The 72,089-nt window shown below is 39.0% G+C and overlaps 1 protein-coding gene and 1 pseudogene across 3 annotated transcripts in view; both read right to left on the minus strand.

Moving 5' to 3' along the window:
• Positions 1-14,298: 14,298 nt before the first annotated feature.
• On the minus strand, positions 14,299-15,243 carry LOC102274026 (large ribosomal subunit protein uL23-like; annotated as a pseudogene).
• Positions 15,244-59,286: 44,043 nt separating this feature from the next.
• Positions 59,287-72,089, minus strand: part of INTS13 (integrator complex subunit 13) — a 31,438-nt gene continuing 18,635 nt past the window's right edge. The window contains exons 9-17 of one of the 3 annotated variants that reach the window (XM_070371233.1): positions 68,942-69,031; positions 68,642-68,731; positions 67,153-67,331; positions 66,040-66,210; positions 65,637-65,791; positions 65,091-65,321; positions 63,084-63,223; positions 60,436-60,571; positions 59,287-59,656 (exon numbers count right to left, since the gene is read on the minus strand). In XM_070371233.1, the coding sequence (XP_070227334.1) occupies positions 59,617-59,656; positions 60,436-60,571; positions 63,084-63,223; positions 65,091-65,321; positions 65,637-65,791; positions 66,040-66,210; positions 67,153-67,331; positions 68,642-68,731; positions 68,942-69,031 (1,232 nt within the window). In that variant the 3' untranslated portion in view covers positions 59,287-59,616. Of the gene's footprint in view, positions 59,657-60,435; positions 60,572-63,083; positions 63,224-63,312; positions 64,136-65,090; positions 65,322-65,636; positions 65,792-66,039; positions 66,211-67,152; positions 67,332-68,641; positions 68,732-68,941; positions 69,032-72,089 lie in introns of those variants that run through there. The other 2 variants (XM_005902446.2, XM_070371234.1) reach the window with 2 other exon arrangements.

The following is a 72,089-nucleotide window of genomic DNA, read 5'->3' on the forward strand; positions in this document are numbered from 1 at the left end:
CCCCCGCCAACATCTGCTTCTGGTAACCACAGACCTGATCTCTTTTTCTATGAGTTTGTCTGCTTCTCTTCTTTTGAAGTATAATTGGCCAATAATACTATGTTAGTTCCTGGCACACAATATATTTCTATACATTTCAAAATGATCATATGAAGTCTAGTTACAATATGTCACCATAAAAAGATATTACGCAGTCCTTGACTATATTCCCACACTGTATATTTCATACCTGTGACTCAATTATTTTTCCAACTGCAAGCCTGTACCTCTTGGTCTCACTCACCTCTTTCTTTCCTCTCCCAACTGCCTTTCCTCTCTGGCAACCACCCTGTTTGTTCTCACTACTAGAGACTAGAGGCTATAGCTATAGGCTCTGTTTTTGTTTGGTTTGGTTATTCGATTTGTTTTTAGATTTTACATATAAGTGAAATCATGTAATATTTATCTTTCTCTAACTTATTTCACTGAGTATTAATTTGGAGAAGGCAATGGCACCCCACTCCAGTACTCTTGCCTGGAAAATCCCATGGACGGAGGAGCCTGGTAGGCTGCAGTCCATGGGGTCGCTAAGAGTCGGACACGACTGAGCGACTTCACTTTCACTTTTCATTTTCATGCTTTGGAGAAGGAAATGGCAACCCACTCCAGTGTTCTTGCCTGGAGAATCCCAGGGACGGGGGAGCCTGGTGGGCTGCGGTCTATGGGGTCACACAGAGTTGGACACAGCAGTTCCATCCATGTTGTCACAAATGGAAATATTTCATTGTTTTTTATGGCTGACTAATATTCCATTATCTATATATACCACTTCTTTATTCATTCATCTCTTTTTTCCTTTTTTAATATTTTTTTAAAAATTAGGAAAGTATAATAACACATTTACAGGACGCTATAACTGGAAAATACAGAACAAGTTTACATATAGTTCCACTATATATCACAATTATTTTTTAAGTAGATAAATTTAGATTTTTAGTTGGAGTTTCAATATCAAACTCTCAAAAATTAATAGAATGAATATACAGAGAAGTAGAAGGATATAGTAGACCTGACAAGCACTGTGAACCAATTCAAAATAATTAAAATCTGTCTAATTTTCACACTATTGTAGGATACAAATTCTATTCAAGTTCCTATAGACTGTAAAGTAGGAGATGCTGGAACAGATCCAAGGACATAAAACAAGGTGCAAAAGTATCATGGGCTAAAGTTACTGAAATCATACAGAATCTGTTCCCTTATCACTGTGGAATTATGTTAGAAAACTGTATCAAAAGATATTTAAAAATAGGCCCATATATTATCAAGTGCAACATGACATTTACCAAGAGAGATCTTTGACTTAGCCATTAAAAGCCTCAGTAAAGTTAGAAGACTGAAAAAAGCACAGAGGGTGATTGCAGAGAAGAAAACATTTAAATGAAATGAAAAGTGAGAAATTAATATCAAAGATACTTTAAACAAAATCCCATGTATTTGGAAATTAAATGTCCACTTTTAAATGATGGATGTATCTAAGAAGCCATAACAAGGAAATTTAGCAAATATTTGTAATAGAATAAAAATGAAAAAAGAATTCACCAGAATTTTTTGCACACAGCTGAAGCTGCTCAATGTAATTAAATACAATGTGGAGTCTTGACTAAGGTATGAAAACATATAGTGGCTACTGGCATAAAATTTTGTGAAATTTGAACAAAATCTGTACTTTAGTTAATAATATTGTATAACTTGCTAATTTCCCATTTTCTTTTTTTACAACATAGTTTATATTCATACTTTATATTCATTCATCTCTTAATGGTCCCTTAGGTTGGTTCCGTATCTTGGCTATTGTAAACAATGCTGCAATGAACATAAAGGTCCATACATCTTTTCTGACCAGTGTCTTGTTTTCTTCTGATATATACCCAGAAGTGGAATTGCTGGATGATATGGTAGTTCTATTCTGAGTTTTTTGAGTAATCTCCATGTTGTTTTTTCTATAGCGGCTGCACCAATTTACATTCCCCCTAACAGCGTTAAAGATTTCCTTTTTTCCACATCCTTGCTATCACTTGTTATTTGCATTCTTTTTGATAATAGCCATCCTGACAGGTGCGAAGTGATATCTCACTGTGGTTCTGATTTGCATTTCCTTGATGATTAATGATGTAGAACATCCTTTCATGTGCCCGTTGGCCATCTGCATGTCTTCTATGGAAAAATGTTTATTCAGGTCCTCTGCACATTCTTGAGTACATCTGCCTCCAAACATAAAATTGTTTACCGTGTACAATGAGGAAAAGGGCAATAAATGTTTGTGGACTGATTGTCTCAATGTCATAAGCTAAATGCAACCAAATTTTAGTAGCTCACTAGGAATTCTGAAATCATTTAATTTTCCTCTTTTTATGGAAAAAAAAATAAACCTCATTCTCATTAATTGCCTGTAAATGATCAGGTTTTCTTCACCATGACATGTGATTCCTCACAACATAGAATCTAGCCCTTCTTTTAGCTTCATTGAACATTGCCTTTAATTTTTTTAAAAAGGAGGAACATTTTTTTCACTGAAAGGGAAGGAAAGAGGAAGAAGATGGGTGCAGAAATAGATGCGTTCATAGGATTTTCCAGGGGATGAGCAGAGAGCACCACCCAATTTTTTTTTTTCTCAATAAACTGGAATGAAGAAGAGGTAAGAAGTGGGAGAGAGTGAAAGGTTAAAATAGAGAGGAAAACATGTTAACTAATCAAAGAAAGAGAGGGGGAACTGCTTAGAAAAATTCCCATTTATAAGATGGAAAATGAATAAATTAATACAAAAATACTTTTCTCTGAGGGGATGTAAGGATGCTGCTAGGTAGAAATAAATTTCATATTTCTGTGTTCAGAAGAAAAGGATCCATACAAAGTTTAAGCATTCAGGAAATCATATGCTGTGTAAATAAATTGGATGTAAACTCTTATCTTGAACTTATAAGATTTTAGGTTTATAACTGAAACAAATAGCTACCTATTTGCCTGTGATAAAAATAATACATAAAAAAATTAATGAGAAGGAATTCTGTTAATTGTCACTTAAGCCAAACCATTTCCTTTCTTTGAAATCCAGCTGGAAAAGTTCACAGGGCGAGAATTTTGTTGTAAACCCAAGGTACAAACACTCATTACAGGACAAACAGCGGAAATTATTCCACCATTAATCGGTCAGTCATCAACACAGCCCATTCAGACCATTACAAAGGCTTTATTTGCTCATGGACTTTTATGCTCTGGCTATATTTCTTTTTCCTTTCCTCAAGAAGGGACAGACATTTAGTCATCGGGATACTGGCACATCGGGAGGGACACTGAAACTTATCTTGCTCAGTACTCTGCATATGCTTGCCTTGACTTTACATAAATCATAGAGTCCATGCATGAGAGTCTCCAGCTAAATAAAACTCAATGACTCTCAAGGGAACCCGTTTCAGGTTGAACGGATCTTCCTTCCATTGAACTGAAACATTTCCCTGATGTGTCCAGCTCTTTCCTGAGTTTGTCCATTAAAAATTTTCACGACAACTCTAATGTTTATTCCATATGCTGTGGTCACCAAGAGGGAAGATAGCTATGGCATACTCCCCCAGCCTTCTTTCTCCATTTGTTGTTCAGTTGCTCAGTCGTGAAGACTCTTCGTGACCCCATGAACTGCAGTACGCCAGGCTTCCCTGTCCATCACCATTTCTCAGAATTTGCTCAAACTCAAGTCCATTGAGTCAGTGATGTCACCGAACCATCTCATCCTCTGTCACCCTCTTCTCCTGCCCTCAATCTTTCCCAGTATCAGAATCTTTTTCAATGAGTCGGCTCTTCGCATTAGGTAGCCAAAGGATTAGAGCTTCAGCTTTACCATCAGTCCTTCCAATGAAATATTCAGAGTTGATTTCCTTAAGGATTGACTGGTTTGATCTCCTTGCAGTCCAAGGGACTCTCAAGAGTCTTCTCCAGCAACACAGTTCAAAAGCATCAATTCTTCAGTGCTCAGCATTCTTTATGGTCCAACTCTCATCCATACATGACTACTGGAAAAACTATAGCTTTGACTATATAGACCTTTGTCAGCAAAGTGGTGTCTCTGCTCTTTTGATACACTGTCTATGTTTCTCATAGCTTTCCTTCCAAGAAGCAAGTGTCTTTGATTTTCATGGCTGTAGTCACAGGCCACAGTGATTTTGGAGCCCAAGAAAATAAAATCTGTCACTGTTTCCACTTTTTCCCCTTCTACTCGCCATGAAGTGATGGGATCAGGTGCCAGAAATAGCCAAATTCTGGAAAGAATAAAAATTAAGGCAATTATATTTCATCTTTATGATAAATAAAGATTGCTTACCTAAAGCCAATTTCACATTCCAAATAGCTTAATAGAATAGAATTTTACCAGAACAACTTGTGAACAAATAGTAGGAGAGAAAAATGTCTAGTGGGAAAGAGTGTTCTCTGGGTCTGTAACATTTGGTTTGATTATAAGCTGAGTACATTTGATTTACTTTTCACAGTGTTCTATCATCAAACTGCTCCATCTGCTTAAGACTGCTTTTCTTTCTTAAATTACAGAGGTAACGCCAAACCATTGTGACCCATTACAGGCTATACAATTCTGTTGCTAAATTACATAAGGAAAGCTGATATTTTTCTTACACTCTGTGCCTCTTAATGCATCACCCTGGGCCTCTTCCCTCTTTCCCAGCTTCATTCTTTTTCTTCATAGAAGCCATTGTCTGGCTTACATTAAAAGTGTACTTTAGAGGCTCCCCAAGGGGCTCAGTGGTAAAGAATCTACCTGCCAATGCAGGAGACATGGACTCGATCCCTGATCGGGAAGATTCCACATGGCACTAGAGCCCAGTAGTCACAAACACTGAGCCCATGCCCCGTAACTCCTGAAGTCCACTTCGCTAGAGCCCATGCTCTGCAATGAGAAGCCACCTCAATGTGAAGCCTGAGTGCTAGAGAGTAGACCCTGCTCTCTGCAACTAGAGAACAGCCTGCAGCAATGAAGACCCAGAACAAGCAAAAAAAAAAAAGGAGGGAGGGTAGTGTACTTTAGCTTGCTGCCCAATTTTTCCAAGAAGAAAACAAAAAGTTAATTAGAAATAAATAAATACTAAAAGGCTATCATTAGAGCATCACTTCTTTAATGTAAAAAGGGCTTATTCTAATCATCTCATTTCTCGTGAATTTTCTCTTTCGTAAGAGTGCTTTTATGTACCACTTTCCACAGGAAATGTCTCCATGCAATGCAGTTGTTCTGCCATGACCAGGTTCAACCCAGGTGGGTAGATTTTTTTTTTTTTTTTTTTCAGAAATTGTTCACATGAAGACGTACTGACTTCTCTCACCCAGAAACCACAGGTCTCAGTTTCTCCTCTGCTGAGGCAAAATGGTTCTCCCCAACTTCTCAGCAGATTTCCGGCAAACTTACTAGTTCATGATCTTTCCATTTCATAAGCTTAACCGTATTAGTTGTCATTAACCCACCCCATTGGCCAAGACCTACCAGTGTTACCCACACCTGTCACGAAGTAATTTCTGTTCAGGGTCTACTGTGGACAAGGACATTTTAAACAGATGACTGGAGCCCGAGGGCATTTTTGGAAGCTGTCAGACTCCATGGAAATGTGGGAGGACTCCTCAATGCTAGCAGGAGTGTATCAGCCTTCATTCCAATCCTAGCGCTTCCACTTCCTAATTCTGGGACTTTGGGTCCATTGCTCAACCTCTCTGTGCTTTGTGGTTTTTCTCTGTCTTTAAGCCATGTACTGAGCCCCATGGTGATGGGTACCTCCAGCCTATACCACCCAGACTGACCTCAGGCTTCTAGTTGTTTCAGTTCAATTCAGTTCAGTTGCTCAGTCATGTCTGACTCTTTGCGACACCATGGACTGCAGCATGCCAGGCCTCCCTGTCCATCACAAACTCCTGGAGTTTACTCAAACCCATGTCCATTGAGTCAGTGATGCCATCCACCATCTCATCCTCTGTTGTCCCCTTCTCGTCCTGCCTTCAATCTTTCCCAGCGTCAGGGTTTTTCAAATAAGTCAGCTCTTCGAATCAGGTGGCCAAATTATTGGAGTTTCAGCTTCAGCATCAGTCTTCCAATGAACACCCAGGACTGATCTCCTTTAGGATGGACTGGTTGAGAGTCCCTTGGACTCCTTGCAGTCCAAGGGACTCTCAAAAGTCTTCTCCAACACCACAGTTCAAAAGCATCAATTCTGCCCTCAGCTTTCCTTATAGTCCAACTCTCACATCCATACATGACTACTGATGATACAGAATCGGAAGGGGGAAGAGCACTTGTTTCCCCAACACCTCACTAACCCCTGCGATGGTCATGTCCCCTGCTCCCCCAGTCCCCAGATCACTGGAATTCTGACTCATCCCATGACCAAGAGCAGCTCGTCCTGGAGAAGCTCTTCATCAGCTCTAACACCGTTGTCTTGACTGCCCTTTCAGCCTAGGGGTAGGAATGGCTTCCTACTATGGCTAGTTTCCTGGATGCCTCAGCATTCCTGATTGATTCCCTCAGATCTGCCTACACATCTGCAAATAGTCCCTTCTTTGAATTTGCTTCAGAATTTCATCTCTGTGTATCTCCTATTTCTTGCTGGATTAAAATACTTCACAGGACTGTTGGAAGGATTAAATAAATTAATATGTATAAAATGGTTCCCAGGTGGTGCCAGTGGTAAAGAACCTATCCGCCAATGCAGGTAGATGTAAGAGACATGGGTTTGATTCCTGGGTGGGGAAGATCCCCTGGAGGAGGGCATGGCAACCCACTCCAGTATTCTTGCCTGGACAATCCCCATGGACAGAGGAGCCTGGTGGGCTACAGTCTGTGGGGTCACAAAGAGTTGGACATGACTGAAGCAATTTCGCATGCGTGCACATATAAAGCACTTAGAACAGTTTAGGGCACAGATTAAATACTCTGTGATTAGCTGTTGTTATCACTAAGGCTGCCATCTCTTCCTTTCCTATCAGTCCTGGAACACAGAGCACTCCAGTTGCCAAAATACTGAGTTAGCCAAAAAATTTGTTTGAGTTTTCCTATAAGATGTTATGGAAAAACCCAAATGAACTTTTTGGCCAACCCAATAGATAGCGGTCCTATCTCTAGAAAGCCTTGAGTGTCTGGAGGGCCTCCCCAACCTCCCTCCATGAGGACATTAGCACAGGCTTGGATGGGAAACGAGAGTGAAACTGACTCAGATACAGATGGAAAATCAACAAGCTGGAGCTTGAGGAGCTCAGAGTCTCAAGAAGTAAACAGGCAGAGACTGAAGAATTCAGTCCTTTTGGCAAGATTTGGTCTCCAGGAACTGAAAATTAGAAGAGTCTTTGATTGATTGGATATTTAGAGGGTATGGCAGAGTGCAGGGAAGTATAAAATGCCAAAGACCAACTTCCTGTACTTCATAACTTGGCCAAAGGCCAGGCTGGCTGTTGTCCAAGTTTCTGAAGACCAGGTGGACTTGAGTGTTTGGAACTAAAAGGATCTTACCTTAAAGAGTGCCAGCTGGCAGAGTTCATGTTCACATATTTATACTGGTGGAATCTAGTTCAGGCAGGAACCAAGACCATTCTTTATTAACAGGACTGAGGGCATAGAGGATTAAGAGGCTGTATAGGGTGGTGGTTGAAACGCAGGCTCTTGGGACAGCCTGACAAGATTCAAAATCAGTTCTACCACCTTCTTAACTGGACAGCACTGGGCAAGTGACTCAGGCTTTCTAAAGTCTCAATATTTTAGTCAGTAAAAATGTTAATGACAGATTCTACCCTGAAAGTGGTTATGAGAACTAAATGAGGACATTAAGGTACAGGGCCTCATATGGCGCCTTAAATATAGTAAGTGCTCAGAAATGTTTGTTTTCATAATTCTCAACATTATCATGATCACCATGATGGTTCTTAACCACCAACTGATAGAAATGTTGCAGGCATAAGCTAATGAAAGGGTAACAAGGCTTGTGAAGATACTATAAAGGACATGGAAGTTATACTGTATGATGGTATTAAGTCAACCAACTTATTCTTTCTCCTTTTGTCATCATAAGGATGTGTAGCTCAGATGTAACTCAGATGGTAAATCATCTGCCTACAATGCTCAGATGGTAAATCATCTGCCTTCAATTCAGGAGACCCAGGTTCGATCCCTGGGTCGGGAAGATCCCCTTGAGAAGGGAATGGCAACCCACTCCAGTATTATCACCTGAAGAATTTAATGGATGGAGGAGCCTGGCAATCTATAGTCCATGGGGTCGCAGAGTCAGACACAACTGAGTTACTAATGCTATCTATAGCAGATGTCATAATAGCAGATGCCCAATATTCAGACCCAGGACAATTGCAGTCATGAGCCAAACCTCAAGATATACCTGCTCTTTAGTACAGTGATTTAAAAGTCAAGTTCCAGCCTTTCTGCCCATGGACGCTGCCCAGTAAGCATCATTAAAGTGTCCACCCACCCTCGCTGTTGCATGATTGTCTAACTCAGAGTCTCCCAAAGAAACCAAACAGCTGCAGAAGCTCTTTGTCAAACTTTTGAGCTTTGAAACAACTGAGGAGAGTCCAAGGAGCCATTCTGAGCAATGGGGAACACTCACAGACTGCATGGTAATGAGGGCTCCAAACACCAAGCACTCCAGAGGCTTCGGGTTTGTCACATGTGCCTTGTGGAGGAGGTGGATGCGGCCAGGAAGGCAAGGCCACGTAAGGTGATGGAAGAGTTGTGGAGCCCAAGAGGGCTGTCTCAGGAGAAGATTCTCAAAGATCTGGTGCCCACTTAACTGTGAAAAAAAGATTTTTATGGGTGGCACTAAAGAAGACACTGAAGAATATCACCTGAGAGATTATTTTGAACAGTATAGGGAAGCTGAAGTGTTTGAAATCATGACTGACCGAGGCAGTGGCAAAAAGAGACTTTGCTTTCGTAACCTTTGATACCATGACTCTGTAGCCAAGACTATCAACTACCCTGTGAATGACCACGACTGTGAAATAAGGAAAGCCTAAGCTGAGCAAGAGATGGTTAGGACTTCACTGGCTGGTGAATGAATGATGGCTAGTGATTTCGGTGGGAATGACACCTTTGGTTGAGGAGGAGACTTCAGTGGTCAAGGTGGCTTTGGTGGCAGCTGTGGTGGTGGCAGATACGGAGGCAGTGGAGACGGCTATAATGGATTTGTGCTATGCTTAGTTGCTCAGTTGTGTCCGACTCTTCAAGCCCCCAGGCTCCTCTGTCCATGGGGATTCTCCAGGCAAGAATACTGGAGTGGGTTGCTGTGCCCTCCTCCAGGGGATCTTTCCAACCTAGGGATCAAACTCAGGTCTCTCACATCGCAGGCAGATTCTTTACCAGCTGAGCTACCAGGGAAGCCCCATAACGGATTTGGTGATGACGAAAACAATTTTGGAGGTGGCAAAAGCTACAATGGTTTTGGCAGTTACAATAGTCAAGCTTCACATTTTGGACCCATGACAGGAGGAAACTTTGGAGGCAGAAGTTCAGTGGTGGTGGAGGCCAATACTTTGCCAAACCATGAAACCAAGGTGGCTATGGCAGTTCCAGCAGTAGCTATGGCAGCGACAGAAGGTTTTCATTACTGCCAGGAAACAAAGCTTAGGAAGAAAGGATAGTCAGACAAGTGACAGAGAAGCCACAGGTTACAACAGACTTGAGAACTCAGCCAGGCACAGTGGTGGCGGGGCCTAGCTGCAACCAAGAAGACATGTTTTAGACAATACTCACATGTATGGATGAGAAACCTCCAGGACTGAGTTTGCGACTAATTGTATAATAGGTTATTTTAGTTTCTCTCCTGTGGAAAGTGCAAAGCTTTCCAACGAAGTGTTTTAGTTGGGTTTTTTTTGTACCCATGCTACTGGTACATGGTACCAGTACATTTTGTACCCACAGTACTGGTACTGGTACATTACATGCTAAATGTAATAGTCTGATCATGATGCTGAATAAATGTGTCTTTTAAAAAAATAAAAGTTCTATAATCAGACCCATCTGAGTTCAAATTCCAGCTCTGCCACTTCAGAGAATTTTGACCTTTGGATAACTGACTTTATCTCATTAAGCTTCAGTTTTCTCATCTGTAAAATGAAAGGAGGAATAGTTCCAACCTCTCAGAATAGTTATGGATTTTGAGATGATGCAGCAAGCTTTGTCTCTCATTAGTTTACTTCCAACAGATGAAAGTTGTGAGAATTCAAATGATAACTAAAATAGAAGGCATCCCTAAGAACATTTGGGGACTCTGACAATTTAACAAATTCAGCCATATTGGTAGGAGAATTGACTAGAAAGGGGCATGAAAGTAAATTCCTAGCTTTATGCTCATTCGTGTCTGGCTCTTTGCAACCCCATGGCCTATAGCCCGTCAGTCTCCTCTATCCATGGAATTCTCCAGGCAAGAATACTGAAGCGGGTTGCCGTTTCCTTCTCCAGGGAATATTCCTGACCCAGGAATCAAACCCATGTCTCCTGCATTGCAGGCAGATTCCTTACCGTCTGAGCCACCAGGGAAGCCCATGAGGGTAAATTGTGGGGATGGTGATTAAAATGTTTAATTCTTGTTCAGGGTGGTGTATAGAGTTGTCAAAAATTCATTGACTTGAACATGTAAGATCAGTTCATGTAATTGTATAAAAATTACACTGCAATGAAAAGAGAAGGAATAGTTATGAACTCTGCTCTAGATTTAAGAATTTATCTCATCCAAGTTTCTATGTGAAGCATATAAAGTATCATTGACAATATTTCTTTAGAGAAAAGGTGAGGGAGATATTGTTGTCCATAAGTTACTATTTTTGCTCTAAACTACTCATCTGCTGAAAACCAGTAAGGGCAATGGGGAGGCCCTAGTCATGAGTGTTGTTCATAGGATCCTTGGGAATGGTGAATCCAGGGCTTATCTTCACTGATCTTACTTAGGGCTTCTATCTATAACTGACTTGATAAATGGCTAGGGCAGTTACACCCACCCAAAGACCTGTTTGTATATATATGGCAAAGGCTTCATTAACAGCAGCTGGGGACTTTCCTGGTGGTCCAGTGGTTACAAATCTGCCTTCCAATGCAGGGGACATCCCTGGGCGGGGAATTAAGAACCCATGTGTGCCAGGGCAACTAAGCCCATACACTCCGACTACTGATGTGCCCCAACTAGAGAGAAGCCCATGTACCACAACAAAGGATCTAAATGCTGCAACAAAGATCCCACATGCTTTAACTGCAACTAAGATCTGATGCAGCCAGAAAGAAAGAAAGAGCCATCCACCTTAATTAAAAAAAAAAACAAAAACAGTGGCTGTAGCCTTGCTGTACAGGAGAAAGGCATGCATACCTGATGACAGAAAGGGTGAACCCATGAGTTGATAAATGGATGAATGAACAAATAAGAGCTGACTTACTGGTTGTGATGCATCACCTTGATTATTTAACGTGATTTAATTTCCACAAAATTGTGTGAAGTAGAGGTTATTATCCCCACTTTACAAATAGGAAAATCTATGCTTAGAAAGTTAAGTGGTTGATTAGCCTAGCATTCTATGGTCTGATCATAGTAGAAATGGACCCCATATAATATAATTACATTCTAAGTTGTTGCAAATAATATTTTTAAGAGCTCCCATGTATCATATTAGAGCACGTAATCATCATTTAGTATGCGTCAAGAGGTTTAGTCTGTTTCAGACGCCACTCCAATCTGTGCTTCATACCTTTGTTAGGGAATTAATCAGTAGAAAGTTATGAGGTAGGATACATTTTTAAAGTACTAGCCACTGCTTTCCTCTATTATTTTCTCTACTTCTTCACTCTTAATGTCTTCCAAACAGCAGATAGGTTATTTGAATTCTATTATCCTCAGGCCAGGTACTTCCCAGGTGGCGCTAGTGGTAAAGAACCTGCCTGCCAATGCAGAAGATGTAAAAGACTTGGGTTTGATCCTTGACTCAGGGAGATCTTCCTGGAGAAGGGTATGGCAACTCACCCCAGGATTCTTTCCTAGAGAATCCCACGGACAGAGGATCCTGAAGGGCTACAGTCCATAGGGTTGCAAAGAGACGGACAAGACTGAATGACTGAGCATGCACACCCTCGGGCAGAATAAATTAACAGAAAGCATAAAATAATGAGCATCTTTTGGCTTTTGACACCCCAAAGAGAATGGCAAGTGTGCAGGGCATAAATAAGATGTAGAAATCTACTCAGTAATGTAGAGGATGGGATCCCTGACAAAGATTTCCTGGTGTAGGAAGAAGCTGGAACATAGATGCTAATGTGGCCTCGAGATGGGCCTACCCCCTCCCCTTCTCCCTCACTCATTCAAGAGTCAGGTGGGAAAGAGGCATTACCAAAGTTCCAGATAGGTTTTTGGGTTCCTCGAAACAGCCTAGAAAAATGACCTCGAGGTGTGTCCAATGGATAGATACTGAAGGTGTGGTCCTTGTGGGAGCTGGAGTGGCAGGTCTTTCCCATTCCTGGTGTTGGCCATCCCAGTGATACCCGCCAGCATGGACAGATGGTGACCAGAGGTCAAATTCAAACTGTACTTCCACTCCCAACCTCTCGTCCGTTGAACATTCTCCAGAAATTTGATGCAACTCTGGGAAATGTGGGAGGAAATCCCTGAACTGACAGATTAATTCCTGCTGCATTGGAAGAATGGGGGCTCCAAACACAAATTAGGTTATAGAAGAATAGACTGCTATACTCCCTGTCATAGCTCAGCAGGTAGAGTGTAGGACTGTAGAAAAACAGGCTTCTTATACAGTTCAGTTTGCCAAGTGGCATTCACTTTACTATAATTGTGTCCACATTAGATCGTCATTCTTCAAATAGTGTGGTTCAGTTCAGTTCAGTTCAGTCGCTCAGTCGTGTCCGACTCTTTGGGACCCTATGAACTATAGCCCGCCAGGCTCCTCTGTCCATGGTATTCTCCAGTCAAGACTACTAGAGTGGGTTGCCATGCCTTCCTGCAGGGGATCTTCCTGACCCAGGGATCAAACCCGCATATCCTGTGTCTCCAGCATTGCAGGTAGATTCTTTACCACTAAGCCACCTGGGAAGCCCCACCACAGGGCATGTGGGATCTTAATTCACCAACCAGGAATGGAACCCGCTGTGGCCCCTGCATTGGAAGCACAGAGTCTTAACCAGTGGACCACAGGGAAAGTCCCAGCAGCTCCATACTCTTACTTATGTAGTCATCTCTAGTATCCCATACATCACCTGGATCCCATACATCAAGGATGACTCAGGGATAACCATGCAGATAAGGCAAAAACAACCCAGGGGAGGGAGGAGCCACCAAGCCAATTTCCTTGAAAAAAATTTGTCATTTGAACCTTTGGAGACTCGGTGGCCCAACCCAACAGCTGGGTGGATGGGAAAGTGGTCAAAGGTAATGGAAGTAAAATCTATTTCAATGGCCTGGAAAATAGATAATGATGTTTTGGACTAAGATGTAACGTTGAGACATGATTGATATAGGAACACACTATATTTTGAAAGCAGAATCAACAGGATTTGGGTATAGAGTATGAGGTAAAGAAGAAGGTCAGGTCTGATCCCTGTGGAACTGGGTACAAGCCCCTCTGTCCTTGACTTTTGAAGTAAAATGCTGATTCAAGAGTTAATGATTAGGAAATGTCAAGATGTAGAAACAAAGAAGAGCTGTTGGACTAGGGAACTGGTAGCAACTTAGACGATAATTCTGCCACATAACAGAATCATCATATTCCCAGTTCCCTGAAAGACATAGATAAAGGCCTGACACACATTCCTAAGTTGATTTTACTGGAGGCAGACCGCCCTCTCTACCCTCCACTCAGATGAAAACTGCTGACCACAAGAATACAGACCCTACACTGGTTGAAACCAGAAAATGGATGATGCTTGAAACTTCACCTTGATGTCCATCAGTCCAAGAGCTGATCATGCTCTGCGCCTTGATCACTATAAAACTTCTCACTACTCCCTCCAGGGCACTGTCTTCAGGGAATTCACCCACTGTGGGCCCCTTTGTCTAGCAACGCAATAGAAGCTACTCTTCTTTCTGCGTCACCCAAAACTCCACATTTCTATTCGGCACGACTGAACAGAGGCTGTGCAGCCCACACTTACCTGGAATTTCATTACCAACGAATAAAATGTGACTATCAAGACTATGACCAGCATCCATGACTCCCCACAGCACCCCATGTACAGTCTATATCTTTTTTTTCCCACATAGTGAAAACTTTTATATTTGGAATTAACCAGCTGGACTCAGTTTAGATGATCCCAATTTTGTTGGCAACATCCAAAGCATCATAGTCAGGAGCCAGTCGAACGTATGCCTTCTTCTCTCCATCAGGCCTGATCAGAGTATTGACCTTAGCCATGTCAGTGTCACAGAGCTTCTTCACAGCCTGTTTAATTTGGTGCTTGTTGGCCTTGACATCCACAATGGATACCAGTGTGTTGTCTTCTATTTACTTCATGGCTGACTCGGTGGTGAGGGGAGTTTGACGATGGCATAGCGGTCAAGTCTGTTTCTCCTGGGGCGCTCTTCCGGGGATATTTGTGCTGCCTCCTGAGCTGCAGTGTTTTGGGCCGCCGGAAGGTGGGCGATGTCCGGATCTTCTTTTTCTTGTGGCTGTGGACACCTTTCAACACTGCTTTCTTGGCCTTCAAAGCCTTTGCTTTGGCTTCAGTTTTAGGAGGGGCAGGGGCTTCCTTCTTCGTCTTCGGTGCCATCTTCATGAAAAGGTATAGTCTATATCTTAAGAAATAACATTTTCCTAGGACTCTTGAAAACATTCTTCTGTCTCATTTTTAAGACAGCTCTGTAACAATGTTCAGAAACAGGTCAAGTACTTTAAACTTTGCCCTCTTGATGTAATGGTTTTAAACTAAATATAAATTTTTTTTTCCCCTCATGAACAGAGAATAGTGTTAAAATCTCAGATAGGACTAGTGATGAGAAAGGCATGCTGATCAGAATATTGTTGAAACTATGAAAAAAATAAAGATTTCTCATTAGACTAGGCTATCCTGGCAGGCATGGTGCCCACAATATTCTCTCTTTAAAACTAGGCTTTTTCACTCCCACACACAGCCCCTTCATCTGCTACCCCTCAGGGTGAATGGTGATTGCCCCAATCTCCTGATCTAGAGAAAACAAGGCTTGGGGAGTGGGTCAGATGGCCAGGGCCCAGGGAAAGTATGTCTGTCTTGTCTTCTCTAGGCAAGATGCAGAGGAAAGCTTATAGAACTGGAGACAGGCTTTCACTGCAAACAATGAAGGAAGGATCAATTATTTCCTACCAGTCATCATGGAGACAGTTGGCAAAAAACTAACAACTTCACTTTTGTGCCCAGAGCCCAAGCAGAGAGAACAAAGAGTAGCCAGGTGCTGACAAGCAGCAACAACCAAATGATAAGGAGCATTTGGAAGAGGGCGCTGGTGATTAAGCCGGCTCTTGGGTTTGAAAACTGAAAAAGGAGAGAAAGTGTTCTTATGGGAGTGTTAAGTTTTATCTAACCGTTATTCCTGGGCTTCCCTTGTGGCTCAGCTGGTAAAGAATCCGCCTGCAATGCAAGAGACCTGGGTTCAATCCCTGTGTTGGGAAGATCCCCTGGAGAAGGGAACAGCTACCCTCTCTGAGTCACTTCAGTCGTGTCCAACTCTTTGTGACCCTATGGACTGTAGCCCACCAACCTCTGCCCATGGGAATTCTCCAGGCAAGAATATTGGAGTGGGTTGCCATGCCCTCCTCCAGGGGATCTTCCGACCCAGGAATCGAACCCAGGTCTCTTATACCTACCTGCACTGGCAGATGGGTTCTTTATCACCAATGCCACCTGGAAAGTCCATATGGGTTTGGACAAATGTAAATGACATGTGTCCATCATTATGATGGTATTTTCATGGCCCTAAAAAATTCTTTACATAAGAATTTTTTTTTAATTTTATTTTATTTTTAAACTTTACATAATTGTATTAGTTTTGCCAAATATCAAAATGAATCCACCACAGGTATACCTGTGTTACCCATCCTGAACCCTCCTCCCTCCTCCCTCCCCATACCATCCCTCTGGGTCGTCCCAGTGCACTAGCCCCAAGCATCCAGTATCGTGCATCGAACCTGGACTGGCATCTCGTTTCATACATGATATTTTACATGTTTCAATGCCATTCTCCCAAATCTTCCCACCCTCTCCCTCTCCCACAGAGTCCATAAGACTGTTCTATACATCAGTGTCTCTTTTGCTGTCTTGTACACAGGGTTATTGTTACCCTCTTTCTAAATTCCATATATATGCGTTAAAGCTATTTTTTGTGAACATAGAAAAATACTAAAATTTGGCTTTTCAATTCCAAACTAAAAAATTTTTTTACTTCCTTTTGCTCAGTTTTGTCTACAAATGCCATGTGCCAGAACAATGTGCCAATGTTTTGCTTATTAAACAAGCTTTCTTAATATGTTTGAAACTTCTCCTGAAAGGTCAAATAATTATAATATTTTCATCATTGTTTCTTGTTCCTTTTCCCACCCCACCCTCTGCATTGTTTCATTTTGGGGAGATAGTTCCTGGCAGACTGTTTTCTATGCTGTGCTGTGATGCAGTAAAGTTTTGGCTGAGAAACTCCGTGTGGGACCAGCAGAGTGCACACCAAGATGGTTGGGGAGCAGCCTCTACCTCCCCTATTAGAGCCTTCATTAAGCTCCAGTAATGGGCACTTTCCTCGTGGTCCAGGGGTTGAGACTCTGTGCTTCCAATGCAGAGGGTATGGATTTGATCCCCGCTTGGGGAACTAGGATCCTGTGGAGTGTAGGCAAAAAAAAACCTCTAGTAATGGACTCATCTGTTTTTTCTCATCTGTCCTCCACTCCAGGACTGTGAGCTGTAAGAATGGGGTTGTTTTGCTCACTACTGTATCTCTAGCACTTAGAACAATGCCAGAGACCACAGGAGATACACAGTAAATATTTTTTTAATTATTGAATAAACCATTATTCGTGAGATCATTTCCTCTGTGATTCTGAACTGCTTATCTGTCTTCTTTTGACCAACATTCTAGATGGCCTATTTGAACAGGACTTGGGGAACAAGGGTGGTCTCATCACTGACCACTCACTCTCCCTACAGCGAGAGCTGCATTCAGCTAAATGATTCCCAGAGATAGTGGAAGCTTCTATTAATAGTCTGCAGTGACTCAAAGAACTGATAGCATTTTTAAGCTTGAGGAAATCTTGGGTCTATGCAGGCTACAGCAAGCAGTAGCTGAATATGCAGTCTCCATCATTTTGTTATTTTGTTGAGGAACTTTTGAGATGACAGCGGGTTTCATCAAGCCCAATAGAGGTTGAAACAGGTATACAGCCATTTGCATTATTTCTGGGAACATGGTATTTACCAACTTGCTATTGGCATTGAATAGCTTGTTCATATAAGTTTCTGAGGTGAACTATTCTTCAGAATTGTTTTCAGAAAGTAACACCTATTTCTGACCATGGGCAGCAGAGCATCAAAAGAAAAAAGGGAAGGCAAGGAGGAATGTTTTCCTGGGTGTCAGCACAACACACCTGGCTGTATCCATCGTGGGAATTTACACCTTCAGATCCAGTATCAAGTATAAACCACTCCCAGAGTGAATCTTGCACTTAAATCAGTATAATTTGCTTAACATTAAGTTACCAGGAGGCATCCAAGTCTCTTTCAAAACTCACACATCAGGAACATCCCTGGTGGTCCAGTGGTTAAGAATCTGCCTTGCAATGCAGGGGACGTGGGTCCAATCACCAGTTCAGAAACTAAGATCCCACATGCAGCAGAGCAACAAAGCCAGCGTGCCACAACTACTTAAGCCCATGTGGCGTAACTAGAGTCCAAGCGTCTCAACAAAAGACCCTGTATGACCCAATGAAAAACTGATACAGTCAAATACATAAATATTTTTTTTAAACCCTCACATTTCACTTTTTAAAGTCAATGACACAGATCTTGAGTACAGTAAATTCTGAAATTTGGCAAGTGTCAGGTTCTATGTCCATGGATGTTACAAAAAATAGAACTACACTCCCATTTATGTTGTAACAATTCTCATTTACTCTTTCTGCTAAACTTGATCCAAATTGTGTGACTTTTTAGTCACTGGTGCTTTGTGTCAAGAAAGAAATTCTAGTAACAAAAATGAGTTGCATTCAACTTGGAATTTCATAAGATTATTCCATTTCCAGCAGGATGGCAGACTAGATGCCCTAAATGACTCTCTTACTAGAAACAAATAAAATGATGGATAAAATAACAGGAAAGAAAGAAATATTCAGGTCTCCTAACTAAATAAAAACCCTCTCTGACAGAAAATAACAGCCTGACTCTCACAAAGATTTACAGCCTGAATTGTGATTTACAGTTTGCCACTGTATAAAGCAAATAAATAAACTTTCTTAAGATAACAATTTTATTTAAAATGGTGATATTGTCTTCTAAATGGTTAGCAGAAGAGAATAAAATCTAGGACACAAAAATTCCCATAGATAAAGATCCAAGAAACTTTACATTTAGAATGGATAAACAGCAAGGTGTAGAGCAAAGGAAACTATATTCAATATCATGTGATAAACCATAATGGAAAAGAGTACAAAAAAAGAACATATATGTGCGGACATGACTGAGCGACTGAACTGAACTGAACTGATATGTGTATAACTGAGTCACTTGGTTGTACAGCAGAGATTGACATAACATTGTAAAGCAACTACACTTCAATTAAATAAAAAAAAAAAGACCCAGGAAAAAGGAGTAATTCACAAATGAATTTGCACAATTCCTTGCACAAGGAAGCAAGGCACCATGAATAGGAGACAGCAGAAACAACAGGGGGAAAAGATTCCCAAAGACTTCTGATGTTGGAATTATTAGACACAGATATAAAATAATTATATTTAATATGGTTAAATAAATAAATGTGAAAGGTCAAAATATAAGTAAAGAACAACAAACTCCACAGATGAACAAACAGATTTTAAAGAGAACCAAACAATTGATATGTACACACTGCTGCTGCTGCTGCTGCTAAGTCACTTCAGTCGCGTCCGACTCCGTGCGACCCCATAGACGGCAGCCCACCAGGCTCCCGATCCTGGGATTCTCCAGGCAAGAACACTGAAGTGGGTTACCATTTCCTTCTCCAAAGCATGAAAGTGAAAAGTGAAAGTGAAGTCGCTCAGTCGTGTCCAACCCTTAGTGACCCCATGGACTGCAGCCTACTGTATTTAAAATAGATTACCAACAAGGACCTACTGTGTAGCACAGGAAACCCTGTTCAATACTCTAATAATAACTACTCTAATAGTTAGTAATAACCTAACTGGGAAACGAATTGAAAAAGAAGAGATTCATGTACATTATAACTGAATCACTTTGCTCTACACCTGAAAGTAACACAACCTTGTTAATCAACTATACTCCAATATAAAATTTTAAAATTTTAAATAAAATAAAATGCAAGAGTGAAAATAAATAAATAAAATAAAGAGAACCAAACAGAATTTTTAGAGATCAACAATTGAATTGTAAAATATCAATGGACAGGAATAATCAGTTAGCTATACCTGAGGAGAGAATTTGAGAATGGGAAGAAACATACAAAAAAAATTCAGGAAATATCCCAGACAGAGATGAAAAACATGAAATAGAAGTTAAAAGGCATGGAGTATAGAGTGAGGTCTAACTATCATTCCAGAGTGAGGTACTAGAATACCTAAGAAAAACTATTTGTAAGGATAATGGTTGGGAATTTCCCAGAATGCTTAAAAGGCACAAATCCAGAAAAACCAAACGAAAACAAAACAAAAAGCAGGATGGAAAAAAAAGTATTCTATACCTAATCATAGCCACAGAACACCAAAAGACAAAATGTCTTCAACAGCGCACAGACAGAAGATGCACCACCTATAATGAAATAGCAATTAGGCTGACAACTGACTTCTCAACAGCAATGAGAGAAGCCAGAGACAGTAGAGTATCTTAAACAGGCTGAGATAAAACAATTGACAACCTATTACTAATACCTTTAAGAAAATATTTTTCAGACAAATAAAAACTGAGAATTTACCACCAAAGAGCTCACCAAAGGATTAAAGGAAGGACTCTACTTCAAAAGAAATGGTAACAAAGACATTGGTAATATAAGGATAAAATAAACAACATTGATTATTTATAATAACTGATTACATTGCTTGTAATGTTATAAAAATCAGTGGGAATAATTAGTCTAAAACACCATTTTAGTACCTTACAAATAGTGAGAGGGAGGAGGGTGGTCAGAATTAAAACATTCTAAGGTTGACACTTCCCTGACAGTCCAGTGGTTAAGACTCCATGCTTCCACCTGGCGGGGTGGGTTCAATCCCTGGTCAGGGAACTTAAGATTCTGCGTGCTGCGTGGCTAAAAACAACAATAACAAAACTCTAGAGTCTTTGCAATTTTTGAAAGGTAAAATTATTGAACAACTATAAACTCTGACAAGTGTTCACATTAAAATAATCAGAATAACCACCAAAATAAAAGACACAGAGCTTATTATTTCTAAGTTCAGTTCAGTTCAGTCGCTCAGTCGTGTCTGACTCTTTGCAACCCCATGAATCGCAGCACACCAGGCCTCCCTGTCCATCATCAACTCCTAGAGTTCACTCAAACTCATGTCCATCGAGTTGGTGATGCCATCCAGCCATCTCATCCTCTGTCATCCCCTTCTCCTCCTGCCCCCAATCCCTCCCAGCATCAGGGTCTTTTCCAATGAGTCGCATGAGGTAGCCAAAGTATTGGAGTTTCAACTTTAGCATCAGTCCTTCCAATGAACATCCAGGGCTGGTCTCCTTTAAGATGGACTGGTGGGATCTCCTTGCAGTCCAAGGGACTCTCAAAAGTCTTCTCCAACACCACAGTTCAAAAGCATCAATTCTTCAGTGCTCAGCTTTCTTCACAGTCCAACTCTCACATCCATACATGACCACTGGAAAAACCATAGCCTTGACTAGACAGACCTTTGTTGGCAAAGTAATATCTCTGCTTTTCAATATACTAATTAGTACATGTGAAAGACTCAAATAAGGGAAAACTTAATGAATTTGAAAGACAGCAATATTAAAGAAGGGAGGCAGAAAAGGCAGCACAAACAGAAAGGACATAATAAGATTTATTACTACAATCCTAATATTTCAATAACCACAATAAATTAAAATGCATTATTTTCCCACTAAAACAAAGCAAATATCACACTGTATTTTTTAATCCACCATTTAAAGCTGGTACTTTTAAAACATAAGAATTGCAGAATGTCTGAAAATCAAACTGATGATCAACGAAATAAATCATTTGGTGTTTGTGTTTTCCCTGAACTTTCTAGTTTTAGAGTCAGGCTACAGGGAAGTGGCCCCCATGGTCACTGTAAATAAGCAGTTACTAGGCAACCGCTTGCAAACAGTGTGTCTGTCTACGTGTTGCTGAAGTTCTGAGGAAAAAAAAAAGCCACCTCAAATCTTTTTAAGCTCAAAACTTTATGAATTTTCTAGCCAAAGATTTTTTAATTGTTATGGTTTTTAGATCTCACACATGAAATATACTTTTCTTTTGGAAAAGTACCTAAAAATCAAGATTTTAAGAATGAGATCATTGTCTATTGTTTACTTCTTGGATCATCCTGTTCATCAACCAAAGGAACCCAGAATCTAACACTCTGGCAGAGTTACCCTATTATTTATTTTCTAACTGTTATCACATGTCGCAGAGAATAGAAAGAGCCCACTAAGTTCCTACCTATTTAAATGAACAGTGACTCTCTAAAACATTCAAACACATATTCTCAAGCTATTCATAAGTCTGTTTTCGGTTTTCTTTAACAGTGTACATGATGAAATGGAATTTGAAGTGCTCAGTCTCTTCAACCCTCAGGAGTCACTGAAATGCTTCCAAGTAAGACAGCCAAGTAAGCAAGGGCAGTTACTTCTGCTAACTCTCTTACAATTGCCACAGGGAGAAGGGCTCACTTCAGTAAGTTCTTGTCGCCTATCACTACGAAATCACATTGGAAAGAGACCACAGGGAACTTTTGGTCCAATCGTCTCTAACTCAACAACTGCAAAATCTGAGATGCCAAGAAAGGAAGTGTACTAGCTAGTTAATTGGGAAAGAAACAAGAACCCATGTTTCTTAACTCCCTCCAATTCAGAGCTTTCCACTCCTCCCTCACTTTCCGTTTATCATTCTGTTGATAAAGCCTTAAATGCTTAATAAGAAGGATACAAACTGTTGACTGGAGGGAGCTTTCTATTTTCAGGACTCATCAGAATGATGGATTCTAACTTTTTTGGGTCATTAAACTCAGTGAAACAGATGGCAGTTTGTCCGGGTCCACATTCCCTTTCTGAGACACAGGAGCACGCCCTCCTGACAGCCCCATCCTCTCCACGGGGAGTTTGAAGGCAGATCCCAGCAGGCACGGAAACCTGCCGGGCTGGCGGTCGTACTCACACTGTCAGCTCATTTCCCAAAGCCAGCATCAAATGCTGCTGGCTCTTGGCCACATTTTCTCCCAGCTGTCATTTAAGTGAAGTGGTCTTTTATATTTAGACAAGATGAAACTCTTCCTTGATGTTTCCTTTCATTCTGCTCATGTGAAAGACTGTTGGAGAACTTAAACAGGGTCGAAGATAAGCAACTGAAAAGCCCAAAGGATGGGAAGTGGTTTCTCTGCGGCAGTTAAGTGAGGTGGGACTGTTTATCTAAAGAAGAGACAGCTAAGTGCAGGAAAAAATACATTAAGGAGGAATTGCCTCATTAAAAAGCAAAATGCTAATCTTTAATTTCAAATTTGGGTCTCTGAAATGTTATATTGTCACCAGAAATAATAATAAACTGTATATTCCATAAGTTCTGTATTTATGTGATTAGCTCTGTAAGAAATGGTCGGTGTGTTTTTCAGAGTAGTTGTGCCATTTTGAAACTATTAACAACGTTTCCCCACATTATTGCCAGCATTTTATATTGTCACCTTTAAAAGAAATTAACAATTTTGGTAATTATGTGGTTCTTATTGCCTAAGAATTTTTTGTGTAATCCAAGGTCATAAAGTTTTTCCCCAAGTTCTCTTCAGGAAGTTTTATAGTTTTAACTCTTATATTTAGATGTTACCTTGATTTTTTAATCTAAAATTAAGTGTGAGGCACAAGCAAGGGAATGGACTTAGAATCCCTTGGCAAAAAAACAAAAGGTGGGAGGGGGTAAACTTGGTCAATAGTTGTTAAGGCAAATAGTATTTTATTTTGTTTTGCTTTGGTTTTACAATTTACAAGTAAAACCAATAATAATTTCAATATTTCTCGACATTCTGTGTGTAATACACACAAGTAGGAATTGTGGGCAGGGAAGAATCTCAAGAAGTAGCAGACCCACTGGACTTTTTCCTAATGTGTTTCCATTTAATTAAGAAGATGAAACATGAAAATTTGGATAATAGAAAATGTTGTAAAAGCTACACATATTTCACTGAGAAACATAATGTACAGAACCAGTGATTCTCAACAAGGAAGGAGCCAGGTCCTTCTATGGAGATATATCGAAATCACCGGAAAGACTTTCAAATTATACATGCTTCCCACCCCTGGCCCCTGCACATATACCTACACACACACACACACACACACACACACACCCCTACATGCTGAAATTCTGGCAAAAACCCTCCCGTTTCCAATTGAGGGTAATATTGGCCGCTGTTACAAAAAGGGCATATTTTAACTCTCAGACAAGCTTTGGGAAAAGTTGTGAATCACTGCTCTAAGTGCTTTGGGAGTTGTCTACTGAAGATTCATGATGGTTTTTAATTGGGTCTTAAAACATAGGGTGCAGATAGAGAGGATGGAGATCATTTCAGGTTTTTTTTTTTTTTTAATAATTAGGAGACAGGCAGGAAAATGACCAGGAGATGTTTACTTTCCTTGGAGCACACATTAAAGCAGGGAGATGAGTCTGGAAGGATAGATTAGGATTAAATTGTGGATTATAAACTCCATAAACATAGGGGCTTTGCCTAACTTGTCCATTTCTAGATGCCCAGCACCCACAACAGTGTCTTGCACATCACAGGCCCTCATGAATGTTGAATAAATGAAGTCTTGATTGTCAAATTAAAAATTAAGGACATTATTTTCCATAATCTAGACAGTGTAGAATAACTGCAGACAGTCATGGAGACATTAAGCCTAGAGTTTCAGCAAGAGATCAAGGTGAACCCATAAGTATGAAAAGCTAAGGTATAGAGAGAAGGCAAAAGTCAAGAACCAATATCCTGGAAACAGAGAAGGGGTGAGGGTAAATAAAATAAGATAGAAGGGCTGTTAGATAATAAAAACAACAAACATAAAATATCACTTTATAATTTACAAACTCTTCCATATACATAGTAACAGGTAAGAATGGCATTACTTCTCCCATTTACATAGACTTCAGTGGTGGAATAGTAATAAAACATTACCAACCTGAAGATAAGAAAAGAACCAAGCCAATTAAAGAAATTAAAAGTAATATTAAGAATAAGGGGTTGAATCAGTCTGGACAATCAGGAAACAGGACACACAGGAATTTGAAAAGGTAAGGTTTTATGTAAAGAATTATTAACTTAGGAGAATAGCTTTAAAAAGATGTAAGAAAGATTCTAAAGTATACCTAGGGCTGCTGGACAGTGCTTAAGAGAGAGAAAACCTGGAGAGGGTCCACTCTCCAAGAGCAGGGTTTAGATCTCTTTAGAGAAAAGGATGCTTGCCACCCCCGAGATGACAGGGATGTTTACTGGGTTGTCTGAGGCAGAGCTGGTCCATAGTCACCAGGCAGCCGGAAACAATCTTCCGGGGTACAGATGCTCCGATGATGCATAGAGAGGGTCTGGGTGCCACTGCTGACGAACGTCTGGAACGTGCCAGCGTCCAGGCGGGAGAGTCACGGTTAGTGGCCAGCTGGGCCTGGGCCGGGCTGCCAGGTCACCAGGGGACACTGTGTGGCGAGTACAGAGCGCACTGGATGTCCTCTTTCACACACAATCTTGCTGAGTCCTTCAGCAGGAACCCGCAAAAGCGTTAACAGCGCCCGGAAACCAGACGCCTCCTTCTTCCTGCAGCGTCTCTTCAGCGCTCTCTACCGGTTAAGCTTAACATTGCGCTCAACCTGAAGAAGAAATGCTGGAGACACCACCAGTCCATTGGGAGTTGAAAAGGAACAAAGCATAGCTCGCACTGTGGGTTATTCGACTTTTTTCAGAGTGCTTGTGCATGACTGAGCCGTTCTATAAGTTCCAGAAACCAGAGGCGTTGAGAGAAGGGGAGTGGGGAGAGGAAGGAGCAGTGATAAGAAGCCGCAGGTTAACATTCAACCAACCTGAGAGGAAAGGGAGAGATTTTATGTCCCAGCACGTCCATATAAAACCCCAGAACACAGTAGAAGTCGAGCCTGGGTCTCCTCCCTAAATCTGGTCTTTCCCAACAGCAAGAGGCACTGAGGATTTTGACTGACCAACCCATAATTATTTGCTCACCTGCCTGGCCAGACAGGTGGGTGACTGTGATGGGTCACTACATTTGGTCACGAAATAGGTGGAGGAAATTTTCCCAAAGGGAGATCGTTATGATGAAAATGAGGGACAGGGGTGCCTAAAAGCCTCTGACCTCTATTATGGGGGCACAGATGAAAATGGGATAAGTCTGTTTCTTTGCAGAAGGCTTTTTGTTGCTGTTTTGTATTTGTTTTTACTGTATTATTACATAAACATCCTTTTGTGAGCCCCATATTAACTCTAGGTGGAGCTGGATGGAAATCACTGAAGGAAGCCACACAAGCCTGACTGTCAAACTGCATAAGTGGTCTTCCTCTCTCACTCACTGTACTGTCACCATAGAGCAGCGATGTTTTAAAATAGTGGGAATCTTCCATTCTCTGTTAGTTGATGCAAATGATATGTGAAAGCAAAAGGCTTCTAACCCTTAAATATTGCTCTGAAGAAAAGTTAGAAATGCTCATGGGCTGAGCTTAAATGTTGTTACTTTTATCTTTAGGCAGTTTGAGGTTCAGTAATGTGATATCCAGTTACCCAAGTGAGCCCTGGATACGAGTAAGAAACAGAGGCGCCTACCTCACCGCACCCCTTTGTCCCTGAATTGGATCAGAAGAGTTTCAACAATATTACGTCTGGGACTGGTGCTAACACCTGTCTCTGTGAATGTGCTGGCTGTGACAACTCACTATTTATGCGAAGAGATCCAAACTCTTCATAGCAAGCCAGACACAGGTGCTATCATTGGTAAATCATCCTATTATCCAATTCCTCCATATGCTTTCCAAGGGAAAATAACCCAGTTTCAGGTAAGCATTTAAGTATCTTTAACCATTTGTTCAGCACTGTGTTCTTACAGTTATTAAAAATAAACAGGGATCATTAAAAAGAATGAAATCATGCCATTTACAGCAACATGGAAGGACCTAGAGATTGTCATACTGAGTGAAGTAAGTCAGACAGAGAAGCAGAAACATTGTATGATATCCCTTATATGCAGAATCGAAAAAGAAATGGTACAAAACAGAAAGAGACTCACAGACTTAGAGAATGAACTTATGATTCCCAGGGGGGAACATAGCCGGGAAGGGAAAGCTAGGGAATTTGGGGTGTATAGACGTGCACACTGCTATATTTAAAATGGATAACCAAAAAAAAATAAAAATAAAAAAATAAAATAAAATGGATAACCAACAAGGACCTACTGTATAACACAACGGAAAAAAATTTTTTTAATTAAAAAAATAAATGGTTCAAGCTTTCCAAGTTGTCCATGTAATAATTTATATGTAGGTGTCTCAGAGCACTAACCAAGAAATGAAGTTATTTTAAAAGGCTCATAAATAAATTTTCCTATAAGGAACTTAGTTCAAGAAGAAAAACAATTCAGTATTTGAATTTAATAGAATATAACACTTTTAGACACAAGTCTTAATTGTCAATCATTAAATAGCTGCTAGGTTTTGGTAAACTTTTTTTTTATTATTATAATACTTGTCCAAGTAGTTTAATAAAGTTTAGTGTTTGTTCTATGATTTCTACTCAAAGTTTGTTTTTCATAAGGACTTTACGAGCCTGAGATGAAAGAATGTCTATTTGCAGGGTTTAAAAATACTGGTTTATGATTAAACTGATGTTTCTATCTCAACAGAGATCTTTAACTCTTGTTATCAGTACTCTGTCATGGGAACAGAGCAAGCAAACAAGCGTAAAACATCTTCCTAAAGGCAAGTTCTTTATTTCACATGTAACTTAACAGGTTACACTGGTTCATAACGTTAGACTGCCAAGATGGCTAGAATATAACCCTTCTATCAAGACCTTGCAAGGATTGCCTTTAGAAGATGAAGGAAGAGATTTCCAAATCATGGTGCTGGTGTCTGGGGATTTCTGTTTCCAGCAAACGCGAACAGTCACCATCACCTCTACCCTTCATGTGCTGGACAGGGATGATGTAAAGGAAGCAAGCTTGATTCCTTCTCCAAGTGGGTGAGTGTCCTCATTTTGAAAAGTACCAGGACAGCTGTGTGAGTTACTCAGCCTATGAGTTTAGTCAAGAGCAAGGACAGGATATGAAGAAGTAAAACCTTGCCCTAGAGAAAGAGTAAGGAACAGAAGACCACCACAAAAGGAAGTAGACACATTTCACAATGTTGCTAATAAACAGGCTCTTAGAGCAAAGCTGATGATAATTCCTTGCATTGGAAGACAAACTCTCCAAATAAATGAACTCTTGGGAACTAAGTTTTTATTTCTCACACCATTGTATTTTACACTCATGGACCACACACTAGCTGAGAACAGTCCTCCTTTTCTCTTTCAAAAGGCAGCAACCTGAATACACGTGTGCCTTGTAAGCATAGAATACATCAGAATATTATAGTAACAGTAAGGGAGGAAAACTGGGATACTGGGCAGCAAGAACGAAGGGGTAAAAAGGAACATTGTATATTTTATATGATTTTCATTTTTGTGCCTCGTGACTTTTATTGTGTTCGTGTATTACTCACAGTTTATAAGGTGTCTTTGCATGTACCATGGCATATTTTTTTGCTCATTTATATACTCATTCATTCATTAAGAATTTAGTGAGTGCTTACTATTTGCCACATCCCGAAGCCGGGAGCAGAAGATAATAGGAATAAATGGTTGCCAAAGAACTCAGTCTAATAGTGCAGTAGGGTATGTAGGAATATAATAAAGAAACTGTGATACAGTATAACGAATGCAATAACAGAACCATATGAAATATGTAGAGGCTAATTTGCAGCAACATTGATGACCTAGAGAATAACATACTAAGCGAAATGTCAGACAGAGAAAGACAAATACCATATGATACCATTTGTATGTGGAATCAAAAAAATAATACAAATGAGCTTATTTACACAACAAAAACATAGAAGACAAAGTTACGGTTAATGATGGGGAAAGGGAGGGATAAATTAGGAGTTTGGGATTAGCAAATACACACCATATATATAAAATAGATAATAAACAAGGTTCTACTGTACAGCACAGGGAATTATATTCAATATCTTTCAATAACTTATAATGGACAGGAATATGAAAAAGAACATGTATGTATTTGTATATATAGTATATAAACACTCACATTACTGTACATCTGAAACTAACACAACATTGTAAATCAACTGTACTCCAGTAAAAAAGAAAAAGTTATAGAGGCTAAATTAGTAGCTTAACCCAGCTGAGGGTAGGATGTTGGCAAAACTTTTTGGATGAGATCATGTCTATGATGGATTTTTAAAGCTGAAGTTAGCTAGTCAGAAAAGGAGGCACTATAGTCTCAAAGAAGGACCTCTTTGATGGTTACAAAAGCATTACACAGAATGATATGTGTGGGAAACCACACAAAATTTGGCATCGCTGGAACACAGGGTAAGTTGGCCAGTGGCAGGAAATGAAGCTGTGGAAGTTAGCAAACCCTGGATCTTGAAAAGTCTTGTGGGCTCCCTGGCATATTTGGTCTTAGATATAAAGGAATAAAAAAACAGAAGCCTTCAGAACAGAATCTAATCACTTCACCCTGGAAATAAAATCTATTTTCCTTGTCTTAAAAGACCTAAAAAAAATTTTTTTTTATAATTTTGGGTTTAGCATGCCTAATCATTTCAACAGTAAATGAGGGCTGTATGATGCTCAGATCCTCTCTGGATCTGTGAGGATTATTACTTGACATTTCATTCAGTAAAGCCAGGACCTCCTAGAGACACTAGCCTCACGACCCCAGCTCTGGACTGAGGTCAAATCAGGGTCTATTACTTAAAAGAGTGTATTTAGTAATTGCGGGAACTACAAGTCAGTACTTCCGTTTAAGAGGAGCTCTATGGTTCATTTAGATGAAAAAGAGGTGAGATAAAGAAGTATAAGAGAGCAAAGCAAAAGGAAGGTGCAAGGAAAAGAGGGGTACAGGAGGGTGAAAGGAAAGAAGGATGCAAGGAAGGAAGGGACATGCGGCAGGATGAAAGGAAGGACACAGGGCAGAACACAGGGGTGGGAAGGAGAGGAAAGGTCACAGGAAAAGAAGAGAAGGGACGGAAAGGAACAGGACAGGTGCAGTGGAGTGAAAGGCCTTTTTTGTGCCAGACGACTCGCCAAGTGTCCTATGCCAGTTCATATTCAAAATATCTGGGACTTTCCTGGTGGTGAGTGGTAAAGACTTTGCCTTCCACTGCAGGGGCTACAGGTTCGATCCTTCGTCAGGGACTAAGATCCCACGTGCCTTGAGGATGAAAATGCAAAACATAAAACAGAGACAGTATTGTAACAAATCCAGTGAAGGCTTTAACAATGGTCCACATTCAAAAAAAAAAAATCTCTGAAAGAGAAATTACTATACGCATTTTCTATTTGAAGAAACTGAAACTCAGATCAGTTAAATAACTCAAAACTTTCAAACTCCAAAATGACTTTCCCACTGAAATTCTTATCTTCTGACTTGAAGTCATCAAACACCTGGGTTTGGATCAAGTACTTACTCTGTTTCTTTGGACATTTTACTTAGCTCTTTGAATCTCAGTTTCTTCAACTATATATTGGTGGTTTAGTCACTAAGTCATGTCCAACTCTTGTGACCCCATGGACTGTAGCCTGCCAGGCTCCTCTATCCATGGGATGTTCCAGACAAGAATACTGGAGTGAGTTGCCAAATCCTTCTCCAGGGGATTTTCCCAACCCAGGAATCGAACCCAGGTCTTCTGCACTGCAGGCAGATTCTTTACCAACTGAGCTATGCTGGAAGCCTCAACTATCTATTAGGGATTATAATATTTGTCCTCCATCCTCTCCTAGTTATTGGATGTAGCAATAAACTATGTGAGAATATTATATACACTCCTTCAGGGAATCTTCTAGACCCAGGGATCAAACCCAGGTCTCCTGCCTTTACAGGCAGGTTCTTTACCATTAGCGCCACATGGGAAGCCCATATGCCCATATCGTTCTAAATACACTCTGAAGACCCACATAAAAGTAACAAGTTGTTAATTAGGCAGTAATCTACTCTGTGTTGTTCTTTTAAATTTTCAGTGTTAGGGTCCAAGGAGGCTCAAAGTTTTCTACCAACGTAGCTGAAATCACTGTTAAAGCAGCTGCCAAAATTCTTGGTGTTGGAAACTGTCTCTTTTTGGTGCACACACTGGCAGACTATTTCCACTTGGATCCGTCTTGAGTGACTATGAACTCCTTCAGAAGCAAGTTAAACAAGCACCTTTGGAACTTTCCAGTGTTGACTGCAGATCCCAGGTATGTCATTCCTTTACAAGGCCCCTTTGTACAATTCCACTGGCCTGTGGACCATGAGGTCTCTACAACACCGCCAGAACTAATGCAAGTTTTCAACAGCAGCTTCCTCTAAGTGCCCTGCCCAGATTTGGGGGTATAAGATTACAGGTTGGAGATTGCCTCAAAAACCTCAGAGATGACCCAGACAGTTAAGGGCTACCCAGTGACAACGATGGGGCCAAATTAGAAAAGAAGAAAACCAAACAAACCCTTCTCTGTTTCATTATCTACCTTAGTGACATCTTGGATCCCTAAAGATGTGCCTGTGCCTGCTCAGTCGCATATTCGTGCCTGACTGCGATTCCGTGGACTCCTCTCTTCATGGGATTTTCCAGGCAAGAATACTAGAGCAGGTTGTTATTTCCTCCTCCAGGGGGATCTTCATGACCCAGGGATCCAACCCGCGTCTCTTGCATCTCCTGCATTGACAGGCAGATTCTTTACCACTTCGCCACCTGGGAAGGCCCCTAAAGATGAGGCCTCGTCAATTTCTGGTTTATTTGATTGCTTAAGACAGATCACTCCTATCCTTGACCCTGACTTTATTCCAGGTACTCTAAGGTGTGCAAGGGCAACAAGGCTGCTGCATACAGTAGCAACACAGAATTCATTAAAGAGAATTCTCCATGACAACAAACCTTGAATATTCTTTTGCTTTGCCTGAGGTCATTCCTTCTATGGTATCAACAACTACTTCATTCACAGATTTTGACTTCTTTCAGAGTAGAACTACCATATCAATGTTATTAGGAAAACTAGACTCAACAGAGTAGGGAATAAAGGGGCACAGCTTGATCCACAGGACAAAAAGACAAAGGCATCCTGTTTTATTTGACATTGTCTCAGAGTCAGTCAGTCAAGCTTGGTATTCAAGAGCCTTGCTTGCTTCATCCCAGTACTCTCATTCTCCTGGGTCCTCCGTCTCAGAGGAAGTAATGTCAGATAAAGCCTCACCTTCTGAGGGACTATCTTCAACGTTGCTCTGCAAATGGAGTGGCTTTGACCCAGTCTACCTGGAAAGCTTTGTACAGTCATCTAATATCCTCCTGGACGTCCAAGGAGCGGTGGCTGCATGGGTGCAGGAGGGCCAAGAGGAGCTACTCCACGTTCAAGATCAGGAGGGGCGGCCGTGAGGAGATACCCCTCATCCAAGGTAAGGAGCAGTGGCTGTGCTTTGCTGGAGCAGCCGTGAAGAGATACCCCATGTCCAAGGTAAGAGAAACCCAAGTAAGATGGTAGGTGTTGTGAGAGGGCATCAGAGGGCAGACACACAGAAAACTAGTCAATCTAATCACACAGGACCACAGCCTTGTCTAACTCAATGAAACTAAGCCATGCCGTGTGGGGCCACCCAAGACAGACGGGTCATGGGGGAGAGGTCTGACAGATGTGGTCCACTGGAGAAGAGAATGGCAAACCACTTCAGTATTCTTGCCTTGAGAACCCCATGAACAGTATGAAAAGGCAAAATGATAGGATACTGAAAGAAAAACTCCACAGGTTGGTAGGTGCCCAATATGCTACTGGAGATCAGTGGAGAAATAACTCCAGAAAGAATGAAGGGATGGAGCCAAAGCAAAAACAATACCCAGTTGGGGATGTGACTGGTGATAGAAGCGAGGTCTGATGCTGTAAAGAGCAATATTGCATAGGAACCTGGAATGTTAGGTCCATGAATCAAGACAAATTGGAAGTGGTCAAAAGGAGATGGCAAGAGTGAATTTTAGGAATCAATTCTAGGAATCAGCGAACTAAAATGGACTGGAATGGGTGAATTTAACTCAGATGACCATTATAACTACTACTGCAGGCAGGAATCCCTTAAAAGAAATGGAGTAGCCATCATGGTCAACAAAAGAGTCCGAAATGCAGTACTTGGATGCAATCTCAAAAACGACAGAATGATCTCTGTTCATTTCCAAGGCAAACCATTCAATATCACAGTAATCCAAGTCTATGCCCCAACCAGTAACACTGAAGAAGCTGAAGTTGAATGGTTCTATAAAGACCTACAAGATCTTTTAGAACTAACACCCAAAAAAAGATGTCCTTTTCATTATAGGGGACTGGAATGCAAAAGTGGGAAGTCAAGAAACACCTGGAGTAACAGGCAAATTTGGCCTTGGAATACGGGATGAAGCAGGGCAAAGACTAATAGAGTTTTGTCAAGAGAACACACTGGTCATAGCAAACATCCTCTTCCAACAACACAAGAGAAGACTCTACACATAGACATTACCAGATGGCCAACACTGAAATCAGATTGATTAAATTCTTTCCAGCCAAAGATGGAGAATCTCTATACAGTCAGCAAAAACAAGACTGGGAGCTGACTGTGGCTCAGATCATGACCTCCTTATTGGCAAAGTCAGACTTAAATTGAAGAAAGTAGGGAAAACCATTAGACCATTCAGGTATGACCTAAATCAAATCCCTTATGATTATACAGTGAAAGTGAGAAATATATTTAAGGGACTAGATCTGATAGATAGAGTGCCTGATGAACTATGGAATGAGGTTCGTGACATTGTACAGGAGACAGGGATCAAGACCATCCCCATGGAAAAGAAACGCAAAAAAGCAAAATGGCTGTCTGGGGAGGCCTTGAAATAGCTGTGAAAAGAAGAGAAGTGAAAAGCAAAGGAGAAAGGGAAAAATATAAGCATCTGAATGCAGAGTTCCAAAGAATAGCAAGAAGAGATGAGAAAGCATTCCTCAGCGATCAATGCAAAGAAATAGAGGAAAACAACAGAATGGGAAAGACTAGAGATCTCTTCAAGAAAATTAGAGATAACAAGGGAACATTTCATGCAAAGATGGGCTCAATAAAGGACAGAAATGTTATGGACCTAACAGAAGCAGAAGATATTAAGAAGAGGTGGCAAGAATACGCAGAAGAACTGTACAAAAAATATCTTCACGACCAAGATAATCACGATGGTGTGATCACTCACCTAGAGCCAGACATCCTGGAATGTGAAGTCAAACGGGCCTTAGAAAGCATCACTACAAACAAAGCTAGTGGAGGTGATGGAATTCCAGTTGAGCTATTTCAAATCCTAAAAGATGATTCTGTGAAAGTGCAGCACTCAATATGCCAGCAAATTTGGAAAACTTGGCAGTGGCCACAGGACTGGAAAAGGTCAGTTTCATTCCAATCCCAAAGAAAGGCAATGCCAAAGAATGCTCAAAGTACCGCACAATTGCACTCATCTCACACGCTAGTAAAGTAATGCTCAAAATTCTCCAAGCCAGCCTTTAGCAATACATGAACCGTGAACTTCCAGATGTTCAAGCTGGTTTTAGAAAAGGCAGAGAAACCAGAGATCAAATTGCCAACATCCACTGGATCATCAAAAAAGCAAGAGAGTTCCAGAAAAACATCTACTTCTGCTTTATTGACTATGCCAAAGCCTTTGACTGTGTGGATCACAATAAACTGTGGAAAATTCTTCAAGAGATGGGAATACCAGACCACCTGACCTGCCTCTTGGGAAACCTATATGCAGGTCAGGAAGCAACAGTTAGAACTGGACATAGAATAACAGACTGGTTCCAAATAGGAAAAGGAGTACGTCAAGGCTGTATATTGTCACCCTGCTTATTTAACTTCTATGCAGAGTACATCATGAGAAATGCTGGGCTGGAAGAAGCACAAGCCGGAATCAAGATTGCTGGGACAAATATCAATAACCTCAGACATGCAGATGACACCACCCTTATGGAAGAAAGTGAAGAGGAACTAAAAAGCCTCTTGATGAAAGTGAAAGAGAAGAGTGAAAAAGTTGGCTAAAGCTCAACATTCAGAAAACTAAGATCATGGCATCTGGTCCCATCACTTTATGGGGAATAGATGGGGAAACAGTGGAAACAGTGTCAGACTTTATTTTCTTGGGCTCCAAAATCACTGCAGATGGTGATTGCAGCCATGAAATTAAAAGATGCTTACTCCTTGGAAGAAAAGTTATGACCAACCTAGATAGCATATTCGAAAGCAGAGACATTACTTTGCAAACAAAGTCCGTCTAGTCAAGGCTATGGTTTTTCCAGTAGTCATGTATGGATGTGAGAGTTGGACTATAAAGAAATCTGAGTGCTGAAGAACTGATGCTTTTGAACTGTGGTTTTGGAAAAGACTCTTGAGAGTCCCTTGGACTGCAAGGAGATACAACCGGTCCATTCTAAAGGAGACTGGTCCTGGGTGTTCTTTGGAAAGAATGATGCTAAAGCTGAAACTCCAATACTTTGGCCACCTATGCAAAGAGTTGACTCATTGAAAAAGACTCTGATGCTGGGAGGGATTGGGGGCAGGAGGAAAAGAGGACAACAGAGGATGAGATGGCTGGATGGCATCACTGACTCGATGGACTTGAGTCTGAGTGAACTCCGGGAGTTGGTGATGGACAGGGAGGCCTGGCGTGCTGCAATTCATGGGGTCGCAAAGAGTCGGACACGACTGAGCGACTGAACTGAACTGAAATGAATATCCTCCTGATATATTCAGACTCAACAAGGGCAGCCTCCCATCTTCCCCTTAAGTTTAGGTAGTTGCTCTGGTCAAGCCAGCTGGGATAGAAGCACATCCATAGTCATGTGTCTGAGACTCATGAAGTTTCTCAGAAGAATCATTCATTCTCCACTCCTGCAGAGACATTTTCACCTCTTAGCATAAATGTAAATACAAAATTTGTATGGGACAGTACATTTGACTCAGCTCTTTGGCTGTGGCAAATTGCTTGTTTCACCAACAACCAATTAGAAGAAGACTCATCATCTGATGTGATTATGAGAACTCGATCTTAATCTAAGGAGATCTCATCATTGATGCATTTATCAGATTTATCCCTTTCTGAGCTTCCCAAATTTGTAAATACATTTGAGTTACCTGAAAGTATGGGCTCAAAGACTGTACTGCATTTTCCTAGTGACTGGTATTCAGGCATAGAATATTTAGTTTTTGGCAAATTCTCCAGAACTAGCCAGACTTCAACAGGTAACATAATGTTTAACCTTGATTCTACTGAAATGGTGATAAGTCACTCACATACCTCCCAAAACTTATTGACAAAATATGGCACTGTTTCTGATGTTAACAACATGCAAAGTAAGATTGTGGTAGTTGCTTAGTTTTCTATTTGTTATATTTTTCAGTGAATCTTTATACTAACAGGTAGTAATCAGCTAATGTTGGTTAAAATATTCAGATTAAAATAGAGTGTTAAGATTCAAATATAGTGCCTGATGTCAACTGTGGGGACATTATAAGTTTTTTGTTTTCTTCTCTTTATGGTTTCTGTATTTTCCAATATTTCTACAAGGAGCGTAGTGATTTTCAGGAGGAAAAACTTGTAATAAAATATTATGTAAGAAAATTCAACAAAATACAGTATCCATTATGGCTGATTTCATGCTGAGGTTTGACAGAAACCAACAAAATTCTGTAAAGCAATTTTCCTTCAATTAAAAAATAAATTTTTTTAAAAATTAAAAAAGACGTGATATCCATTTTCTACCCTCTACACATTAAATACAATTCAGATTTACCAAAGATTAACAAAACTGGAAGGAACTTTAAACCATCACTTAGGCCATGCTGTCTAGTTATTATTATTCTTAAATTATCTCAGAAGACGCTAATCATCTGTTGCAACCTTGTGGTTCCTCATCATTAGAAAAAGTCTTGCTAACGAATTTAATCTCTATTGGTAAAGCTAAGACCATCTTCTCTCTCATCATATACTCTAAACACAGGCAATATTGATTAAAAATCCAGTATCTACAGTCAGACAAGGGTTTGAAATATAGTTCTATAATATACTATTGTGTGACCTTGAGGAGCTACTTAATTTTATTATTTCATTTTCGTCATTTATAAATTGAGGATAATTATTATCCCCATATATTTGTTGTGAAGATAAAATGAAATATACACTTAGCACAGTGCCTGGCATTGGATGAATGTTCTTTAAATGTAACCTGTTATCATCTCTGCCCATCTTCTCTTTTGTGAACTAGGTAACTCATATCAGAGTGATTTTCTTAGAACCTGTTTCATATTGAAGCATATTTGTATGATAACTTCATGGAAATTTTCATGTATGATTTTTAATTCTGGGAGAATTCCTATATTTGAATTAAAAATTTAATTTAAATTGATGCTCACCATTTTATTTGGATTCACTCCAGAGTTTTCAGTTCAGTTCAGTTCAGTCACTGAGTTGTGTCCAACTCTTTGTGACCCCATGAACCGCAGCACACCAGGCCTCCCTGTCCATTACCAACTCCAGGAGTTTACTCAAACTGATGTCCATTGAATCGGTGATGCCATCCAGCCATCTCATCCTCTGTCATCCCCTTTTCCTCCTGCCTTCAATCTTTCCCAGCATCAGGGTCTTTTCAAATGAGTCAGCTCTTCGCATCAGATGGCCAAAGTATTAGAGTTTCAGCTTCAACATGAGTCCTTCCAATGAACACCCAGGACTGATCTCCTTTAGGATGGACTGGTTGGATCTCCTTGCAGTCCAAGGGACTCTCAAGAGTCTTCTCCAACACCACATTCGAAAGCATCAATTCTTTGGTGCTCAGCTTTCTTTATAGTCCAACTCTCACATCCATACATGACTACTGGAAAAACCATAGCCTTGACTAGACAGACTTTTGTTGACAAAGGAATGTCTCTGCTTTTTAATATGCTGTCTAGGTTGGTCATAACTTTCTTTCCAAGCTTGGTGAAACAAGCAGTTTGCCACAGCCAAAGAGTTGAGTCAAATGTGCTATCCCATACAAATTTTGTATTTACATTCATGCTAAGAGGTGAAAGTGTCTCTGCACAAGTGGAGAATGAATGATTCTTCTGAGAAACTTCAAAAGTCTAAGACACATAACTATGCTCATGAAGATGCTACTCTCTTGCTTTTTTGATGATCCAGTGGATATTGGCAATTTGATCTCTGGTTCCTCTGCTTTTTCTAAAACCAGCTTGAACATCTGGAAGTTCACGGTTCACGTATTGCTGAAGCCTGGCTTGGAGAATTTTGAGCATTACTTTACTAGTGTGTGAGATGAGGGCAGTTGTGCAGTATTTTAAGCATTCTTTGGCATTGCCTTTTTTTGGAATTGGAATGAAAATCAACCTTTTCCAGTCCCGTGGCCACTGCTGAGCTTTCCAAATTTGCTGGCATATTGAGTGCAGCACTTTCACAGCATCATCTTTTCAGAGACATCATTTAGACAAAATATAACCAGTTTGTCTCTCACTCAATATGAATTACTTCTTGCAACATAGATGCTGAAAACATGTGCTCTCCATTCTGAATCTCAGAAACCTGAGGACATGTCACCCCGAGGTAAGCAATTCTATCACCAAGGAGGGAAAGCTGATGGAACTTGAGCCTGTTTGGAACTTACCTCCTTAGTAGCTAGGCTGTCCCATGAAATATGCAACAGTGCTCAGATCTCACTTCAACATAGTGTTTCTCTTCATTAAGTAGTTGCCCCATTCTGTCTTCTAGATTCATTCTTTTTCCCTAGTATGACGCTCTTCTTTCCAACTTAATGCAACTCGCAGTATCTAAAGCCACCTGCCTTTGTTATATTTCAGCATATTTCCATTTTTGCAATAATCAGGCACCTCATCTTCTTTCTCCAACAACACCAAACCTTTGCTGTGCAAAACTTAAATTGTTTTCTAGCTTCTTTGAGATTTAAATGTATTCATTGAAATTAGAATACTAGCTATTACTGTGTTTCTGTTCAATTATACAACTTTCATGTCCTGAACTTTATTTTTTAATATTTTCTTTTTCAGCTGCACCAGTTTTAGTTGTAGCACACAGGATCTTTGATCTTCAATGCAGCATGTGAGACCTTTAGTCGAGGCCTAAGCGCTCTTAGTTAGCAGCATGTGGGATCTGGTTCCCTAACCAGGGATCAAACCCTGGCCCCCTGCATTCGGAACGTGGAGTCTTAGCCACTGGACCACCAGGGAAGTCCCTTATATCCTAAACTTTAAGAAATGTCCCTGTTGAGCTTTTAAGTCACACACACACACACACACACACACAATCAGTTTAGAAATTTGAACTGACTGCCAAATTACTTCTGAATTGTTTCTGAAGCCCTCCAACCCAGACTTAGTTATTTGATACTATTAATGAACTAATCTCAAGATGTTCTTCCATACTATAAAAAGACTGAGAAGATTAGGAAATTTAGAAACTAACTCCATAAATATAATAAGCAGCATCAAGGCTGTGATGTGAAATCTACCAATTGTTTATAAGGGAGAAAATGAAGAAAAGTAGAGGAGAGGGAGACAAAAGTGGGAGAAAGAAAACAGAAGAGAGAGTAGATAGCTTATAATGGATGAGCCTGATCCTTGAGTAGAAGGAGGAAGGCTGAAAACAAAGAAAGAAGTCAGACCCTTTCATTCCTTCCTGGAGCTACTAGTTCAGTTCAGTTCAGTTCAGTCACTCAGTCGTGTCTGACTCTTTGCGACCCCATGAATCGCAGCACACCAGGCCTCCCTGTCCATCACCAACTCTAGGAGTTTACTCAAACTCATGTCCATAGAATCAGTGATGCCATCCAGCCATCTCATCTTCTGTTGTCCCCTTCTCCTCCTGCCCTCAATCCCCTCGCAGCATCAGGGTCTTTTCCAATGAGTCAACTCTTTGCATGAGGTGGCTAAAGTACTGGAGTTTCAGCTTCAGCATCAGTCCTTCCAATGAACATCCAGGACTGATCTCTTTTAGGATGGGCTGGTTGGATCTCCTTGCAGTCCAAGGGATTCTCAAGAGTCTTCTCCAACACCACAGTTCAAAAGCATCAATTCTTTGGTGCTCAGTCCAACTCTCACATCCATACATGACCATTGGAAAAACCATAGCCTTGACTAGATGGACCTTTGTTGGCAAAGTAATGTCTCTGCTTTTCAATATGCTATCTAGGTTGGTCATAACTTTCCTTCCAAGGAGTAAGCGTCTTTTAATTTCCTGGCTGCAATCACCATCTGCAGTGATTTTGGAGCCCCCCAAAATAAAGTCAGCCACTGTTTCCACTGTTTCCCCATCTATTTCCCATGAAGTGATGGGACCAGATGCCTTAGTGGTAAAGAATCCACCTGCCAATGCAGGAGACACAAGAGATACAGGTTCAATCCCTGGGTCGGGACGATCCCCTGGAGGAGGAAATGGTAACCCACTCCAGTGTTCTTACCTGGAAAATTCCATAGACAGATGGCCTGGCAGGCTACAGTCCATGGGGTCAAAGAGAGTAGAACACAACTGAGCATGCATACACACAGACACACACACAGACACACACACACACACATATGCACACATGCATCAGCCCCAAAAAGGAATATAGGGAGAAATAAGTCAACCATCAAGACAATGTTAAATATTTAAATAAAAATGGTATTTGTTGACATGTGTTTCTTGTTTGTTCCTTCTGGGTCAACCAAACATGTTTCCAACAGTTGTTAATCCAGTTCAATTGATAACAGCAACTGTTGGGCACGGATCCTATTTCCCAATTCCTCCTTACACTTTTCATGATCAGGAAGATGGGAGCTCAACTCACTTGACACTTGCAATGAGATCAGTAAATGATTATCCTTTGGGTCCCGAAAGCTGGCTGCAATTTAATTGGTTTGTTTTTTGCTAAACTCACTGACTACCTAAACTCCAGCAGCACTGAACAAATTATATTAACCACCCTGAGACCAGGATCTATTATTATATGCTGGAATAACAGAACCTTATGTGTAGTCAATGGCAGTTCTCTGAAAAGGTGTCCTAACAGAAAAATTCAGGAAATGATGTTTAAACTTAGGAGGTCTGATGGAAACGTCCACCCAAACTTTGCATCTGCTATGTCCCCAGAATATAAAATTGGCACAATTGAAAATATCACATAGAGTGGAATTTGCCTTATTCTGGAGCCAGACAATGGTGTGTTAATTGAGAACAGTCATCTTACCTCATTTAACACAGAAAATAGCCCCTAGATTAAAAATCTGCCTTTGGCTTTGTTAGTAAGTATGTGTATACTGACTGTGGCAGGAGTGGCAGGTGTTGCTCACCATTTCTGTAGAAACTATAAGACTTTTCTTTTTCCTCAGTCCCTGATGTTTCAAAGGAGAAACAATAAATAATTCAGACCAAGAAATGTATGTTCTAAGGCTGAGAAAGCCCCCTATCCTGGAGTGTGAAGTTCCACCCTCACCTGGATTGTAGAGACGGGCACGGTTGCCTCTCAACATCAACCTTACAGAGAAAATGCAATCTCTGCCACAGACACAAGAGTAGGCAGTCTTCCAGCCTCCAAAACACCAGCTTTCATAATGAAGTGGATCTCATTAGCCAGAGGAGAAGGGAGAAGGCCAGATGTGCCAACAACTGTGCAACAAAGAGGGATGACTGATCTAGAAAGCAGGTAAAATGAACAATAAAAAGCAATAAATACTTCATCCTCTGCATTAATTGTATTAACATACTACCAATTAATTCTAATTACTTGCCTCGCCTTAGAAGCCTGATGATCAATTATAAATTTATGTCATCCAGGCCACCACTATCTTAAACAAATCATCTAGACTCATCCATTATGGAAAGTAATTGGATCACTGGAACAGCATTTCCCAGTGTACAAAATGCTATAAACTGCCAACACAAGACATTATTTACAACCTCAGCATGATGGCATAATTTAACTATAAATAATAAAGTCTGCAATAGGTTAAGATTTGACTATGAATAGGAAAGAATGAGTAAAGGCTTACCTCTCCATGTATTTTTTAATTTTTTTCAAGTTTTATTGAGATAGAAATAAAAGTGCTGGAGTTGACATACAGCACTGTTTAAGCAATGATTTCATTTACATGTATCATTAAATGATTTACCACGATAGATTTAGAGAACATTCATCATCTCCTATAGATACAACACAATAAAGAGAAAAAATATTTGTTGTTATGAGAACTCAAGATTAATTCTCTTAATAACTTTCACTTATTATGTATGGCAGTGTTAATTATCTTTATCATGTTGTATCTTAAATCCCTGGTACTTGTTATCTATCTTACAACTGGAAGTTGGTACCTTTTGACCGCCTTCATTTATTTCCCCCTCTGGTAGCTACAAATCTAGCCTCTATTCGTATTTGTTTATTAGTTTGTTTTTGAAGTATAATTGACCTACAATTCTATATTAGGTCTTTGTGCACAATATAGTGATTCAGTATCTCTGTACTTTTCAAAAGGTCACCATAATAAGTGTACTTGTCATCTGTCACCATACAAAGATATCACATAGTTACTGACTACATTCCTGACACTGTGCAGTTCATACCCTTCACTCATTATACTGGAACTGAAAGTCTGTACCTCTTAATCTATGTTACCTATCTCTGTCCTCCCTGGACCCACCTCCTTCCAGCAGCCATCTGCTTGTTCTCTGAATCTATAACTCTGTTTGATTATGGTTGTTCATCTGTTTTGCTTTTAGATCCTACATATAAGTGAGACTGTGCAGTATTATCAGACTTAATTTCACTTAGCATAATACCCTCAAGGTCCATCCATGTTGTCACAAATGGCAAAATTTCATTATTACAGCTGAGTAATTCTTTACCATCTGAGCCACCAGGGAAGCCCGATTTTCTAAGCCTGGCATGGTGAAATCCATGGGGTGGTCCAAAGAGTTGGACCATGGCTTAGCAACTCAACAACAACCACATATTCTTTATCCATTCATCAACTATGGTTACTTAGGCGGCTTCCACATCTTGGCTATTAAAAATAATTCTGCAATGAATATGGGGTGCATGTATCTTTTCTAATTAGTGTTTTCAATTTCTTTGGGTAAATGCAAAGAAGTAAAAGTGGTGGATCATATTTCTAGTGTTTTGAAGAATCTCCATGCTGTTTTCTACAGTGTTTGCACCAATCTACAGTCTCATCACAGTGCACAACGGTTTGCTTTTCTCCACATCCTTGCCAACACTGGTTATTTGTTGATGTTTTGATAATACTCTTCTGACAGGTCTGAGATGATATCTTGTGGTTTTGATTTGCATTTACCTGATGATTAGTGGTGTTGTATATCTTTTCATGTGTCTGTTAACCATCTATAGGTCTGCTTTGGAAAATTGCCTATTCAGGCCCTCTGCTCATTTTTAAAATTAGGTTTTTTGGTTTTTGAACGTTGAGTTATATAAGTTGTTTGTATGTTTTAAATATTAACTCTTTTTCAGATTTATCATTTGGAAATATCTTCTCTCATTCAATAGGTGGCCTTTTCATTTTGTTGTTGGTTTCTTTTGCTGTGCTAAAGCCTTTTAGATTGATATAGTTTAATTTGTCTATTTTTACTTTTGTTGCTCTGTGTAAGGAAACATATCCCCCCCAAAAATATTGCTAAGACTGATGTCAAAGAACATACTGCCAGCATTTCCTTCTAGAAGTTTTATGGCTTCAAGTCTTAGAGTCCTAATTCATTTTAGGTTCATTTTTGTATATGGTGTGAGAAAGTAGTCTAGTTTGATTCTTTTGCATGTAGCTGTTCAGTTTTCCCAAAACTATTTATTGAAGAGGCTATATTTTCCCTATTGTATATTCTCACCTCCTTTGTTGTAGATCAATTCCCCATATAAGCATGATTTCATTTCTGGGGTCTCTATTCTGTTCCATTGATCTGAGCATCTGTTTCTGTGTCAGTACCGTGCTGTTTGATAATTATAGCTTTGTAGTATAGTTTTAAATCAGGGAGGTGATACATCTGTTTCATTCTTCTTCTTAAGATTGTTCTGGCTATTCAAGATCTGTTGTGCTTCCATACAAATTTTAGTTATTTGTTCTAGCTCTGTGAGAAATGCTATTGGTATTTTGATAGGGATTGCATTGAATCTGTAGACCTGAGTAGTATGGTTATTTTTAACAATACTAATTCTTTCCCCAAGACTGAATCATGAGGAAATAGAAAATATGAATAAAACACTTATCAGTAATGAAGTTGAGTCAGTAATTTAAAAACTCCTAATAAACAAAAGTCCTAGACCAGATGGCTTCACAGGTGAATTCTACCATGCATTTAGAGAAGAGTTAACACCTATCCTTCTCAAAGTGTAAGTGTGAGTGTTAGTTACTCAGTAGTGCCCAACTCTTTGCACCCCGTGGACTGCAGCCCACCAGGCTCCTCTGTCCAGGGGATTTTCCAGGCAAGGATACTGGACTGGGTTGCCATTTCCTTCTCCGGGGGATCTTTCTGACCCAGGGATCAAACCTGGGTCTCCTGCACTGCAGGCAGATTCTTTACCAACTGAGCTACAAGGGAAGCCCCCAAACTATTCAAAAAATTTCAGAGAAAGGAATGCTTCCAGGCTCATTTTACCAGGCCAGCATCACCCTGATACCCAAACCAGACAAAGATATCACACACACTAAAAGAAAGTTATAAGTCATTATCACTGATGAACATAGATGCAAAAATCCTCAACAAGGTATTAGCAAACTGAATTCAAAAATACACTAAAAAAGGATCATACATCTTGATCAATTGGGATTTATCCCAGAGATGCAGGGATTGTTCAATATCTGCGAATCAATCAATGTGATATGCCACATTAATAAACTGAAGAATTGAAAATCATATGATCATCTTAATAGATGAATAAAAAGCTTTTTGACAACATTAAATATCCATTATGATTAAAAACTCTCCAGGATGTGAGCACAGAGGGAACCTGAAAGTGAAAGTGGAAGTCACTCAGTCGTGTCTGACTCTTTGAGATTCCATGGACTGTAGCCTACCAGACTTCTCTGTCCATGGGATTCTCCAGGCATGGAGAATACTGGAGTTGGTAGCCATTGTCTTCTCCAGGGGATCTTCCCAACCCAGGGATTGGGTCTCTTGCATTGCAGGCAGATTCCTTACCATCTGAGCCATCAGGGCCCAATAGAGGGAGCCTCCCCCAACATAATAAGAACCATTGATGACAAACCCACACTTAACATCATACTCAGTGATGAATAGCTTAAAGCATTTCTTCTAAGATCAGGAACAAGATAAGGATGCCCACTCTCACCATTTTAGTTCAATATAGTATTGAAAGTTCTAGCCATAGCAATCAGACAACTGAAAGAAATACAGGATCCAAATTGGAAAGGAAGCCATAAAACTGTCACTGACTGCCATTGACACGATACTTTACATAGACGATTTTAAAGATTTCAACATAATAGCTACTAGAACTCATCAATGAATGCAGGATACAAAATTGATATACAGAAATATGATGCATTTTTGTATTCTAACAACAAGCTATCAGAAAGAGAAACTAAGAAAACAATCCCATTTACAATAACAACCAAAAGAATTAAATACCTGAGAATTGGGAGTTCCGGTGATCTAGTGATTAGAATACAGCACTTTCAGTGCTGTGACCTGGCTTCAATCCCTGGTCAGGAAACTGAGATCCTGCAAGCTATATGGAAGAGACAAAAAACAAAAAAGGCAAAAAACCCCAAATCCAAAACCTGCCAATAAATCTAACTAAGGAGGTAAAACACCTGTACTCAGAAAATTATGACACTGATGAAACTGAAGGTGACACAGATAGACGTACCATGCTCGTGGATGGGAAGAATATTGTTAAAATGACTCCTTTGTATTCTTACCCTTAGTTCACAAACAAGCACATGATATTGATTTTTTTTTAAAGACTACCAAAAAATAACAACAAACCTTCCCTCAGTTCTGTTCTCTTATTGAGCTACCATACCTGGCAAGAGCACTTTGGCCTCCACACTTCTGAAAGAGCTGATTCATATCCTCCCTTTCTAACTTCATTCAAGTAACATTTTAATCACTAAAGTGTAGTTTCTACTCCCACCACTCCATGGAAATGGCTTTTTGGAAGTTAACTGCCAACATCTTGGTTGGCATATCTTTTGGTTGGCCTTGTCTAAATCTTCAGTCTTCTGAACATCTCTGTAACTCTTGTGGCACTTTTTTATTCTAACCTCTTTGACCTTTATTTTTCCCTCCTCTTCTACAACTTAAAACGTATTCTGAAGGACTGTTCTTGAATCTGGTAAGTACATAAATTTAATGTGATGTCTGCTTTTAAATAGGATAATATTTCTCTCTTCTTTTAATATTCAAATCTAAATAGTTGAGTATTACCCCATTCCTTACTAAGAAAGAAATTACAGGGGCATTTAAATTCAAAATGTGCTTCTCTTTTGAAGCTTTTAAAAAATTTTATTTATTTTTAATTGAAGGATAATTACTTTACAGTATTACATTGGTTTCTACCAAACATCATCATGAATAAGCCATAGGTCCTTTGAAGCTTTTAATTTTTAAATTGATTCAGGGCAGTGGTGGAATTAATTTAAAATGTTACAAATAAGGCCCTAAATTAAGTTTGTACCTTTCACGAGGAGGAACTTGTTTCAATATGCACAAGCTACTAAATTTAGTTTCTACCAAATATTTGGTCAGAATATAAAAACAAATCTATAAATCAAACTACATGAAATGGCCAATATTCAATTTTGTTTTTACTTTTAAAATGACAATTTTATATGGTTCAATCTAATATGCTCACTTTAATAATAGAACTATATCTCAATGAAATGAAACCTAATAAGAATAAATTCAGAGTTCTCAGGATTAAGTCTAGTACTTCAAATCTTTACAATAATATGGACATTTCTAGATTTGCTCACATTAGCAACACCTCCATAATAAAGTTAACATCTGGACAGTTTTGTTCTCCACACATGTGCAATTGTGCTGGTGACTTTAATTGAAGTGTTACAGAAATAACAAAGCAAATAACACAGTGCCTCGTAAAACAATGAGAACAAACTACTGTAGATTGTTTTGCCCTCAACTAACAGCACTTAGTACTGTAAAGTCAGGATACAGGAGCAGTATTCAAGAATTCAAACACTGGCAACTTTCCTCTAAAACTATGCTGTGTGTTTTTCAGTCTTACTGCATGATACACAAATGTCAATCCACATGTTAACAGATATATGCATTAACGAGGTTTGCACATGTCCACGCAGTGATTTTGAACAATATTCATATAAACATGAAATTTTGGGAGTAAAATATCACACTATTTATGACTGTAATAGTTCATCAAACAAACCATGCAATTATCACAGGACTGTGAAAATTTTACCATACACTATGATTTGTATCCTGTCAACCCATGCCTCCACTGTAGACTCATGGACACTCACAGTAATTTGCAATTTTGCAGTTCTTGCAGGAGAAGGTGAGTGCACGTCCTTTTACTCTGCCATCTTGTTGAACAACCAGAGAAAACCAACCAAACTGATCACATTGACCATAGCCTTGTCTAACTCAATGAAACTATGAGCCATGCCATTTTGAGCCACCCAAGACAGATGGGTCATGGGGGAGAGTTCTGACAAAACGTTGTTCACTGGAGAAGGGAATAACAAACCACTTCAGTATTCTTCCCTTGAGAACCTCATGAACAGTATGAAAAGGCAAAAAAAAAAAAAAATAGGACACTGAAAGATGAACTCCCCAGGTCAATGGTGCCCAATATGCTACTGGAAAAGAGTGGAGTAATAACTCCAGAAAGAATGAAGAGGCCAAAGCAAAAACAGTGCCCAGTTGTGGATGTGACTGGTGATGAAAGCAAAGTCCAATGTTATAAAGAAAAATATTGCATAGCAACCTGGAATGTTAGGTCCATGAATCAAGGTAAATTGATAGCGGTCAAACAAAGATAGCAAGAATTGACATTTTAGGAGTCAATGAACTAAAATGGACTGCTGCTGCTGCTAAATCGCTTCAGTCATGTCTGACTCTGTGCAACCCCATAGACTGCAGCCCACCAGGCTCCCCCGTCCATGGGATTTTCCAGGCAAGAGTACTGGAGTGGGGTGCCATTGCCTTCTCTGAAAATGGACTGGAATGGATGAATTTAATTCAGATGACCATTATATCTATTACAATGGGCAAGAGTCCCTTAGAAGAAATGGAATAGCCCTTATAGTCAACAAAAGTCCAAAATGCAGTACTTGGGTCTAATCTCAAAAATGACAGAATGATCTCCATTTGTTTCCAAGGAAAACCGTTCAATATCATAGCAATCCAAGTCTATGCCCCAACCTCTAATGCTGAAGAAGCTGAAGTCAAACAGTTCTATGAAGACCTGTAAGACTTTCTAGAACATCAAAACAGAATGTTCTTTTCATCATAGGGGGTTTAAATGCAGAAGTAGGAAGTCAAGAGATACCTGGAGTAAAAGGCAAGTTTGGCCTTGGAGTACAAAATGAAGCAGAGCAAAGGCTAACAGAGTTTTGCCAAGAGAACGCACTGGTCATAGCAAACACCCTCTTCCAACAACACAAGAGACGACTGTACAGATGAACATCACCAGATGGTCAACACCAAAATCAGATTGACTATATTATTTGCAGCTGAAGATGGAGAAGCTCTATACAGTCAGCAAAACCAAGACCAGGACCTTGCTATGGCTCAGATCATGAACTCCTTATTGCCAAATTCAGACTTAAATTGAAGGAAGTAGGGAAAACCACTAGACCATTCAGGTATGACCTAAATAAAATCCCTTATGATTATACAGTAGAAGTGACAAATAGATTCAAGAGATTAGATCTGATAGAGTGCCTGAAGAACTATGGATAGAGGTTCATGACATTGTACAAGATGCAGTGATCAAGGACATCCCCAAGAAAAACAAATGCAAAAAGGAAAAATGGTTGTCTGAGGAGGCCTTACAAATAGCTGAGAACAGAAGAGAAGCTAAAGGTAAGGGAGAAACGAAAGATATACCAATCTGAATGCAGAGTCCTGAAGAATAGCACAGAGAGGTAAGAAAGCCTTCCTCAGTGATCAATGCAAAGATGGGCACAATAAAGGACAGAAACAGTATGGACCTAACAGAAGCAGAACATATCAAGAAAAGGTGGCAAGAATACACAGAAGAACTATACAAAAAATATCTTCATGACCCAGATAACCACTATGGTGTGATCACTCACCTAGAGCCAGACATTCTGGAATGCAAAGTCAAGTGGGCCTTAGGAAGCATCACTACAAACAAAGCTAGTGGAGGTGATGGAATTCCAGTTGAGCTATTTCAAATCCTAAAAGATGATGCTATGAAAGTGCTGCACTCAATGTGCCAGCAAATTTGGAAAACTCAGCAGTGGCCACAGGACTGGAAAAGTTCAGTTTTCATTCCAATCCCAAAGGCAATGCCGAAGAATGCTCAAACTACCACACAACTGCACTCATCTCACACGCTAGCAAAGTAATGCTCAAAATTCTCCAAGAGAGGCTTCAACAGTATGTGAACCATGAACTTCCAGATGTTCAAGCTGGATTTAGAAAAGGCAGAGGAACCAGAAATCAAATTGCCAACCTCTGTTGAATCATCAAAAACTCAAGAGAGTTCCAGGAAAACATCTACTTCTGCTTTACTGACTATGACAAAGCCTTTGACTGTGTGGATCACAACAAACTGTGGAAAATTCTTCAAGAGATGGGAATACCAGACCACCTGACCTGCCTTCTGAGAAATCTGTATTCAGGTCAAAAAGCATCAGTTAGAACTGGACATGGAACAATGGACTGGTTCCAAATTGGAAAAGGAGTACATCAGGTCTGTATATGAGCACCCTGTTTAACTTTTATGCAGAGTACATGATGTGAAATGCCAGACTGGATGAAGCACAAGCTGGAATCAAGATTGCCAGGAGAAATATCAATAACCTCAGATATGCAGATGACACCACCCTTGTTTCAGAAAGTAAAGAGGAACTAAAAAGCCTCTTGATCAAAGTGAAAGAGGAGAATGAAAAAGCTGGCTTAAAACTCAACATTTAAAAACTAAGATCATGGCATCCAATCCCATCTCTTCATGGCAAATAGATGGGGAAACAAGGAAACAGTGACAGTCTTTATTTTCTTGGGCTCCAAAATCACTGCAGACGGTGACTGCAGCCATGAAATTAAAAGACACTTGCTCCTTGCAAGAAAAGCAATGACAAATCCAGACAGCATATTAAAAAGCAGAGACATTACTAACAAAGGTCTATCTAGTCAAAGCTATGGTTTTTCCAGTAGTCATGTATGGATGTGAGAGTTGGACCATAAAGAAAGCTGAGCACTGAAGAACTGATGCTTTTGAACTGTGGTGTTGGAGAAGACTCTTGAGAGTCTTTTGGTCTGCAAGGAGATCCAACCAGTCTATCCTAAAGGACATCAGCCCTGAGTACTCATTCATTGGAAGGACTGATGATGAAGCTGAAACTATCCTTTGACCACCTGATGGGAAGAACTGACTCCTTAGAAAAGACCCTGATGCTGGGAAAGATTGAAGGCAGGAGGAGAAGTAGACGACAGAGGATGAGGTGGTTGGACGGCATCACTGACTAGATGGACATGAGGTTGAGCAAACTCTGGGAGTTGGTGATGGACAGGGAAGCCTGGCATGCTGCAGTGCATGGAGTCGCAGTGTTGGACACAATTGAGCAACTAAACTGATGATTTGTATATCCTCTTTGGAAAAATGTTGACTCAATCCCTCTTCTGCCATTGAGCTATATGAGTTCTTTATACATTAACCCCTTATCAAATACATAATTAGCAAAATTTTCCACCATATCAAAGGCTGCTTTTGAATTCTATTGATTGTTTCTTTTGCTGTGCTCTTTAGCTTGAGGTCCTATGCTCAGTCGCTCAGTTGTGTCCAACTCTTTTAGATCCCTGGACTGTAGCCACCAGGCTCCCCTGTCCATGGGATTTTCCAGGCAAGGATCCTGGAGTGGGTTGCCATTTCCTTCTCCAAAGGATCTTCCCGACCATGGGCTTGAGGTAGTCCCACTTAATAATTTTTGCTTTTGTTGTTTGTGCTTTTGGTTTCATATCCAAAAAATCGTTATCAGTAAGTTTCCCTTCTGTATCTTTTTCTAGGAGTTTTGTGGCTTCATGTCTTGTTTTTAAGTTTTAAATCCATTTCAAATTAATTTTTGTGAGATAGGGATATAGTTTCACATGTTGTTATCCAGTTTTCCCAACACCATTTATTGAGTATTCTTGCTCCTTTTTCAAATATCAGTTGACCATACATATGAGAATTTATTTATGGGCTCTCAACTCTGTTCCATTTTTCAATGTACATATTTTTATGCCAGTACCATACTGCTTTGATTACTATAGCTTTGTAGTATAGTTTAAAATCAGCAACTGTGATGCCTCCACCTTTGTTCTTCCTTCTCAGGATTCTTTTATGACTCCATACAAATTTTAGAACCCTTGTTCTAAAAAAAAAAAAAAAGCTTTTTTAAAAAAAGTGAAAATACCACTAGAATTTTGATAGGGGTTGCACTGAATCTATTGATAGCTTTTGGTAGTATGGCTATTTTAACCATATTAATTTTTCTGATCCATAAACATGGAATATGTTTCCATTTGCTTGTGTCTTCTTCAGTTTCTTTCACCAGAGTCATAGTTTTCAATGTATATAGACCTTTCATTTCTCAGTCAAATTTATTCTTTAGTATTTTACTCTTTTTGATACTATGGTAAATGAAATTTTATTTCTTTTCAGATACTTCATTGTTAGTGTACATAAATGCAATTTAATTCTGTATGTTGATGTTTTATGCTGCAACTTTACTGAGCTTTTTGATTAGTTCTATCAGTTTTTCTTTTTCTTTTTTGGTAGAGTCTTTGGATTTTCTATTTAAGATTATATCATCTGCAAACAAAGTCAGTTTTACCTCATTTTCCAATTTGAATGCTTTTTATTTTTCTTGCCTCATTACTCTGACTTCCAGTATTATGCTGAATAAGACTAGTCTTGTTCCTTATGTTAGAGAAAAAGTTTTCAACCATTCATCAATGAGTATGTTGTGAACTGTGAGCTTGTTATATAAGGCCTTTATTGTGTTGAGATATGTTACTTCTATTTCCAATTAGTTCAGTACTTTTATCATAAAAGAATGTTGTATTTTATTAAATGCTATTTTGCATCCATTGAGGTGATTTTATGATTTTTTTAATTTGAGTAATGTGATGCATCACATTTACTGATTTTTATATGTTGAGCCATCTTTGCTAAATTCCCCTTAATCATGGTGTATGTACACTTTTTAATTTGTCATTGAATTTGGTTTGGCTAACATTTTGTTGAAAATTTTTGCATCTATATCCATAAAATCTAGTTTCTCTTCTTGTAGTGTTCTTGTCTGGATTTGGTATCAGGATAATGCTGGCCTAATAGAATGCATTTCAGAATGTTTCCTCTTCTTCCGTTTTGTGAAAGAGTTTGAGAAGTGTTGGCATTACTTCTTTAACAATTTTGTAGAATTTACCAGTGAAATCATTTGGTCCTGGGCTTATCCTTTGGCGAATGTTTTTTATTACTGATTCAATCTCCTTGCTTATGATTGGTCTGCTCAGATATTCTATTTCTTCATGATTCAGTCTGGTTGTATATTTCTAGGAATTCACTTTTTTTTCTGTGTTATACAGTTTGTTGGCATATAGTTATTCCTAGCAGTCTCAACTGCTAGGAATTAAAAGATGCTTACTCCTTGGAAGGAAAGTTATGACCAACCTAGATAGCATATTGAAAAGCAGAGACATTCCTTTGCCAACAAAGGTCCATCTAGTCAAGGCTATGGTTTTTCCTGTGGTCATGTATGGATGTGAGAGTGGGGCTGTGAAGAAGGCTGAGCACTGGAGAATTGATGCTTTTGAACTGTGGTGTTGGAGAAGACTCTTGAGAGTCCCTTGGACTGCAAGGAGATCCAACCAGTCCATTCTGAAGGAGATCAGCCCTGGGATTTCTTTGGAAGGAATGATGCTAAAGCTGAAACTCCAGTCCTTTGGCCACCTCATGCGAAGAGTTGACTCATTGGAAAAGACTCTGATGCTGGGAGGGACTGGGGGCAGGAGGAGAAGGGGACGACAGAGGATGAGATGGCTGGATGGCATCACTGACTCGATGGACGTGAGTCTGGGTGAACTCCAGGAGTTGGTGATGGACAGGGAGGCCTGGCGTGCTGCGATTCATGCGGTCACAAAGAGTTGGACACGACTGAGCAACTGAACTGAACTGAGCAGTCTCAACATCTTTTGTATTTCTGTATTATCAGTTATAATGTCTCAACTTTCATTTATCATTTTGAGTCTTTTTTCTTTAGTCTAGTTAGATATTTGTCAATTTTATCTTTTCAATAAATCCACCTCTTGGTTTTATTTCTTCTGCTGTTCTTCTGACCTCTATTTCATTTACTTATGCTCTGATCTTTGTTATTTCCTTCCTTCTTCTTACTTTGGACTTCTTCTTTTTCTGGTTTCATGAGGTGTAAAGTTAGGTTGTTTACTTCAGATCTTTATTCTCCAATAGAGGTGTTTATCGCTACAAAGTCCTCTCTTTTGCATCATACTATATGTTTTGATATGCTGAATTTCCATTTTTAAGATATTTAAAAATTTCTCTTTTGATTTCTTCCTTGACCTATTGATTGTTCAAGAGAGCGTTATTTAATTTTCACATTTTTGTAAATTTTTAAGCTTTCCTCCTGTTATCAACTTTCAGTTTCATACCACTGTGGGCATAAAAGACATTTGGTATCACTTCACTCTTCCTAAATTTGCAAAGATTTTCTTTGTGACCTATCATGTGAACTATCCTGGAGAATATTGTGTGTGTTCTTGAGGACAATGTGTGTTCTGTTGCAGTTGGATGAAATATTTTGTGTGACTGCTTGGTTCAGTTAACGATTAGTTTTCTATCTGAATTACTCATTCATTGTTGAAATTAGGGTACTGAAGTCCCCTGCTATTACTGTGCCGGGAGCCAGTGAGAGACATTCCACTTGTGACAAAGGTCATGAGGAAGGAGGCTCGGCATACGCAATGGCGGATCGAGCCTCAGGAGTCCCCCCGGATATTCTCGAGCATCTACCCCCCAAAAACCAGAGTCTGCCTACTTTATTGCTTTGTGCTCTCACCTCTGACTTTACTGGGGGCTGTCCCCCACCACCATCTCGCTCTCTCTGTCAAAGAGTTAACTTACAGCTCCAATTAATAAAGTTCCTGGGCAATTAGGAGTGTTTAAATCCAAACCCCTCAACTGGCTCTCTAACTCTCCTGACAAGTTTACCCGGAGTCCTACAGCTATGCATACGATTGTTTACAGTCTCCCAGCCTCGAGAGGCACGGGAAGCTTAAGATATTCAAATAGCTTAGAGCCTCTCAGAGAGTTAGAAACTGTCAGAATAAAACTAGTAAAAGATTTCATTGATGAGCCAATGCTTGTTGCCAAGTTTTCACATCCCCTGAATTGTATCCTTGAATATGTATTAATTAATAGTTGGTATGTAGAAAAAATAAGTAGTGGCCTTGGTGTTAGTAACTTTAGATCCTTAAGGTAATAAATTCTTTCCTTTGTTGTAAACCCATTACACATCCGCCCTATAGGAATGCAATTTTATCTTCGGAAGATGGCGCCAAACCTTAAAATAATTACTCTTAGAGAAAATAAGTCTTACGATTGATAAGTCTTTGTCAAGAGCCATAAAATGTTAATAGGCCTTCTGGCCAGAAGATGATGTAAATCACCTAAACCATTTGTATACGATAAATTTGCAGGAAAGAAACCCTGGTTTTTGATAAGGATCAAAGACTTTGCATCCCCTATTATCCTCTATGTGTAACTTAGGGTATATAAGCCCCTGTTAAAAATAAAGCTACGGGCCTTGCTCACCAACGCTTGGTCTCCCCATGTCATTCTTTTCACATTCTGGCTGAAGTCTCCATCTGGAGCACGGATATCCTCTGCGACCATTTATTTGCCTGGGCTTCTAAGACCCACTCGAGAAGGTGTCTAAGGTGGGGCACCTTCCGCTATTCGAGAGGGCGCCTGCGGCCTCCGTGGTCAGAGCTAACCTGGTGCCACGGATTATATTGATTTTCCGCGTAAACCAAGCTACTCGGCCTCTTTTCTCCACTGAATTTTCCTACTGAGCTATCCTCATTCTTTTACTCTTTATATCTCTAATTAACATTTGAATAGGTTGCCTAAGCCTTCTCTCCTTCGAATACCCTGGATCAGCCAGGGCTGGACCTCGGCAGGCATTACTGTATTGTTATAATACAATATTTATCCTTTCAGAGCAGTTAACATTTGCTTAAGGTGCTCAATTATGGGTGAATATATGATTCTGATATTTTCTTGGTGAATCGACCCCTTTATCATTATATAATGACTGTCTCTTGTCATCATTTTTGGCTTTAAGTCTATTTTGTCTGATATAAAGTATATCTACCCTGCTCTCTTTTGGTTTTCACTTGCATGGAATGTTGCTTTCCTCTCATTTTGAGCCTATGTGTCCTTAAGGCTGAAGGAGTCTCTTGCAGGCAGTATACAGTTGTGTCTTTTATTTTTTCAAAATCCATCCAGTCACTGTATGTCTTCAATTAATTAGAGAATTCAATCTATTTACTTTTTGAGTACTTATTGATAGGTAAAGACTTGGTAATGTCATCTTTATTCCTGGCTATTTTGTATTTCTCTTGTTCCTTTCTTCCTCTCTTTGCTACCTTATTTTGTGAATCGATGATTTTCTGGAGTGGTATGCTTTGATTCCCTGCTCCTTATGTTTTGTGAGTCTACTGTAGATATTGGTTTGTAGGTACTCTATACTTATTCCCCTCTTCATGCTTTTGATGTCACAATCATCTTTTATATTGTATATTTATTAACAAATTATTGTAGCTATCAGTTCAGTTCAGTTCAGTTGCTCAGTCGTGTCCAACTCTTTGCGACCCCATGAATCACAGCACGCCAGACCTACCTGTCCATCACCAACTCCCAGAGTTCACTCAAACTCACGTCCATCGAGTCAGTGATGCCATCCAGCCATCTCATCCTCTGTCATCCCCTTTTCTTCCTGTCCCCAATTTTCCAATGAGTCAACTCTTTGCATGAGGTGGACAAAGTACTGGAGTGTCAGCTTTAGCATCATTCTTTCCAAAAAACACCCAGGGCTGATCTCCTTTAGAATGGACTAGTTGGATCTCCTTGCAGTCCAAGGGACTCTCAAGAGTCTTCTCCAACACCACAGTTCAAAAGCATCAATTCTCCGGCGCTCAGCTTTCTTCACAGTCCAACTCTTACATCCATACACGACTGCCAGAAAAACCATAGCCTTGACTAGACGGACCTTTGTTGGCAAAGTAATGTCTCTGCTTTTGAATATGCTATCTAGGTTGATCGTAACTTTTCTTCCAAGGAGTAAGCGTCTTTTAATTTCATGGCTGCAGTCACCATCTGCAGTGATTTTGGAGCCCCCCAAAATAAAGTCTGACACTGTTTCCCCATCTATTTCCCATGAAGTGATGGGACCAGGTGCCATGATCTTAGTTTTCTGAATGTTGAGCTTTAAGCCAACTTTGTCACTCTCCTCTTTCATCAAGAGGCTTTTGAGTTCCTCTTCACTTTCTGCCATAAGGGTGGTGTCATCTGCATATCTGAGGTGATTGATATTTCTCCCAGCAATCTTGATTCTAGCTTGTGCTTCTTCCAGCCCAGTGTTTCTCATGATGTACTCTGCATAGAAGTTAAATAAGTAGGGTGACAATATACAGCCTTGACGTACTCCTTTTCCTATTTGGAACCAGTCTGTTGTTCCATGTCCAGTTCTAACTGTTGTTTCCTGGCCTGCGTATAGGTTTCTCAAGAGGCAGGTCAGGTGGTCTGGTATTCCCATCTCTTGAAGAATTGTCCACAGTTTATTGTGATCCACATAGTCAAAGGCTTTGGCATAGTCAAGAAAGCAGAAATAGATGTTTTTCTGGAACTCTCTTGCTTTTTTGATGATCCAGTGGGTGTTGGCAATTTGATCTCTGGTTCCTCTGCCTTTTCTAAAACCAGCTTGAACATCTGGAAGTTCACGGTTCACATATTGGTGAAGCCTAGCTTGGAGAATGTTGAGCATTACTTTACTATCGTGTGAGATGAGTGCAATTGTGCGGTAGTTCGAGCATTCTTTGGCATTGCCTTTCTTTGGGATTGTAGCTATGGTTACTTTTAATACTTTTGTCCCTTAACTTTTGTTAAGAGTTAACACCACTGGGGAAGTTGGGCGATCATACACTCTTTCTCCATACTAAGATTTCTTTTGGCCCTAAGCTGTGTCACGTTGGAGAAGGGTGATGCAGGTAAGGTCAAGCTGTTTCTCTTATCTACTCCAATACCTCCAGATGTACTTTCTTTTTTACTCAGTGGTGTGCTGAAACTTCTCACCTAGAAACTTGGAATTCCACAAAGGCTCTCATGTCCATGGGTGACTGCCTAAGATAGTGTTTTCCAGGGGCTCCCACAGTGTAGCTGAGGGTTTGGAGCCTCTTCATGAGCCACTGCATGGTCCACAGCTGAGTCTACCTCAACACACAGGTGGCTGAGACTCTTCTCAGGCTGTCATAGGATGCAGAATTCCACAGCTCCCTCAAAGGGACTTTTGTCCATGGATGGATGTCAAACTTTCATTGGTGGTGCTGGGGAGTCAGGGGACAAAAATAAGGGACATCTTTTGCTCCCAAGATACTGGCATCAAAATGTTTAGAATTGAAAGTGTACTTGTTCTCTGTAGGGTAACTTTGGTTCCCACGATCATTAAGTCTGGACTTAAGCTTAGATTCCAGTATTGGAAGGGTAATAATTTTTTAAATTTATATTTTGTCCACTTCTCTTGACTACTAAATCCTCAATATGGATCCTGTTTTAGAAGAACCAAAAACTCACCAATCATTCTTCTATTTTTGTCCTAAAACAGTCACTTCCACCAAAAGGCTGTAATAGGTATTGCAGGATAAGACCAATAATACATAGCCTGATGTTCTGTGGGAGATGAAGGAGGAGCTCAATTTTAGGTGCTCAAAAGGCATATAGTTAGACAGAGAAGAATGTGTCTACTGGAGAATATTAACCCCAATAATATATAGAATACCTACAGTAGTTCAAAATGCAGCCACAGAAACATCCTCCCAGTCAGTAGAACACAGTAACAGCAGTATATATGCAAAAATAATACTTAAAAATGAAGACTGAAATGTAGATAAGTCTGTCAACAAAGGAGCATTGCCTTAGCACATGGGAAAGGAAGAAGCACAAATTGAGAGTAAAAAAAGAGTCTTTTTCAAATGGGTTATAAAGAAAGTATTTTTGATTTAAGAACTAAACTAGAAAAAAAAAAAAGAACTAAACTAGGGACTTCAACTTGGTACAAGTTAAATGGGTATCACGGATAAGGCAGAAACAAGTAAATATGATGCAATAATTTAGCACTGGGTTACAACTCCTGAAGTCTTGCAAGTCTAGGTGCTAGCTAGTTCTGGTCATGCTTTGGAGTGGTGTGTGTCTAAACACAGCGGTAGGGATTAAGGTGGCACGAGCTTAGGGGAGAGGGCAGATACAACGGCTCAGAATCACACAGGGATGGGTAAAGAAGAACACTGCAAATTTCACTGGATTGACAAGAGAACCTGGTGAACTCTTATTTAAGCACAAGTGATTTTTTTTTTAAATAGAAAATATTGAATTTCTATATTTAAACCAAGAGCTTTTCCTATTCTCTAATAGAAACTCAAAGAAAAATAAAAAGCCTAGAATTAGCATTTAACAATGAAATAACATGTTTCTTGCAACATGTTATGAGCTTCCAAAAGCAGCACAGGAATAAGACTCACCAAACATATACCATATAACCCAGACGTTTCTGAGAGATGAGGAGACCAAGATTCTATTCAGGGATTAAAATAAGCAACAGGGTAACTTTTCTTTAAATCCACAGAAGCAATCTCCTTCATCCTTCTCCTTCCATATGAAAAGTTAATGAGTAAGTTTTTAGCAGAAAAAGAATTATAACATCATCCAATACAGGTAAATAAGTCTGCAAAGCAATCTCCTTCATGCTTCTTTTTCAATATGAAAAGTTAATGGACAGTAAGTCTTTGGCAGAAAAGGAATAAATAACATCATCCAACATATTAATGTTAACATCCCCAAACTGAAAACTACCTGCAAACTCTGCTTTTAAAAGGGCAACACACACACACACAAAATAATCTAAAATAAAATACAAAATAAGCAAACAAAAACATTAGTTTTTGGAAAAGCACCACATATGTTGCAGATTCATAGGCAATATTTTATATTAAATACTGTAAATATCACCCAAATTGTTAAAATGTCTTAAAAATTTCTCAAAATTCTCAGCCATTATATGAATATAATTTTTTTTTAAAAGAACACTCCAATATTTTGCATTTTAGATATTTTAATAGTTTTATTTGGCAAAGAGAAGCCTAAGAATTTTTTAAAAACATTTCCAGAGGGAACACCCTCTACCATAAAATAAATTTGTTTAATTTGGGAGGACAAATGTATATTTTTGACATATGTGCCAATTTTACAATTAATACAAAAAAGATAAAGTTAGTTGAAATATTTTAAAAATGTAAAAACCAGTCCAGGCAACATAACTATACAATCTTGCTGTAAAAGTTCTTATATCAAATTCCATCCAAAATATCTATGCAGTATACTAAATTCAGTTGCTCAAGTCACTCTTTACTGCCGGCTGGCTTTTCCATTTTCTGTTGTCTCCATTCTGAAAAATAGGAGGGAAAAAAAAAGTGCTGGTAAGATAAAATATTAACTACCCGTATTTTTTCTCCTTATCTAAATTTTAAATGAAATTAAAATCTAATATAGTCACAGAACAGAAGAATGTAAGCACTTTAGAAAATAACTAACTTGAGGGTTCCTGATGGTTAGTTTAACTTCCTTGTTTTGCAAATGAGTGAAAATCAAGGGAGGCCCAGAGAGATCACGTGACTTTCCCAAGCTTTCATTTCAAAGGCCACTGGTTTTTTCACTATACTGCTCAAAGTAAAACTAAAGGAAAAAATCTTTACCATTTAGACAAGAATTTATTTCCTTTTCTACTAAAGAAATTTCTTTATCAATACATTTTTAAGAAAATTTCTTCTAAAAAAGCAATTAAAATAACCATTTAAATTATTTTATATTTATCCTAATAAATCTTCAATTATTTGTAGACTTTGGATTTATTCAATTAAACTCAATATTCCTAATACCGTACTACTTACTAGGAAAATATTTTCTCCCTGTCATTTTATACAAGGGTCAGTGCTACATACTAAGTTTTCTTTATGATTTTTCCCTCTATGATGTTTATTGAACATTCATGGTTACAATGAATAATACCAGGTCTTTTACAAACACCAAAAATTTAAGAAAGTGATTTTTTTCTCTTTTTAAGTAACATTATCAAAACTGCTGAACACAAAAAACAGGCAGTGTTTATTTTTTAAAATTATAATAAGGCAATTAATAAAACTAATTTCTACAATAAATAATACAAACCCATTTTCCTCTTTAAGATGTTGATATAACTCAGCTCTGTTATTAACAGAGTTCAAACGTCCAGCAAACTCCTGATGCTTTCTGGAATTGGCAGTGTTGATTCTATTACTCCATAAAGATAATAAGGACACTGGCCCTGGTGTAATATTTGAAAGAAGAGAAAAAAAGTAGAACAATTCATGACTTCAAAGATTACAAGTTTACAAATTTACCCCTAATTCTTGTTCACTTTATATGAATTTAAGCAATATCATCTTCTCTTTATTCTAAAATTTGTATGTGTTTAGGGATCTCCAACACCACCTGCTAGAGTTCAGTGATTTGCTAGAAGGACTCAAATAACTAAAATCAAGTGAAAGTCATAGCTAAGAATCATTACAGCAGCAGAGTAAGAACACATAGCCAGCCCAGTGTGGCAGAAAGACACAATAGGCAAAGACTAGAGAAATCCATCTACAGGCTTTCCATGTTCTCTCCTTCCCATGAGGGTTCATACAGAGTGCATACTTCCTCCAGAGGCAAAAATGCAGCCATGTGTGTACAATATTTCTGTCAGAAAAGCACAGAAAAGTAAGATTCAAGAGTTCAAAGTTTTTATAGAGGCTGGGCACATATGCATTGTCTTCCTAACTACAACTACCAAAATTCCAGACTCCCAGAAGGAAAGCAGGTGTTTAATTCAGACATAACTTCATTATTTGGGGAATGTTTTGAAAGCCATATTCCCAGATGTCAGCCAAGGGCCAAACATGCAAGCAGGCTTTTCTAATGATGATATAGCTTCAGGCCTGCTACAGTTAACTCTTTTCTACACAATATGAAGAGGCAAAAAACATTCCCTAACACCATATACAAAAATAAAATACAAATGGATTAAAGACCTAAATGTAAGACCATTAATCATAAAACTCCTAGAGGAAAACACAGACAGAATACTCTTTGAAATAAATCATAGCAATGATTTTTTTCTGATCTGTCCCCTAAGCAAAAGGAAAAATAAACAAATGGAACCTAATTAAACTTAAAAGATTGCACAGCAAAGGAAACCATCAACAAAATAAAACCAAACCTACTGAATGCTATATAATACTTGCAATTGATATGACCAATAATGGGTTAATATCCAAAATATATAAACAGCTCTTACAACTCAATATCAAAGAAACAAACAACCCAATTTAAAAATGGGCAGAGGACCTGAATATGCATTTTTCCAAAGAGGAAATGCAGATGGCCAACAGGCACATGAAAAGATGTTCAATATTCTTAGTCATCAGGGAAAGGTAAATCAAAACCACAATAAGATATCTCCTCTCAGCTGTCAGAATGGCTATCATCAAAAAGAACACAGATAAGTGTGAAAGGAGGTGAGGGAAGTCTTTCCTGAAAAAGGAGTTATCTAAGTTAAAATCTGAAATGATATTCCTTAGCGAGAGGGAAGAGTAGACATTTGTGACAATAGTAATTCTGGGGCTTTATAAATTCCACCCTATGGACACACCATCATTTAAGTCATTCTCTTACTAATACATGTTTCAGTTGCCTGCAACATTTTGCTACTACTAACAATTTTTAGAGTTGTATTTTCCAAACAATGTTGAAGCATTGTTTAGAATAAACCTAAATTAACTGCATCCTAATCAGCAGTGGCATATGAGTAACAGGATAATTTACCAGGAGATATTTATTTAAAGCCTATTATTTTGCAGGTACCCTGGCAAATGCCTGAAAGACAAATTTGTTAAGATTGCCTCTATTTCTAATTTCAAAGAAACTAGTGAACTGGAGGATATTAAGATGTATTACAATATATACTACAATAGTAGTACATAAAAAAACAAACAAACCTCCCTAGGATGAGCTACCAATAACTGTAACCTGGCCAGCCTTGAGTTCTTTCTGTATTAGTAAGGGTGCAGTGGTTAAAAACCCAGTCCTCTGTCATATCATTTCCCATTCACCCTGAAAGAACTGAATTTAGTTTACCTTCAAGATAACTAAGGCCTACAATAAAAAGCTATGACCAACCTAGACAGCATATTTAAAAGCAGAGACATTACTTTGCTGACAAAGGTCCATCTAGTCGAAGCCACTGTTTTTCCAGTAGTCATGTAAGGATGTGAGAGTTGGGCCATAAAGAAAGCTGAGTGCCAAAGAATTGATGCTTTTGAACTGTGGTGTTGGAGAAGACTCTTGAGAGTCCCTTAGACTGCAAGGAGATCCAACCAGTCAGTCCTAAAGGAAATCAGTCCAGAATATTCATTGGAAGGACTGATGCTGAAGTTGAAGCTCCAATCCTCGGGCCATCTGATGCGAAGAACTGACTCCTTAGAAAAGACCCTGATGCTGGGAAAGATTGAAGGCAGGAGGAGAAAGGGACAACACAGAACGAGATGGTTGGATGGCATCACCAACTTGATGGACATGAGTTTAAGCAAGCTCTGGGAGTTGGTGATGGACAGGGAAGCCTGGCGTGCTGCAGTCCATGGGGTCGCAAAGAGTCAGACACCACTGAGCAACTGAACTGAACTGAACTGAAGTGACATGAGGAGCCGTGAGCAGCTCTTGCTCACATAAAACATAGAGGACTCTGTACAACAGAACTAAATTGGAAAACTTTTTACATAGTTACCACAGTTCTGCCTTACCTTTTGATTTTTCTACCGGTGGAGTTTCATCCATCTCAACAAGAGGCTTTTTATTTGGAGGTTCTGGGGAATCAGGTGAATCTTTTATAATTTCAGCTTCAGCCAGCTCTTCTTTCCCACGTTCTAAGATTCCTTTTAATCTTTTAGAGGGACAAATAATAAAAACTTACACATTAAAAAAAAAAAAACTTAACAAGTTTACATTCTTAGAAATCTAAATGGCTCAGTAATTAAACTAGACTTTGCAAATCAGCCTTATTAAGATATGTGCTCTCACAACATAAGCCTAGGAACAAATCAGGAACAAATCAGAAGCTAACCCTCAATTTGCAATCAGGTAAGAGAACTTAAATGAATATAAATACAACTTTTCCTTTTTCTTCATCATAGTGTCATTATTCAGTAATGTTGTTAGCTGTAAAATGGTGCTGCTGCTGCTACTGCTAAGTTGCTTCATTTGTGTCTGACTCTGTGCAACCCCACAGACGGCAGCCCACCAGGCTCCCCCGTCCCTGGGATTCTCCAGGCAAGAACACTGGAGTGGGTTGCCATTTCCTTCTCCAATGCATGAAAGTGAAAAGTCAAAGTGAAGTTGCTCAGTCATGTCCGACTCTTTGCGACCCCATGGACTGCAGCCTACCAGGCTCCTCCGCCCATGGGATTTTCCAGGCAAGAGTACTGGAGTGGGGTGCCATCGCCTTCTCTGAAAATGGTGCTAAAATTGTAAAAAGAAGGAGGCGGGGGGGAATTTAGGAAGGTAAAATGCAAAAGATCAGAAATAATGTGATCTTTGGAAAATAATCTACAATTTTATTTTTTCTAAAGATATGGACAAAATACTATTTCAAATTGAACTAAGATTAAGAAATCTACTAGAATTTGTTCCCACTAGTTTATGTACTGTGAAAATGTATTTATGTTCCATAAGTTAGGAACTTAACTCTAAGCTTATCTTGAATTTCATGTACTTGAAGATCAATGGGATCGGAATGAGAATACTCTTCCCTCCTCTTCTGAAAGCAAGACAATTTTGTGTCAGAAACTCAGCAGCCCTAAGGAAGAAGTGAATTTCTAAGGTCAAAGAGAATAAAAGTGTTCTGCCTACTTATGAATGAAATAAAACACTTTTCAGTATTAGCTTCAAAATATTCACATGGGGAAAGTGGAGGGTGGTGAGGGGAATGGATGTGGATATATATGAAATGAGGTCTGCTACGAATTCATTAACTATTGAAAGCAGATAATCGATGACTGACTGCTCTACTGCTGTACATGTCTGAAACTTTCCATGTAGGTTCTGCTTTTAACTATTGCCATTACGATAGTTACCTGGCTCTTTCCTGATTTCTGGCAAGGAGACAAAAGATGAATCCAACTACTACGTCATGATTTTTTTTATTTATAGACGTTTATTATTTTTTGTTTTTTTCAAATTTACCCTGACACCTTTCTGAGGAAAAAGAATGTACTAATGAGGAAGGTTTCCAGGATGGGACTATGATCTTCTATGCTTTCAAGTGTTTTTCCTATGCCTATTTTTATAGCAGTGTCTTTCACACTTTGCTATAAATTGCTCACTTACTTGGTCAACCTCTACAAAATACTGTTCATCCTTCCAGGGTAGGGATCTTATGCCAAATGTCTGGCATATGATAGGCATTTAAAAAATATTCACTAAATAAATAAAACTATGCCTTTGATATGCATAACACATAAAAGCAATTGCTGATAACAAAAATCATGTATTATGATTTTCAGAAGTTAATTAGGAAAAATTAAACACTACCTTTGCTGTTAAATAGCAAAAAAACCAAACCAAAACAACAAAACCTCTTTAAGCCCAAGAAAGACCTTCCAGATTTGAAGAATAATAAAATAACAGCTATAAAGTACAATAAACACATTAAATGCATTACTAATAAATAAGGTCTGAATGTTCAAATGTGTTACATGTAGAGTGTCGTATGACAGAAGGCACCACGGACTATGTTAATATCAACAAATCACCTCTCGGAATCTTGCCAGGATTTCTCCTGTTCATAATCTTTCACTGCTTTCTCTGACTTGTCCTCTTTGTCCTCCCTCTTTCTTCCTCGTTTCTTTCGTTCTTCTTCTTCTGGGGGTTTGCTTCTACATGCCATTAGACATTCCAAGACTCTTTGATGTTTCTCCGAATTGTTGATATGGGCTCTGACAAGGGTTTCTAATTCATTCCACATGATTCGGTACTGCTCATCTCTAAAGTAAAGATTTAAAAATAATGTCCTTACAAATACTCTTTAAATAATATCCAAGTCTCAGTTGTTAATGATGAAGTTAAAAGAGATAATTAAACATGGGCTTCCTTTCTCTTCCAGTGGTACAATTCTAACTGATAATGTGTCTAATTCATCTATTATTGTGTTTTTTACATTTCACCTTAATCTTATGTATGTGTAGAAACACACTCCCAAACACATAACTTACATGTGGAATAAGTCAGCTAAAAAAAAAAAAAAAAACAACAAGCATCAAGTAAGTGTGATATATGAGAAAGAAAGAAAAAAAACCCACCTTTTAGGGCCTTTTCCTCTTGTACCAACTGTGGAAATAGGCAGAGGATCGTTTTTTCTTTCCATATCGACTAAGTTGTATATTGTTTTTTGACAGTTTAATACATCTTCTTCTGTCAAAGACTCTTTCACAATAACACTGGCTAATGGAACTACCTGTCAGATTCAAAAAAAAAGGAGAGAAAAAGAAAATCTGTCATGAAAAATGAGTATCAAAGCATCTAGACAGAACTTGAATTGATTTTAAACATCACCATGGAGAGCTAATCATTTCCATTTTCTATTGTTTAACTGTAATTGTTTAACTGTAACAAACTCATATAATTTTATTCTTTGCTTGATAAATGTTATTTATAAATGATATATCATTAATCCAAAAGAAAAACAAACTATTTCACACTTACCGCTTGCATATTAAAAATGGTGGTTTGTGAAATAATCATAGGCCAGTAACGGGTGTGCTTTTCTAACTGATCTTTTGCTCGTTCCAAAGGAATCTCAAGACTTCCATCGATTTTATATCTGGGGTCTAGAAAAGGAGTTAATCTGTTTTCCCTCATAAATTCACCAAAATCCTAATGATAACCAAATAAGATAAAATTAGAAACTATTTTCTAGTGTTTCAGTGTGGATTACATGTAACAGTCTGTTCCCCTGATGTCTTCTGTCCTGTGATATACAACAAAGCATTTTCTCTAGCAGCCCACCCTCCACACACTAATTTTTTCTTTTCTTTTTGAACATAAAACCCAGCCTTTACTCAATGGAGAAGAAAGTCTCAAACATAAATACATTCATGGTTCCTTCCACTTTTTAAAACCACTGATTTTTCTTCACATCTATAATTTATCTCTTTTCTATTATATGCAGATAAAAGACTAAGTTCAGCACATTAAAATACCATTCTACTTAAAAATTTTCTTAACACAATATCAAAATGTTAACAGTGTTTATCTTTAATGATGGAATTATAGGTAATTTACATTTAATTGTTCACATTCACATTTAATTGTTATAACCACCTTAAAAAGTAGACAGTCATGAAATATCCAATATAATAGATGGGTAGGGAGTGAAAAATTCAAATCAGAACAATACAGTTTCTATCAAAAATAGACCCAATTGCCCTGTATGTACCTATCAATAACACAAAAATTGACAGTGTTATTTCAAAGTAGCAGAATCCAAATCAAAGGTTTATGCTTGGCACTTAAGTTACTAGAAATTAAAATTCAGCCTAAGGTATTGTTCAAATCAATTTCCATTCTTTCCTATTAATTCCATCACGTCAGTGCTATCCACATACATCTCAGCATACACTGAGTACACAGGGAAGATGACATAGTGATAAATAAATAGCTCTTTTGAGCAAGTACTGCAGGAAATTCATCTAATTAAAAAAGTAATAAAAAATCAACTTCTCTAAACTTCTTTCTGCTACAGGTCTTAGCATGCAATAGGCCCTCTACATGTTCGCTGAATGATCGACTCAAAATTTATAGATATTAGTGTCTTACTGTAATCCGGTAGTCGGTAACTCTTCCTCCACATCCTTCACTAATTGAAGGTGGATCTTCTAGAATGGATCGAGAACTACTAAGGACGTGCAAAAAAATCTCTCCTCCATGGCTACTAAGCATATGACTAATGACTTTGGAACCTGATTTTCGTGGTTGTTCCAACAAAACAGAACGGCCTGTTAAAAACAAGATGACTCTTATCAGTGATGGAATTCAAGTGGCTCTTAATTTTTCCCATAAGATTGACATCTAGATTTTTCATTTTACTTATTGCCCCTCATATTTTAACTAGCATTGCTAATTCAGTCTCTCTGCATGTCAAGTTCTAAAAATTTGAATGCTAGCCTTAGCCTTCTCTTGGTTACTCCAAGCTTACACAGGTATGTACGACAGTTTTCCAGAATAAGTTTAGTGGTCTCTGGTATGTTTGGTTTCATTCAGTTACAAGTTCATATAAAAATTTTCTTCCCAAACATCAAGACAAAAGTGGGACAACTCTTATACAACCCTCAGATTATCAAAGCTACAAACCATTTTAGGGAGAAAGCAAGTCTTAATTCACTTCTACAATACCTCCCTATCAGCACAGTTACTGTTACTACTTTCTATTTTACATGACCAAATGTTGTTTAATCTGGACTTTACCTAATCTGATAATCAAACTGTGTTTAATAGAACAATTGAATTAACTTTATGATAAAGGCAGAGTAACTCTTTACTATGGTGGTTCCAAAACCTAGTTATTATAAGAATCACCAAAAGAGTCAATGGAATTTAGATTTAGTAAATGGAATTCAATAATTTGGCCTAAAATTTTTTTTTTTTTACTCGAAGAAACCACAGCTTTAAAGTTATATCTCTTAAGAATCACATCACGTATTACTGAAAATAGAATATTTATTTATGATAAAGGAATAGTAAAGAGAAATAAGTTCATTTATATTTTATAATTTAAAATTCAATAGGCCATGATAATCTATATCATTCTATCTTCCAAAAAAATCAACTTAAGACTCTAAATGTCAATTTTTTAAAATAAAAATACCAAAAAATATACTAAATAAATTTACTTAGATACAACAGTCTGAAAGACATAAAGTCAACTTATTTTTAAACATTAGTAAAAACTGTTAAAGGGTATTTATACAATTTTAAAACAGCTTTGGGCTTCCCTCGTAGCTCAGTTGGTAAAGAATCTGCCTGCAATGCAGGAGTCCTGGGTTTGATGACCAGGTCGGGAAGATCCCCTGGAGAAGGAAATGGAGACCCACTCCAGTATTCTTGCCTGGAGAATCCTATGGACAGAGGAGCCTGGCAGGCTACAGTACATGGGGTTGTAAGAGTTGAACGTGACTTAGCTACCGAAGCCAAACAGCTTTGGAAAATAAACTGGTTATAGACTATATTTAAGCTTTTCCAAAATTCACATTTTCACATATTCTAATGATTCACTTGTAATGATCTCAGTAAAAACAAATAAAGTTACCATTTAGAAGAAAATTAGTAAGGCAGGAGGAAGGTCTGCTATTTACATCTACAGGTGAAATTCGGTAAGCGCCAGTGCAATAGTGTAATTCTGAAATAGAAGAAAATACTGATTTGAAAGAATATAAAGAAATATTTCTACAATTAAAAGAGAAAAATTAGCAAAAACAAAAACTTGTTCTTTGAGCCCCTAAAATAATGAAAAACAAAAATTCAAAAAGAAACAAATGAACCCTACCTAATACTTAAAAAGAACCTTTTGATTTATTCTTTTCACTTTCAATTATTTTTAAGTACCTACCAATGTTATTTGTCCTTGGTGTGCACCATTTCAATGTTATTGTTTCTTTAAATGAGCCTTCTCTACTGCTGCCACTTAAATGGTTATCACCTTTAAAAATAATTTAGAGAAATACTGATTAACATTATTAAATAGATCACAAACTTCAAACATGTGCCAAGATTTCTGAAAGAGTTTAAGCTTTATAAGAGAAAATAAGTCTGGGAGAACATCTTTTTTACTAAGGCTATTAGAAAAACACCAGAGTTTGGATATTAGTTATTATTAAAATAGGTACTTTATTTTCCTCCAAATTTGTTATTAATAACTTAAATCACTTTATTCACTACACTAAAAACCAACAGCAAAATTTTTTACATTTCAAGAATCTACAACTGTTTCCCTCTGACACTATTAAATGATAAAATAATGTAGTTATATAACTAAACCTTCAGGAATCTAAAATACATAACTCATTGTTCTGAATCCCAATAAATTTATTAGAAAAAACATAAAATGAGGAGTCTATAAGTTAAATATATGAGATATAAGTGAACACTTTTTGCCTGAATGGAGTTTAGTCAACAGATGTCAAAATAATGACAACACTGAAGTCTTAAACTCCTCAAAGTCATCTGAGAGGGTTGAAATCAACTTCTCCCAAACTCCTGTTAAGGTGATGTTTTGACCTCTTCCCACAAACAATAAATGTTAACAACATCTAGAATGGTAAATCTTTTCCAGAAGGTTTTCAACATTTTTCAGTTCAGTTCAGTCGCTCAGTCCTCTGACTCTTTGCAACCCCATGAATTGCAGCATGCCAGGCCTCCCTGTCCATCACCAACTCCCGGAGTTTACCCGAACTCATGTGCATCGAGTCGGTGATGCCACCCAGCCATCTCATCCTCTGTCGTCCCCTTCTCCTCCTGCCCTCAATCCCTCCAAACATCAGGGTCTTTTCCAATGAGTCAACTCTTCACATGAGGTGGCCAAAGTATTGGAGTTTCAGCTTTAGCATCAGTCCTTCCAATGAACACCCAGGACTGATCATCTTTAGGATGGACTGGTTGGATCTCCTTGCAGTCCAAGGGACTCTCAAGAGTCTTCTCCAACACCACAGTTCAAAAGCATCAATTCTTCGGTGCTCAGCTTTCTTCACAGTCCAGCTCTCACATCCATACATGACTACTGGAAAAACCATAGCCTTGACTAGATGGACCTTTGTTGGCAAAGTAATGTCTCTGCTTTCGAATATGCTATCTAGGTTGGTCATGACTTTCCTTCTAAGGAGTAAATGTCTTTTAATTTCCTGGCTGCAATCACTATCTGCAGTGATTTTGGAGCTCAAAAAAATAAAGTTTGACATTGTTTCCACTGTTTCCCCATCTATTTCCCATGAAGTGATGGGACCAGATGCCATGATCTTAGTTTTCTGAATGTTGAGCTTTAAGCCAACTTTGTCACTCTCCTCTTTCACTTTCATCAAGAGGCTTTTGAGTTCCTCTTCCCTTTCTGCCATAAGGGTGGGGTCATCTACATATCTGAGGTTATTGATATTTCTCCCGGCAATCTTGATTCCAGCTTGTGCTTCTTCCAGCCCAGCGTTTCTCATGAAGAAACATGAGAAACATCTATGCAGATGTACTCTGCATAGAAGTTAAATAAGCAGGGTGACAATATACAGCCTTGACGTACTCCTTTTCCTATTTGGAACCAGTCTGTTGTTCTGTGTCCAGTTCTAACTGTTGCTTCCTGACCTGCATATAGGTTTCTCAAGAGACAGGTTAGACGGTCTGGTATTCCCATCTCTTGAAGAATCGTCCACAGTTTATTGTGATCCACACAGTCAAAGGCTTTAGCATAGTCAATAAAGCAGAAATAGACATTTTTCTGGAACTCTCTTGCTTTTTCAATGATCCAGTATTTTTAGCTGAGCTCAATCAGAGGAATCACTATCAAAGGCAATTATAGTTCTACAAAATATATTTCTTAAATAGTAAGGCTTCTGAAGGGCTTCCCATATGGCTCAAGTGGTAAAGAATTCACCTGCCAGTGTAGGAGAGGCAGGAAGGAGATGTGGGTTTGATCCCTGTGTCAGAAAGATCCCCTGGAGGAGGAAATGGCAACCCACTCCAGTATTCTTGCCTGGAAAAATCCCATGGACAGACAAGTCTCAGTCCATAGGGTTGAAAAGAGTCAGACATGACTGAGTCGCTAAACACAAGGCTTGAAAGTCAAAATTACTCTTTCATCCATGTGCTGCAGAATGGATGTTGTGTTAGTAGGCATGAAAACATTAATCTCACTGATGTCTCCATCAGAGCTCTTGAGATATCAGACGTACTGTGCAACGAGCAGTAACATTTTGAAAGAAACCCTTTTGTCTGAGCAGTAGGTTTCAACAGTGGGCTTAAAACCAGAAGACCCTGTTGTTACTTAGAATCAGTAAACCATGATGTCAACTGATGTGCTATTATCCGGGCTTTGTTGTTACGCTGATAGAGCACAGGTGGAATAGATTTAGCATAATTCCTAAGGGCCCTAGGATTTTCAGAATGGTAAATAAGCATTGCCTTAAACTTAAAGTCACCAGCTGCATTAGACCCTAATAAAAATGTCTGCCTTTCCTCTGAAGCTTTGAAGTCAGACACTGACCTCTCTCTAGCCATGAGAGTTCTAGATGGCATCTTCTTTCAAAAGAAGGCTGTCTAATCTACACTGAAAATCTGTTGTTTAGTATAGCCAACCAACTTCAGTGATTACTGAGCTTGATCTTCTGAATAACTTGCTGCAGCTTCACATCAGCAGTTGCTGCTTCACCGTGCATTTGTATGTTTTAGAGTTTCTTTGCTTAAATCTCATGAACCAGCCTCTGCTAGCTTCAAACTTTTCTTCTGTATCTTCCTCATCTCTTTCAGCCTTCACAGAATTGAAGAGTGAAGGCCTTGCTCTGGATCAGGTTTTGGCTTTTGGCAATATTGTGGCTAATCTTCTATCTAGACCACTGTAACCTTCTGCATGTCACCACCAATAAGGCTGTTTCACTTTCTTATTATTTCTCTGTTCACTGAAGTAGCACTTTTAATTTCCTTCAAGAACTTTTCCTTTGCATTCACAACTTGGCTAACTGTTTGGCACAAGAAGCCTCACTTTCAGCCTATTTTGGCTT

Source organism: Bos mutus, chromosome 5 (assembly GCF_027580195.1).
Source record: "Bos mutus isolate GX-2022 chromosome 5, NWIPB_WYAK_1.1, whole genome shotgun sequence".
In the NCBI taxonomy this organism is placed as follows: domain Eukaryota; kingdom Metazoa; phylum Chordata; class Mammalia; order Artiodactyla; family Bovidae; genus Bos; species Bos mutus.